We start from the raw sequence: 72,089 nt of genomic DNA, 5'->3' as shown, positions 1-72,089 counted from the left end.
TCGGTAGTGGACAGTACAGACATTTACATCTGTTATTGTTTTTAATAGACATATACTGTATATCGTACAATAAGTTAGATCTGCTTATTCGAGAGAAAACCGAAATCATGACCGCAACATCTAGAAATGGCATTTAGTGATCACGCCCTTAAAATGTTTTTATTTAATACTCATGTTTTCATGATTGTAAGTTATAGTAATTTCACCTTATTAAACAGGATTTCTACCACTAATCATGTATTTGTAATAGGCATTTACCAGCTTGCCATGCTATGTTGTTTATTGGCGACAAAAATTGTGTTTTAAAAAAATGCAATTTACAGTATCTAGAATCTTGTATCGTCATCTTACAGTAATAGAAATTTGGCATAAACAAACCTCATTCTGAACAGTGAGATTTGGAACTTTTGTATATGTCTTGACACTTAGCGGTTTCTCGATTTACAGTGTGAGAATTGTTAAAATCCAGTCATATGCAAATAATTTTAAGTTCTTGATTTTAGCTCATAATCATGAGAAAATGGAAAGCAAGGTTTTCTCAATTAATTAAAAGTTTAAAAAACAAAATTGAGCAACCATGCCCAGTAAACCCATCATGCCCATTCAGATAAACACCACTCTATCTCAATTACTAAACACACACATGGGGGCATATTTATCAAGCTTCATATGGAGCTTGAGGCCCTTTGTTTCCGGCGAGCATTCAGGCTCGCCGTAAACCTAAGTTATGAAGACTTGCTCTGAGGCGACGGACCGAAATCAACCCGATCAAATACGATCAGGTTGATTGACACCCCCTGCTAGCGGCTGATGGGCCGCAAATCTGCAGGGGGCGGCATTGCATCAGCAGTTCACAAGAACTGTTGGTGCAATGATAAATGCCGACAGCGTATGCTGTCGGCATTTATCAATGTGCAGCGATGTGCAGCGGACATGATACGCTACTTTGTATCATGTCCATACAAAAGTTGTACAATATGGGTGAATACTTTTCCTTTAAATTCTGAACCGCAGCCGTCTCACAGTCTCTCCTGAACACTGTGTGGCATATGTATCAAGCTCCGAATGGAGCTTGTTGCACCGTGGTTACAAAGACCGCTGCTCCATAACCTGTCTGTTTGCTCTGAGCAGACGGACAGACATCGCCACAATACAACCCGATCGAGTATGATCGGGTTGATTGACACCCCCCTGCTGGCGGCCTATTTACCCCCCTTGTGAGCTGCTGGTGCAATGCTGAATATGGCGAGCGTATTGCTCGCCGTATTCAGCGAGGTCTGGAGGACCTGATCCGCAGTGTCGGATCAGGTCCGCCAGACCTTGATACATATGCCCCTGTGTGTATAGATTAGGGGCTCTATTTAACAAGCTCTGTATGGTGCTTGATGGCCCCTGTTTCTGGCGAGTCTTCAGATTCGCCAGAAACAGCAGTTATGAAGCAGCGGTCACAAAGACTGCTGCTCCATAACCTGTCCGCCTGCTCTGAGCAGGCGGACACACATCGCCACAATACAATCCGATCGAGTACAATCGGGTTGATTGACACCCCCTGCTGGCGGCCTATTGGCCGCGAGTCTGCAGGGGGCGGCATTGCGCCAGCAGCTCTTGTGAGCTGCTTGGGCAATGCTGAATAAGGCGAATGTATTGCTTGCCGTATTCAGCAAGGTCTGGCAGACCTGATCCGCAGTGTTGAATTAGGTCCGCCAGACCTTGATAAATATGCCCCATGGTGTGCTAGATAGAGGCACTGGTTCTTTGTTGTTCACTATCTGCTCCTTTATCACTCTTTTCTCCTCAGATTTCCTCAGTTTCTAGATACAAGGAACAGTGCTGAGACATCAAACTGAAGCATCTGAAATAAGATGTATATCTACTCACAGTAAATATTCCAAATAGCCGGCTCTCTCCTGTTGCAAAAAAAAATCTGTGGAATTGTTTATTTGCAACAGGAGAGAGCCAGCTATTTGGAATATTTACTGTGAGTAGATATACATCTTATTTCAGATACTTCAGTTTGATGTCTCAGCACTGTTCCTTGTATCTAGAAACTGAGGAAATCTGAGGAGAAAAGAGTGATAAAGGTGCAGACAGCAAACAACAAAGAACCAGAGCCTCTATCTAGCACACCATTTGTATCATGTCCGCTCACACATTGATACATATGCTCCATGGACTCCATCAACCCCATTAACCCATTTTGTATTTTAGTGATTGGCATCCATTATCAGTTGTACGTGGTGGATTGTGGGAAAGTGGATATCAAATCTAATTTCTATTATCCAGCTTGGCTATGTTTGACCAACTAAATTTAAAGAAAATGAAGAAATACTGACGAAATTCACCAGTATTCATTAGTTTTTTTTAAAAATTACATTTAAGAGCCCCACTAATCCCGACACTTCTGCACCTGTAGCAAAGGAACATTTACACTTGTTTAGCAAAAAAACTATGTAAATGTTCCACAAATTTTCAGTATTCATTTTGCTTAAAATTAAATGAATTTCCAATAGTGCAGCAAACTAATTCTCCCGAAAATTCATTCTGAAAGATTCGAACGAACCAAAAGTCTACTAACATGTACTGTATATTACAAAAATGCTCCTGATCAATTAGAAATATGCTGTTGTGCTTTTCTAATAACTCTTTTATGCCCCTTTAATTTGGTAAAACAAACAAATATTTGAATGCTGGAAAGTATTTATTATTTGTAATGTACCCTGTCATTTATATCTGCTTTGATTTAAGACTGATTTAGAAATGTAAGCCACTTGACCTAACCAAATCCACACTGGCTGTGCAAATCCACATAGAGTTTAACAGATGTCAATACAAAGCCTTGTATTGTTACAGTACTTATTTTTTTTGGCATCCCATTTACTTAATGAACAAAGTTACCATGAGAAACAAATTAATAAAGGAAAATATTTGCAAATGTTTACAGATATTTTGTGAACTAGTGTTACTTCTAATATGCTGTAAAAGTCATATACATAATTAGTCAATGGGTGCAGACCACAAACCCATTGACTAATTATGTATATGACTTTTACAGCATATTAGAAGTAACATAAATAAACTCATTCTTAAAGGGATACTAAACCCACATTTTGCATTCATGATTCAGATAGAGCATGCAATTTTAAGCAACTTTCCAATTTACTCCTATTATTAATTTTTCTTTGTTTTGTTGGTATCTCTATTTGAAAAGCAAGAATGTAAGCTTAGCAGCCAGCCAATTTTTGGTTCAGCACCTGGGTACCGCTTGCTGATTGGTGGCTAAATGTAGCCACCTAGCAGCAAGCTCTACCCAAGGTACTGAACAAAAAATGGGCTGACATTTTTGCTTTTTCAATAAAGATACCAATAAAACTAATAAACATTGATAATAGGAGTAAATTAGAAAGTTGCTTAAAATTGCATGCTCTATCTGAATCTGAATCTGTATCTATCTCTATCTGAATCTGAATCTACAAATTTGGGTTTAGTATCCTTATAATTGTGAACCACATTTTATTGTAAGTGAACTGATTGTCTAAAATGTATACATTAATCATAGGTTTCAAGTTCTTTATGTGAGGAATTAGTAACTTCATAGTTTTTCTTACTCTAAATAGTCTATAAAAAGTTTTCATTTTGAAGAATATCTTACTATTGAGGCATATGAAGAAAATTATCAACAATATTATTTTTCTCTTGCAGGATAAGTTGACACCAGAGAGTTTATATATGGCGGAGAAGATAAGGTCTCTATTATAGAACCTGGTCTCTTCCAAAAAAACTCACTCTTGTGTCTTGTGGGGCAAATTATTAATCATTTTACACAGTGATCCCTTACATCCTAATAGAACAAGTTACCCCTGATTTGAAAGAAAGTTTTCTCGTTTAGTTTAAACAAAGAAGTGACAGAGGCTGCCAAAACTCAAATAAATTAAAATGGATGTCTTCTAGAAGGAAATGCTTTTCACTATGGACAAAATATTAGATGTAGAAATCAGGTACAGTCCACACATACTCCTATTTCACAAGCTTCCAAAAATAAAAGAGAAGATGAGAACATTATTTATGTTACTGTTATTAGCAAGCGCAAAAGGCCTAATCCCTAAATACTGGAAAAAACTACTGGCCCCAAAAAATAGAATGGGAAGAACAGGTTGTGACCATTCCACAACTAGATCACTATCATTACATGAGGTTAGGCAAAATAGAAGTACATGAGATGATTCTGCAATCATGGCAGAGAAAAGGTTAGGGGTTTTATGCTCACTCTATAGTTCCCTAGTTACCACCCACTCTCCTGCAATATAAACAAACCCATCACTTATTCACTAGTAAGTATTACTCTGATAAATGTGTGGTGTATATAAGATTATAATTTTTTGTCTCTCCTCCTTCTTCACTGGCTGTGGTATTCCAGTTAAATCATTTATATACATCTGTCTGTTATGGGAGAATACATTTAAGATACTAGGCACTGTATCTTGGATATATGGTTTAAGGTACAATCTCACAATGTTTATTTTTAAACAAACACTTGTAAGTTTAAGTTTAGTGTTTCAAATTATGGAAGAAAATTAAAAAGAAAACAAAAGCTCAGCAAGCTTGTATTAGGGTGGCTAAAGCTGTGGACATGGACACTGCATTTGTAATAGTTGTGACGCATCTTTGCTTTGATGAACTTATAGGAACATTAGGCCTTGATACCCAAAAGATAAACTATATCACTGTCTTATCTGAAACTATATGTCATTTATTTAAATAGTGTATGTTTACTTAACAATAATGCTTGCTGAGTGAAAAAAAAAAATATCCAATGACCCCCTGCCACTCTAGCAGCTCAGCTAACCTCTTAGAAAGGGACACATGACTGTCTCACTCTAAAGATTCCTAAGGTAAGGAAAGTTAGAGGTTAAGATTGTAACCATGAAGGAGAACAATGAAGATGATCCTAAGTAACTATGTGTAAATTACATGTTTGCAGGTTTCAAAACTAGGCACTCTCTGTCTGATACAAGCGATTAAAGTAGAAGATATTTGGCAACATTAAATACTTGATAGCTTGAACAGAATTCTATTAGGACCTTCAATAGGCAGTGAAAATACATTACAACCATTTTTAGAACTAAACATAAAGCACTATAATCACATATAATGTAGGGGTACTCATACTAAACTTGCCAATGAGAGCACAATAAATAAACCCTGCAAACAGCCAGTGCTGCTCTTGTGTAATGTTTTCACATAGCTCACTCCAGCTCTCAGAGGTACTATGGATTTTGGTTCCAAGCAGAGAGGGTCTAAAAGCCAGTGGGATTGATCCCTGGTTCCCATTGATGCCCAAAGAGGAATCCCTCATCCCCTATAGAGTATAGATGGGTAGAGAGTGTTGGGAAATGTAGACAAGCAAACCATTGGGCTCAGGTGAGCATCAACTGCTGGAGTTCTGTCCTGGAGTTGTATCAGATCCATCACTCATGGGGCAGCCAAATGTCTAGGAAGAATCTTTTCCTTTAGTCAAGGTAAAACAGGAAGTTTGCTTGGGATCAAGGGAAATGTTGGTCTGGCTCTTATCTTTTTCTTCTGGACATGGTCCCCTGCTCTTCCCCAAGGCTTTGCTGTGCTATCTGTGTCTGTATGGGTGGTAACAACACAAACATCTACAGGTGCATACAAAGAGAGAAGCTCTCTACCAGGAAAAAACAACAGCCCAGTAGCTTGTTCTATGGTGAGTCACCACCTCGTAGCAGCCTCTTTTAGCCCAGTTGTGCTTATCACAGAGGAAACTTTCCTGTAGTATATCAGTCTGATCCCGCTGAGTAAGGTCAGTTCAGCCCCCAAATACCAAGCAATTCTCCACTTAACAATGAACATGACAACCCCAGACAATCGTTTCAGCCTTCTGTGGGCCTCATCAGTGAGGTGCAGCCATATTCCTCTAAGCACACTGGGCAAGGAGTCCACGTCTGGTTTCCCCCATCACCCTAAGGGAGACCTCCCCAGGGTCATAATACAAATGCATACATAGAGAGAATCGCTCTACTAGGAACGAACAACAGCACAGTAGCTTGTTCTATGGTGTGTTTCCTTACCACCTAGGAGTAGCCTCTTTTAGTCCAATTGTGCGTTTCACAGAGGAAAACGTCCCTGTAGTATATCAGTCTGGACTGCCAAGTAAGGTCAGTCCAGCCCCGTAATATCAGGCAATTCTCCTCTGAACAAGGAACATTATTATTTTATTATTATTCTTTATTTATAAAGCGCCAACAGATTCCGCAGCGCGGCCCATGGGTACAAGGATAACAGTACAATGGAGAAACAATAAGATAAAAGACCAAATTTTACAGACAAATACAAGGGGAATTGAGGGCCCTATTTCCGTGGGAATTTACAATCTAGATGGGTAGGAGGATGCAAAACAGGAGATGGGGACTGCAAATGTGAGAATGATATTAGTGAGGAGATAGAGGGAAACTGTTACTTAAGTGAAGTTAGTTTTTTAATAAGTTGGGTGATACGCTTCCCTGAACAGAAAGATCTTTATGGAACATTTAAAGGAGGAGAGGTTAGGGGCAAGTCTGACAGCTCAAGGAAGTGTGTTCCAGACAACCCCAGACAATCTACAGGTATCACTCTCAGTTCAGTGGCCCCAAGCAGTGGCTCTCACCTGAAATCTCCTATCTTGTGAGATGAAACACCTGGGGGGGCTATCTAGTTAGATGCCACACCGATTGTGGGCCACTCTAGGTTCTAGCACTCCGATAGACATTATAGGTCAGTGCCAGCTCAAAATCTATTTGCTGCTAACATAACAAAGAGACTGTATTCTGTCATTTCAAAGCATGGATGGTTCTCAATACCATTGATAAGCAGTGGATTCATTGCTAGCTTCTGCACAGCCACTAAAACAGCAGCCTGTCATGACTGCCACACGCAAAGTTCCCTGTACTTACTTGACTTTAAATCAAGCCTGTGCGCAAAATGCACTTCAGTGACTCCATATACTCCAAGATCAACAACAGGGAAATTTAATTCCTGAGTAAAAATTTATGCTAATGCAACTTTTAGCGCACTTATATTACAGAGTGCAGTAAAACAGTATTCTCAGGACTGCTCAGCCCAGAACTTTATTATTATTATTTTTTATTTTTTTTTAAATTTTCAAAAAAGCTTTATTGATTTAAAATAAGCATACATTCAGAAATATAAAGTGAGCATTAGTTGTATTCATAAGCATGCCATTTTGCCGGTGTCTGGCTACAGAGTCCGAATAGAGTAGTTCAGTATTCGCAGATGAGGCAGTACTCTGTATGCTTTTCCAATCTTTGAGAACATTGCAAATATAAATAATAAAGATAAACAAGAACAATAAATAATAACAATTTTTACAATACCTATATAAAGGCATAACAAGGTGGGTTTAAACATACTAGCATTTAACAGTACAGTGCAGAGATTTATACTTGGTAGTTAAGTATTTATTTTATTTATTTATTTATAAAATATTTTACCAGGAAGGATACATTGAGATGTCTCTCATTTTCAAGTATGTCCTGGGTGTGTTTTCAAGTATCACTGGTGTGTGAAGAGGGTTTCTAGTGGAAGGATTAGAAGGATTGTTGTTAAGTAGGTACAGTAATTGTGTGGTTTGAGTAATAATCTATTCCTATATGCGTTTCAAAGAATTGAGATATTCTTCCCATATGAGACGAATTGAAAGGAATTCATCCAATTTCTTGTGTCTCAAATAATGATATTGTTCAAGTTCTATGCTCGTAGTGATCCGTTCCCTCATGAATTGTATTGACGGCAAGGTAAGTTTTTTCCAGAAGTAAGGGATGTAACGTTTGGCTGTATTTATCATGATAGTTAGTAATTTAAGTAGCAATATGCATTTCAAGGGGGGGAAATTGTTAAACATGAATATCCATGGATGAAGTGGTATTGAGACATTAATAACTAATTTAATTTTGTTTCTGATAAGTGACCAGTATTGTTGTGTTACGGGACATGTCCACCATATGTGTGTGATGGTGCCTCTATCTGGACAGCCTCTCCAACAGTTAGTTTGATAATTTGGTATTATTTTACCTTGTCTGTCTGGGGTGTAATACCACCTGCTAAGAAGTTTCATGTTCATTTCAGTTATAGATGTTGAAGATGTAGAGGAGCTCATCTGTTTATAGATTTTTTGCCATGTTTTTGGTGGTTGGTGGTCTTCGAGTTCCGCCTCCCATTTCACAACATATAATGGGGGATTGACATGGGACATGAGCAATTTGTAAGGAGAGAATTCTCGAGTGGGGGTGTCAGCCCAGAACTTTATTATAACATTTACGTTGCTTTCAATGTTTAAATTTTGGAAATGGTAGAAACTTTCCTAACTCTGAAAGAGACAGTCCTGCGATAAAGCATATGTACAGGATGTGGTGTCTATGTGTGCTAGAATACTCCCGGTCAATGCTATTACTTTGTAATACAGAGAATTACATGTAGAAATTTCTCAAGGCAGTATAGGGGAGAAAACAGTAAATAAAATATACATTTTAAGTTTAGCTATTAACTTCAATGGACTTCAGGGTCACAGTACTCAAAGCATTAACTTGAAGAAAAGTATTGTTTCCATTTAATTTTTTTCAGCTAGATTACTAGTTTTGTGAAATGAGTGAAAAAGCATCATTATGCTTCATAACGCTGCTTTTTCCCTAACGCCGCTATTACAAGTCTTGCAGGTATAGGTGTACCGCACACCTTTTTGGCCGTAACGCAACGTCAGTACCGCACTTTTAAAAAAGTCCTTTTTCAATGTGACTCCCATAGCCCCGGTATTACGAGTTTGCCTGGGAGGCCAAAAAGTGAGCGGTACACCCTATAACCACAAGATCCATACCACCATCTAAAGTCAGTAGTTATGAGTTTTACGTTACAAAGCTGCACCATAAAACTCATAACTAAAGTTTTAAAAAGTAAACTAACACCCATAAACTACCTATTTACCCCTAAACTGAGGCCCTCACGCATCGCAAACACTATGATACATTTATTAACACCTAATCTGCCGCTCCCAACATCGCCACCACTAAATTTTTTTATAAACCCCTATTCTGCAGCTCCCCAACATTGTTGCCACTATAATAAACCTATTAACCCCTAAACTGCTTGCCCTCCCGCATAGCAAACACTATTTAAAGATTATTATTCTCTAATCTGCCGTCCGCCCACACCGCTGCTATAATAAACCTATTAACCACTAAACTGCAAGCCCCCCACAACAAAATATAATTAAATAAATTATTGACCCCTAAACCTCTGACCTCCCACATCACTAAATCTACATAAATATATTAACCCCTAATCCTAACCCTAACGTAACCCTAACCCTAAGTCTAACCCTAAGCCTAACGTAACCATAACCCTAACACCCCCTAACTTAAATATAATTGAAATAAATCTAAATAAACCTTACAATTATTAACTAAATAAAGTTACCTGTAAAATAAAACCTAACCTGCCTTACACTAAAAACTAACATTACATTAAAATAAAAAAAATTCAATTATTAAAATACAATTTTCTAAATTACAAAAAAAATAAAAACTAAATTACAAAAAATAAAAAACTAAATTATCAAAAATAAAAACAAATTACTCCTAATCTAATAGCCCTATCAAAATAAAAAGCCCCCCCAAAATAAAAAAAACCCTAGCCTACACTAAACTGCCAATGGCCCTTAAAAGGGCTTTTTGTGGGTCATTGCCCCAAAGAAATCAGCTCTTTTACCTGTAAAAAAAAATACAAACGCCCCCCCAACAGTAAACCCCCAACCAACCAACCCCCCAAATAAAAACTTTTTTTATATAAGTTATATAGTAGCTACCTTAAGTTTTATTTTACAGGTAAGTATGTATTTAGTTTTAAATAGGTATTATTTAGGTAATAATTATAAGGTTTATTTAGATTTATTTTAATTATATTTAAGTTAGTGGGTGTTAGGGTTACATTAGGGTTAGGGTTACATAAGGGTTAGGGTTATGCTTAGGGTTAGGTTTAGGGGTTAATATATTTATTTAGTGTGATGTTGGAGTCCAGAAGTTTAGGGGTTAATAACTTCAGTATAGTGGCAGCGACATTGGGGCGGCAGATTAGGGGTTAATAACTGTAATGTAGGTGGTGGCGATATTAGGGGCAGCAGATTAGGGGTTAATAACTGTATTTAGGTGGCGGCAATATCGGGAGCGGCAGATTAAGGGTTAATAGTTTTATTTAGGTGGCGTCAATGTTAAGGGAGGCAGATTAGGGGTTAATAACATTATGTAGGTTTCGGCAATGTTGGGGGCAGCAGATTAGTGGTGTTTAGACATGGTTTTTATGTTAGGGTGTTAGGTTTAAACATAACTTTTTCTTTCCCCATAGACATCAATGGGGCTGCATTACGGAGCTTTGATTTCCGCGATCGCAGGTGTTAGGCTTTTTTTTGCCGGCTCTCCCCATTGATGTCTATGGGGAAATTGTGCACAAGCACGTCAAAGCAGCGCTTGTATTTCAGTGCGGTATGGAGCTCAACGCCCCCATATCGCCCGCACAAGCCTGCTTTTTGTAAACCTGTATTAGCAGCGCTATAGGGAGGTGAAATAACGCCGCTTTTGTGGCTGTCATTAATTTCCCCATAGCGCTGAAAACTCGTAATCTAGCTGTTTATTTGTTCTTGCTTATTATTTTATATATAAAAAAACTTTTTCAGCAACTAAGCATCACTAATCTCAAACAAATAAAATAAAGGGATCATATGAATAACAATCAAAGTCTCATGTAAAATTCCCTTTTTTCTATCAAAGAATATTCTGCTGGATTCACTTTTTGTTACATAGAACCTTCACTTGCTATTTCTGCTGTTTTTAACATATGCTGAACGAGAAATGTATTTAATGAATTTGTTTAATAGTCAGAATCCATTAAAACGGTTGGCATAATGTAACATTTTTTCCCCTAACAGCTTTAGCAAGTATGTGCCACTTTAATTAATAAAAGAACCTTCTACATCTATCTGCACAAAAATGTGGTATTTGAGGAATGTTTATTTCCTGCATTCATTTGTTACCTCTAGTACATTTGCATAGACAGTCTATAAAATAGGATTTGTGATTTATTCCCGTTTCCCACAAACTGACTAGACTTAAACAAAAGCTTTTGTGTTAAGGGAAGAAAAGAAGGTGTAAAATTAATAAATACATTTAGTCATGGGTCATAGCAAAAACCTGATTAAAATATATGGCTAGGAAATGGTTTTCTGCCAGTAGCATGATGGGATTTCTCAGATCAAATAAATATGGTACCTAAATAATTCATGCTAAGTTAAGGCATTTACATACGGTATATTCCAATTTATTTTAGTGCGCCAGCACAAGACACACCTACATTTATTTTAAGAATTTACGTAATTATAGTGATTGTTTCCTTGTTGAAGTTTCTAGTCAAGAGAAAGAAGAAAAGGAAAATGTGCCCATACTTGGTTGTGTATCTGGATACTAAAGGTGGGTAGTTATACATTTTTGTAACTTGGTCATCTTGCAACTTAAAGGGATATGAGTGTTCTTATTGGGAAAAAAAAATCTTATAATGAGTTGTCACTCTTGTAGACAATGTTTGGCAGAGTGTTGAAGTCAAGGGTGGTGGTAGAATGTTAGTATAACTCGTCCCAAAGCAGCATATAGCTTGAGATATGACTTACTAGGTGGGTTTTAGATACATGTTATTGAAGTGATACTGCTGCTACTTAACTACAAGAAAATAGTAGCAGAAGTCAGGCAGTTATCTGGTTATTGCAGCATATGGGGGTCAGTAAGTAAGGGGTCATACAAGCATAGCAGTCCATTTAGACATTATCTGGAATAAAAAAAGCAGAATCAGTTCAAGCTATAGAAACGGTGAGGAAATGCAGATGAAATGAGGAATGAAATCATTACTTGCAATGGAAATAGCAATATCAGTTTGGGATTGTGATCAGTCAAAATCCAAACTGTCAATATCAGATGAACTGCCATTAACATTAGATGAAAATATACAGATTGTAATTGACTCCTTAGTCTTAAAAACCCTTATGCAAAAAGTGCCATATCTTAATATTTTTAAACAGATACAATAAATAGTGTTTTTAGTTATTTAATGATTCCCAAAGTTCTTTTTTTGAAGCCGTCACCTACATATGCATATCCTCATCTTCCATTAACCAGCATAAAAAACATCCACCGTCCCATGGTCTCTTTATTTGTAAAACATGACACTAGCAAAAGGCACTCACCTCTGGTACAATTTTCCCAAAAACACCTTTTTTACAGATTTTTTTGATCATATCCTAAGAAAGATTAATAAATATCTTATTTTTCCAGTTTAGCCATCTGAAGAAAGATGAATAAAGGCCTCACTAAAATTAGCAGAAAGACAGAGCTTTTCTTTCCCCGATCACAGGTGTTAGGCTTTTTTCTGACCCGCTCTCCCCATTGATGTCTATGGGGAAAGCGTGCACGAGCATGTCAAAACAGCGCTTGTGTATTGTGTGCGGTATGGAGCTCAACGCAGCCATATCGCACGCACAAGAAAACTTGTAATGGCTGCGCTATAGAGCGTTAAATAACGCAACTTTTGTTGCGTTCGTTAATTTCCCTATAGCGCGCATAACTCTTAATCTAGGTGTAAGTCATTACCAGACGGTACAAGCACCTTAAGCTTTCTGAGAAAGTGCTGTGTTTAAAATGCTTGTGCACGGTGCATACTTAATTACACTTTTGAAACAGCTAAAGCTTTTATTAGTAGCATTTTCCCTAATACTTGTATATTACAAAAATGCTTCTCTTCAAATTTGAAATGCATCCATGTGGATTCCAATTTTGGCTGGAATGTCCCTTTAAATCATTGTATGCCACTACAATAGCAACTCTTTGTAACTCCGTGTGTGGCCTATTCTCATATATCTTTGTAATTCAGTACCACAGATTTCAGCCAAATGCACTGCTCTCCTTTTAGAAATTTGCTCACAATAAGCTGGAGTTCACATGAAAGAATACCTGAGTTAAAGATCAAAAGCTGTTATGCTTTGCAAAATTTTGTAGAATCTCTGAATTTGTGTCAAATGCCATATTTCTTTTTATTTGTAACAGACATGCACAGTCTTAATTTGTAATTGACAAGTGCACTCAATATAGATAGGTTTATAAAATTGCTATTTAAACAGGCGCTTTATTATAAATTGCTAAAATTGCAGCACTATAAGAGCTCTTATGTAGAATTGTTTTCAAGCAGTGTAAATTGTGCAAATTTAAAGAACATCAAACTGCTAAAGATACTGAAGACAAACATCCTTTTTATGATGTCAGCCTCTTTACAAACTGTTCAAACACTATATCCAGTGTCTATTTTAAGGAAAAAATGAAACTGCACATCTGCATTTAGAGACACAGTAGACGGACATAATACAAAAAAAAAAAATGAAACCCACATACATGAATGTATTTTAGTTTTAAATAAGTTTTTTTTCCCTATTATTATTATTATTATTATTATTATAAGGAAAAAACAGCTTCTAGTGAAAGCTTTTATTGTTGTAGTGACAGTTTTTACATAAGTACTTTGCAGACACTGGGCCTGCTCAAATATCAGAAACCGTATTTGTGTCAAGACCCACTCAGTCAGGTTCAATTTTGTTGTGATTATTATATTCTTTTAAAAATAGTCCCTAACTATACTAACTGTCAGCCAGATTATGAGTTTTGCGTTATGGCTGCTCGCTAATTACTTGTACGTTATTTCCATTGCGTATCTTTTATAACGTCGGTATTACGAGTCTGAAAACAACTTCGTAACGCGTTGCGGTAACACGAGTATCGTGTTTATTTAATAAGTGTAATTACGGGCGCGTTAAAGATTCTCCCATAGAGATCATTGCTAAATGAAATAATCACAGATTTTTCATCTAACACTCGATCTCGCGAGAAATACACACTGCTCTGTCATATTACGTATACAGAATAATGCACAACAAAAACATAAAAAGTAAAAAGATATACAGAGGGCGACTCCTAGTGTGGAATTAGTAAGCAGAGTGTGAACCCACCAGCTTTACCCTTCAGAGATATACTCACAAAGTATAGAGCACACTGTAGTGCTAATGAAGCAAGCTGGGTATATTAAAAGTGGCCCAGCGCACATACCACTCCGGTGCAAGATGGTCCAATATATTAAAAATGTTCAGATAAAAAATCCAGGAGACTCCAGATATATATAAAAAAAACACTTTATATGAAGATATAACAGTGTACAATAAAAATCAGTAGAATTCGCTACGCGTTTCTCAGAGCTACCACTCTGTTTCCTCAGGCAAGTTATGATAACTTGCCTGAGGAAACAGAGTGGTAGCTCTGAGAAACGCGTAGCGAATTCTACTGATTTTTATTGTACACTGTTATATCTTCATATAAAGTGTTTTTTTTATATATATCTGGAGTCTCCTGGATTTTTTATCTGAACATTTTTAATACATTGGACCATCTTGCACCGGAGTGGTATGTGCGCTGGGCCACTTTTAATATACCCAGCTTGCTTCATTAGCACTACAGTGTGCTCTATACTTTGTGAGTATATCTCTGAAGGGTAAAGCTGGTGGGTTCACACTCTGCTTACTAATTCCACACTAGGAGTCGCCCTCTGTATATCTTTTTACTTTTCAGATGATTTTGGAAATCTACTAAGAGGAGCTGCCCTAGCATTCTTATGCACAGTCAACTGGGACACTGATAAGTTTCCAGACTGCTCATCTAGGCATTATCTTTGCCTTCACTACATGTGAGTACAAAATCTATATCTCATTCTATTTATCCTTATATATACTGGCTACACTAGGAGGCGCCCTTTCTTTTTTGTTTCACAACAAAAACATAGCTCAAATGTACAAACAACAATCGCTCACTCAACATAGCACATACCCATTCAACATTCACAATCGTAACCAAAAAATAATGCACAACATTTACACTAAACGAGGAAACGCTAAATACGTTCAGATCTTGCAACACGGAACAAAGCAACATGAAAAAAGAATAGCACACTGATACACAAACAAAACATTTGCATTAAAGATTATGGAACATTTACAGCACTTGACAAATACTAGACCATCACAAATCAGCATTTACATTTACAGATACTACTTTTGGAGAATGTTATGCAAAACAATCACTATGACATCATCACATTATACACATTACACAAATACAAAATCAATATGAGCATGCGCAAATTCAAACAACTAATACACATTGCACACATACTAATTATTAAGAAAGCACACCTGAACCTCCTTTACTTTGAAAACCGGTACATCATTAAACATTTACATAGGGTATATAAGCACGCTCTAAGCATGGCTTCTTTGACTGTATTGCTTTTTCGAGTTAAGTGCAGGTCTAGGCATTGGAGGGTTTGGAGAGATTTGAGAGTAGAGAGATTTGAGAGTAGAGAGAATTGAGAGTAGAGAGATTTAGTGTGAGTTGGTTAGTGTGAGAATTAGTAAGTGTGAGTTAGTGTGAGAGTTAGCTAGTGTGAGTTAGTGTGAGAGTTAGTGTGAGAGTTAGTTAGTGAGAGAGTTAGTTAGTGAGAGAGTGAGTTAGTGTGAGAGTGAGTTAGTGTGAGAGTGTGAGTTAGTGAGCGAGAGTTTGTTTGGGTGAGTGTGCGAGTGTTTTGTTCCTACATTCAATATATAAACACATTTACACGCAAACACATTCAATACATACATACACTTATCACTAACACTACATACACTCCATACCCCATTGCCTCTCATACAACACTCCATACCACATTCCCTTTTACCCCATACCCCATTCCCTTTAAGCCCATACTCCATTCCCTTTCATCCCATAGGTTTTTATTTTCTTAAAAAAACTTATTGTTTACATATCCTCATTTTCGTCTTTTTCCACATATACGTTTGTCTGTTTAATACCCCTTACCCTCTTTTATTTATATCACATTCACACTTTTAGCACTTTTTACATTTTGTTCATTATTTTGACCCCCTTTCATTTGGGCACCTTCATATTTTGTTTTATACATTATTACGTAAACGCATTCACAATTACCCTGCAAAAGTTGCATTTCAAGAAAAGCCATCACATTAGTATCTAGTCTACAGATTAGGTGTGCATTTAAACAGATTTAAGACAAATGCAAAAAGACATTCAGATTGACCATTTAGATATCCAAAAGACGGGTTTACAAATGCTGAAATCGTATTGATTGCTTTTGCTTACAATAGAATTACAAAGGCAGCCTCATTAATACACTTTCAAATAGAACATTTACATCTTTATTTTGAACTGTGCTAATATCTCGATTTCTTTCTTTTTCAAATATACAGAGTCTGAGCCCGGGGAGGAGGAAGCACAGCACCCACAGGTTTCTCCTTCACCCAGGCATATGTGTGGTGCAGATGACTCACCACCTCGGAGAGACCTGGAAGACATCCCTGCACCATCATCCCCTGAAGAAGCCCCCCACTGCAGAAGAGATCCCTGCAGCAGCTCCTCTTGCACCAGCAGCCCGCCGTGCACCAGCAGCCCGCCATGCAGCAGCTCCTCAGGAGAACATACCCCCAGAGATAGCAGAGGTGCAGATATTGAATAATTTCCTCGAGGAGATGCGTGCCTCCCGGAGGGAACAGGTGGAATACAGAGTGTACCTGATGCCAACAACACAGCTTAAAGGTATAGTCATAACATGAATTATTGTTGGTTAAAAAGAAAACACTTTATTACGCATGATCAAGTTTTGAATAACAAGACTGTTATAGAAATACACGTTTTACTTCTGTGATTAACCTTGTATCTATGCCTCTGCAAAATGACCCCTTATTTCTGTTATTTTGACAGACCTGCATTTCAGCCAATCAGTGATCACTCCAGGGTAACTATACTGCATGAGCTCAATGTTTTCTATATGAAACACATTAACTAATGCCCTCTAGTGTTCAAAATGCATTCAGATTAGATGCACTCTTTCAGGTCTAAGAAATGAGCAGATGAACCTCCTAGGTTTAGCTTTCAACTAAGAACACCAAGAGAACAAAGATAAATTGGGGATAAAAGTTTAATAGAAATTTGAAGAAAATTGCATTTTTTCATATTTAAATCATTAATGTTTTGCTTAACTTGACTGTCCCTTTAAACAATAACATATGCTAACATATACTAATCCTTAGGGCTTGTTGGTATATCTACATGTACTTGTTAAAACATGAAAATATTTGAATAGGATACTAAGCCTGTATGCCATATTTCTCTCAACGTGTTAAATAAAGTTTTTTTTTAAAGCTACATTATAGTGCTTGAAATTTTTAAGAAAGGAATTTCATTTAGAAGGTGTATGAAAGCAGGACATTCACGTACATGATTTTTTTTTTTTTAAATATGTTTTTTATTGAGTGACAATTCAACAACAATTACAATCTGATATCAAATAGTTACAATAAACCCTATAAGAAAAGGTATTTAAAGGGCCATAATACCCAAATATTTAAACAATTGAAAGTAATGCAGCATAGCTGTAAAAAGCTGACTAGAAAATATCACCTGAACATCTCTATGTAAAAAAGAAAGATATTTTACCTCAAAAGTTCCTGAGTAGCCACATCCCATTGTAAAGGATTTCTAAGCAGCATATTAGAATGTCTGTCCTGGAACAGCTGAAAGGATGAGCCTCGTGCACTCTCATATTATTTCCCTATTCAGATTAGGGAAGTTTACAATGAAATCTCATGAGAGTTAAGTCAAATCTCATGAGATCACAGTAAAAGAGTTCATGACCTCAGCACTGCTGATGCTGATTGGCTGCTGTTCATTTCTTAATTTTTTTATTTATTTTTTACCTGCAGCTGGGAGCAGGTGAAATATAACTTTTTACACAGAACTTACTCTGCTGAGCTGAGGAGATTGTGAGGTAAAATATCTTCCTTTTTTACATAGAGATGCTCAGGTGATATTTTCCTGTCAGCTTTTTACAGTTATACTGCATCAGTTTCAAGTGATTTAGCATATGAGTATTATGTCCCTTTAAAGATTAAACAGCCTTGTCTCTAATACATAAGGTAATGCAAAAACAAAGATTTATCTCGTGTTGTCAAAATGCCCCTCCCCTTTTTTTATTTTTTTTATTTGACATTAACCATCTCACCATTTTAGCTATCTTCTTCCCCGGAGTTCCCTCCCCCCCCCCCCCAGCCTGAGGCCACTATTCTGCTCAGACCCCCCTTTTTTAACATTCTTTGTCCTCATTGTTTTAGAACTTTTGAACTGTTGATAACTATTACCAGTGGCACAATCTCGAGCTTTGCTCTATAGTTAAATACCTTTAAACTTGGGTGCATAACAGTTGACTCCTCCTTCCCCTGGGACCTGCTTCCTCCTGTTTATAGGTTTTACAGTATTTTCCATTCCCCTCTCAGTTATGCTGTTAGTATGTATTCTGAGTTGTGAAATTGATACATTATTTGTTTTTGGATCTGCTCTGGCTGCTGTAGAATAAGCTTTTCCCATTTTCTCATGAATGCTCTGACCCTCACTTTGGCATCTCCCATAGTGTCAAACTGTTCTATTGTCATCTGCTGTAGCAGCGACTTTTTGAGCTGTCCTAGTGTTGGCGGATCTCTTTTTCTCCATTCTTTGAGAATTAATTTTCTCGCTGTGAGAATTATGTTATATATAAGTAGTTTCTGTGTGCCTAGTTTAACCGGAAAGTCAAGGAGCACTATAGCTCTTCCGTCAAGTTTGACCTTAGTAGAACTTATCTTGTTTATCCATCTTTCAGTCATGGCCAAAAATGTTGTCAGTCGTGGGCAAGTCTCAAGCAGATGTTGTCGGGATTTGGATGTCGACATTTGATGCAAATGTTGTCCGCGTCTTTCACCCACTTACTGTAGACCCTGGGGGTGATGTTTGCCCTATGAATTGTTTTGGTATCCATTTCCCTTATGTCAGCTTCTATGGTGGCTTTTCTGACCCTCTCTACACTCTTCGTGATTTGTTTCTCCGATATCTGTGTCTGCAGGATGTCCGACCATTTGTCACTCAGGCTTGCCCTGTGTTTTTGGTTTGATATGTCAGCATTTTATAAATGGGTGAAACAGAGTGGCTACCTTGTGAAGTTAGGGAGACTAGTCTAGATATCAGGTCAGTGTTCTCTGTAAAGTTTATATGTTTCTGTAATTGTGCCACATAGTGTTTGATTTGCAGATATGCAAAGTGGTGTTGTCTAGGTAGTGAGTATTCTTTCTGCAGGTCTTGAAATGTATGGATTAGTCTGTTAGTTTCCGAAACCAACTGTTTTACTGAGTGTTAACCTTTGTCCTTCCATTGTATGAAGGGTTTAGTCGTTAGTCCTGCAGGGAATTCCGTGTTCCCTCGAATGGGTATGAATTTTGTGTGCGTGTGTGATACCCCCATCCACTTACACATTTTCTTCCAGGCCCTAATTGATTCTGCAAAAAGGGGAGATTCTTTAGTCATTGTATGTATTTTGTGAGTCTCCATGTGCGGCAACATTGCTAACGACCATGGCTTCACCATACTACTCTCTATGTCTGTATGTGTGCAGTAGCTTGTGTTACACAGCCAGTCTAGAATATACTTGCTGGACGTTGCCCAATTATAAAGTTCCAAATTTGGTAATCCAAAGCCCCCCGATTGTACTAAACACATTAGTTTCTCTAAACTAAGCCTATGTTTTTTCCCTGACCATATGAAGTTTGCGAATTGCGTGTTTAAATGTTTCAGATCTTTCTTATGTAGTAGCATAGGAATCATTTGAAAGGTGTACATGATCTTAGGAAACAAAATCATTTTTATCAGGCATATCCTGCCTGACACCGGTAATGTCTTCCAGTTTCTGAGATCCACCACAATTTTGCTAATGATTGGATTATAGTTAAGTGTATACCACCTGGAGGGGTCCTTTGATAGGCTTATCCCCAAGTATTTAATAGTATCGTCTATTATTTTGAATTTGTATCCTAGGGATTCTCTGTGGTCAATTGGGGAGAGCCACAAAATTTCGCTTTTATCTCTATTCATTTGGTACCCCGAGATCTGGCTGAATTCCTCAATAAGAGACATCAACCATGGTATTTCTTTTTCTGGATCTGATATGAATAGCACCATATCGTCCGCATATAACAATAGGTGTAGTGTCGCCTGTCCTACTCGTATTCCTTGAGTTTCATTTCTAATTCTATGAGCCAGTGGCTCCATTGCCAAGTCAAAGAGGAGAGGAGACAGGGGACAGCCCTGTTTCGTGCCCCTCCCCAGTTGAAAGTGTCCCATTAATAATTACCGCTGCCTGTGCTGACGTATAGATGCCGGCGATCGACTCGAAGAAGGTACCCCGAATACCATATCTGGCCAACGTGTGAAATAAGTGGTCCCACAACACCTTATCGAAGGCCTTCTCCGCATCAATCGCCAACATGCACGCTTTTTGTGGTGGTGTGTCTGTTTATTTCCTGCGGCTGTTCCAGTAGTGTTGTAATACTAATTGTACTTTCCTAATGTTGAGAACTGAAGATCTGCCCTTGACAAACCCTGTCTGATCACTATGGATAAGGGATGGTATTATGGTTGCTAGTCTATTAGCCAGTATTTTAGTGAAGATTTTATAGTTACTATTTAATAGTGATATGGGTCTATAAGACTCTCTAGCTGTGGGGTCTCTCCCTGGTTTTGGAAGGATGCAGATGTGTGCCTCTGTAAAGTGTTCACTCAATGTGCCCCCTCCTGTTATTTTGTCAAAAAGTGTATCTAAGGTACTTGACACCTCCTCTGTCATTAATTAGTAAAATTCGTTGGGTGAACCATCCGGCCCTGCCGTCTTGTTTAAAGGGAGGTGTCCAATTGCCCTGTGTATTTCCTGCACTGTGATCGGTGCATTCAAGTGTTGGAGATTCTCTTCTGTGATTGGGGCAGTGTTATCCCCTCCCAGAACTGTTCCCTTTTTCCCCTATCTACTGGTGTGGTGTGTATAATTCTGAGTAGTATTTACAGAATGCCTGCTGCTTTTCAGTTTTCCTTGAATCTTCAAAGACGGTATTACGTTTTCTTACTAGCCTAGTGATGTTTGCTAGGGTGCTACTTATCCTGCTACCGTATCTGTAAAAGCATTTTGAAGAAGGAATGTGTCTCTCTGCAGTTTGACCCTGGTGTATTTATGTCTGTTCTCTGCGTTAGGGGCCCTAAGATACTTATTGTATGCATTTGTGACTTGTCTTAGCAACATGTCCTCTCTTTGTTTGTGCTTCCTGTTAACCCCAGATGCATATGCCATGATTACTCCTCTTAGAACTGCCTTTGCGGTATCCAAGAATAGGGCCGGTGTTGAAGTGTGTTCTTTGTTTGAATCTGCGTAGTGCAGTCATTCCCCCTTAAGGTGGTTTAGGAGATTGAGATCCCTGTATAAGTAATATGGGAATTTCTACCCCTCCCTTTTGGGTCGTCTGGAGCCCTCCGCTATTGACAGTGATATTGGTGTGTGATCCAACAGTGGGACCGTGTCAATGTCAGTGTCTAGTATCTGTTTGCTCATGGTTGTTGATATAAGAAAGAAATCTATCCTTGATAATGTCTGTTTGGATGGTGATATGCATGTAAAGTCTCTGTTATCTGGATGTCTCGCCCTCTAGATGTCTGTCAAGTTTAGGGCCCTTTTAAATTTGTTCAGTATCCTGGTTTCCCTCTTACAGTATGTAACTGGGTGGTGTTTATTCCGAGGAAGGTCTGGATTGGGGAATCTGTCTGCCGGTACCTGTCTCCCACTATGACTAAAGGCCTCTCCATGTGTTGTAGTAATTTCCCCTGTAGTATCTGCCAGAACTCAGCCGTATTGTGTAAAGCACCATATAGTCCACAGAGAGTGAATGCTACGTGTTCAAGTTCTATATTTAGGATGATGTATCTACCCTCTTTATCTATCTTCCTATGTGTTATCTTGTATGGTAACTGCTTCCTGAATAGAATGGCTACTCCCCTGACTCTTTTAGTCTCATATGGTGTGAAAGTAGCCTCTGCGACCCAATTTTGTTGAGGTTTTCTGTGTTCCACTTGGGTTAGATGTGTTTTCTCCATTACTGCAATGTCAGCTCTTTGTTGTTTAAAATATTTAAGAATTGCCTTTCTCTTTATGGGTGTCAGCCTGTGGAAGGTAATCTCACCCCTGTAAAGGAGAGAGGGAATTTTTAGGACCACAACTGCAGGCTTAGGAGTGTTGTGAAAGTATCAGTGATTCTGTGTAGGTGAGGGAAGGCAGCAAGGTTCAGAATCATTAGATACAGTTCACTTTTATTATAAGGATAGGTGTGACAATGGCTGAGACCTCAGAGCGTATAGCCCCACTCAGTATTGACAAACTGGTTCCCACATATAACAAACATGCAATTGCAACGTTAAAGTTTTAGATAGACAATATCTGATCATATTTGGCAGCAGACATAGTTATACGAAATTAAGGCAAAACAGAGCTCATGAGATTTAGGCTGTACTTAGGTATTGAGACTGAACAATTAAGAATATAAGTAGTATTAGAGCTTTTAATTATGAAGGTAACCTAACTAAGATTCTGTGACATGTCAGGAGTAATTACTGAATATTCGTAAGTTACTGCGGTATAGGTATGAAGGAAGCGCTTTTGAAACTTACTAATAGAAGTAATGGGTGAGCGGTGTCCGGACAGAGAGAAGTTCCCCTGCAGAGTTTGGGAAAATTGCAGCGTGTGCGATGGCGTGTGACGTCACCGCTTGCCGGTTCCGGTCTTGTGTTTGGTAGAGAGGTGAGCTGCGTCTGTCTCAAAGGTTGCAAGGAGGTTAGAGGGTGAGAAGCTGGATTCAACAATCAAGCAATTTGGTATGAGTAGGAGGGAAATTTAAACTGCTTGTTTGGGAGGAGTTATGTAAGTGTGAAAAGACACAGCTATACAAAGGATAAGGCAAAGAACTTAGGCAGTTATGACAGGACCCCCCCCCCAATGATCAACTCCGGGGATCGAGTCCAGGACGATCAGGATAACGTTCATGGAACCTGGCCACCAAACGGGGGGCAGAGAGATTGGAAGCCGGTTCCCAGGAGTCCTCCGAATCAGGGTAGCCCTTCCAATGAACCAGATACTGAAGCTGCCCTCGAAAGCGTCGGGAGTCCAAGACATCTTGTACCTCATACTCCAGGGTGGCATCCTGCAGATGAGGAAGTAGAGGAATAGAAGGATCATGGTGACGAAGTTGTCTATAAGGCTTGAGGAGAGACACATGAAAGGTAGGATGGGATTTCAGATTTGCTGGTAATGCGAGGGTAACAGCGTTCATATTCACAATTTTTATGATGGGAAATGGTCCAATGAAGCTGGAAGATAATTTCCTGGAAGGAAGGGGTAAATGTAGATTACGTGTTGATAACCAAACGTAGTCACCTACTCTATATTTAGGCGAGGGAATCCTTTTTTTATCAAAATGAAATTTATATCGATCCTTGGCGATGCGAATATTTTCAGCAGTTAATGAAAAAGATTCACTAATAGTGTTGATGAGGTCATTCACAACAGGACAGGTGTTGCTGTCCATAGAATCCCATTCAAAAGAAGGATGGAAACCATAATTAATGAAGAACGGTGTGAACTTAGTAGAGGAATGGACGGAATTGTTGAAGGCGAATTCTGCGTATGGTAGTAGTTGGGTCCAGTTTTCTTGTTTAGCTGAAATGAAACATCTTAGATATTGTTCAATGCACTGGTTTGTCCTTTCAGTCTGGCCATTAGTTTGGGGATGGAAAGAGGTACTGAGACGTCTAGAAATACCCAGTGAGTGACAAAGTTGTTTCCAGAATTGGCTGGTGAATTGAGTCCCCCTATCAGAGGTGATACTATTCGGAAGTCCGTGATACTTGAATATATGATGGATCATTAAGGAAATGGTTTCAGAAGAAGTTGGCAGCTTATGGTAGGGCACGAAATGTGCCATTTTACTAAATAGGTCTACGACTACTAATATGGTGTTATTCCTTTCAGAAATAGGTAGGTCGACTATGTAGTCGATTGCTATGTCCTTCCAAGGACGGTCAGGAGTCGGTAATGGGATCAATTTTCCGTAAGGGGGAGTCCTCCCTTTTTTTGTAGTTTCGCAGATTAAGCAGGTTTTAACGTAATCCTCAACATCGGAGAGGCAGGTAGGCCACCAAAAGAATCTGGAGACTAATTCTTGAGTTTTCTTTATGCCCATGTGTCCAGCAGATGGAGAATCATGTAAAGTTTTTAAGACTGTTGCTCTGAGACTGTTGGGTACATAGATTTGTTGTTGATAATAATACAACCCATCCGAGTGTAAATCCAAGACCTGTAATGGTTTATTTGAGTCAGCCTGTTGTGCTGATTTGAACTGAATGTTTTGTTCTGTAGTTAAAGCTAAGAATCTGTCAAGAGGAATTAGGGGTGAAAGGTTTGGATGTGACACTTGGTCCACCAAGTGTCTTGAAAGGGCATCAGCCTTCTTGTTCTTGTTTGCAGGACGGTAGGTGATAAGATAATTAAATCTAGCCAAGAATAGGTTCCATCGGACCTGCCGTGCGCTAAGAGTCCTATTAGATTGTAGGTATTCTAGATTTTTGTGATCCGTGTAAATCAAGATTGGAAGAAGGGTCCCTTCTAGAAGGTGTCTCCATTGTTCCAATGAAGTTTTGATTGCTAACAGTTCTTTATCACCAATTGGGTAGTTTATTTCAGCTGAATTAAGAATACGTGAATAGAAGGCAACAGGGTGCAGAGGGTCTTTTGGAGTCTGCCTCTGTGAGAGGATTGCTCCTAAAGCATAATTAGATGCATCCACTTCCAAGATGTACTGCAACTCAGAATTAGGGAATTGGAGGATAGGGGCCGTAGTGAAAGCTTTTTTTAAGAAGTTGAATATTTCTTCTAAATCATCGTTCCATCTGAAGTGTGTGTCAGATTTGGTCAAGTTAGTTAATGGTCTTGTCAAGTCAGCGAAATTTTTAATAAACTTTCTGTAGAAATTGGCGAAACCCATGAACCTTTGTATATCCTTTTTACTTTTTGGGGAAGGCCAATTTTGAATTACCGATATCTTATCATTATCCATCTGGATACCTTGGGGTGATACAATATATTAGAACAAAAAAAAGGAAAAACTGGCACTACACCATAGACTAGGTGAGACTGGAATATAGAATAAATTCCGGTGCTACCCCTTGTAATATAACTATAGGACTAAAAAGAATTAGGCAGCTAAGGGGTTACTATAGCACTCACTCTCACTCATATCGGTCAAAAGAATATACTAAAATACATACTTTATTATTTGTGTTTAAAATCTGGGATAAAAATCCCTAGGAACCTTTAAATTACCCACAACCATGTATTAAACTAAAACTAAAATATGGCCGCCAAACACTCCTCTGTTTCCTGGCCGAGAGCTGGATACATCGGCTTCAGGTGGCTGGAGTGAGTGGTCGACCTATAGTCAAAAGTGCGGAACAAACGCGTTTCGGCTCTAATATCGCCTTTCTCAATGTTACACTTTCTTTAGAAAAATGAGTAAGCAGAGGCTTCGGAGTGCAGGACTTAAATATTCATAGAACAATTTCTCTCTACCAATCCGGTACACTTCCGGGACCTCCACCTCCGCAACAACCAATCGGCTCGTTTTTCGGCACACGCCTATCAAAAGTAGTGATGTGATTGGAGGAATATCGAGTGGTATTGAGCTTATCCATGAAATGCCTGCACTTTGAATTGAATAATATAATGTAAGCTTATTAGAAACCTAAAGGATTCTACACTGATGTGATAACATATATTTATGCTCAAATACTGTAAACGTAGTGAGTACAAGTATCGTATGGAAAATATTCTTAGAAGACTTACACACGCTATAGTAAATATACAATTAGATAATTATGGAGCGCAAAATAACTATAAGATGCCTTTTATGGTACTATAAGGTGCTGGTTTAGTGGTATATAGTTATGTCCTCATTATGTTTGTGTATGTAGTAATGATTCCAAATCCAAACTTGTACATATTTTCAATTTACAGACCAGGACTTTCCACCACTTTTTGCCATTAAATACAACATCAGGGAATAATCATCTACCTTTTTACCTAAGGCAGTGATCAATCTCCCTGATGTCAAATCACGGGTACACGGTGGACTATATATGTTAATTCAGTTCATGGATTATGTTTCAATGCTCACAAATTATTTAGATATACACCCAATAATTGTTAAATTCATTCATACCATTGGGTATAACCGAGTTCAGATTGAAAATCCATTTGGTTTCCATTTTTAACAATCTTTGCTCGGTGTCCCCACCTCTTATCCCAGGTTTAAGTTTTTCAAGCCCCCAACATTTCATTGCATTGGTGTTCCCCTTATGAGACATTAGGAAATGTTTGGCTACACTAGTGATTTGTTTCTTCTTTTCTATATCTTTCTGGGCTGTCCTGATATTGCTAAGATGTTCAGTCATACGTGTGCCCAGGCATCGTGTGGTCATGCCAACGTAGAGTAAATCACAGCTGCAGGATATGCAATAAATCACATTAGTGCTTTGACAATTAATATGTTCTTTTATTGCCCATTTTTTACCAAACCTATCCATTGTATATTCTTTTTTAACCATATGTTGGCACACTTTGCAGTGTCCACATGCGACTGAGCCTTTGTGTATAGGATCCCTTTTAGCATTCCTATCGTAATGACTAGTTACTAATTTGTCATTAAGGTTGCTAGCTCTCCTATAAGTCACCAGTGGTCTATCTGTTAACAATGGTTTCAATAATGTATCCTGGGTCAGAACATGCCAGTGTGTTTTCAGAATGTTGGTGATCTTATCACTCTGGGGTGAGTATGTCGTTATGAACCTGATAGGGTTATTACTTTCTCTTGATCTTGGAGTGAGTAACTTCTTTCTATCTTTCAGCAATGCATTATTGTATGCCTTAGCTAGTATCTTTCTTGAATAGCCTCGTTCTAGTAATCTTTGTCTCAAATCCCTAGCTGATTCTTTATACTTCTCAATAGTGCTGCAGTTTCGTCTTAGGCGAATGTATTCCCCCATTGGTAACCCTTTAATAGTATTGGGGTGGTGGTAACTGCTTGCATGTAGGATATTGTTGGTAGATGTAGGTTTCCTATATGCATTTGTTGCAATGGAGTTATCGACCTTCTCAATATAGAGGTCTAAAAATTCAACCTTAGACTTTTCTACAGTGGATGTGAGATATAATCCAAAGGGATTATTGTTGAGACTGCTGATGAATTCAGACAAAAGGTGTTCAGGTCCATCCCATACAAAGAATATATCATCTATATACCTGGACCAGTGGGATACATGTTGGGTAAGATGTTTAAGATCCTCGTGGAAAACCACAGTTTCCTCCCACCAGCCCAGGTATATATTCGCGTATGTAGGGGCACACGACGTGCCCATGGCCGTACCACATACTTGCAAGAAGAACTTGTCGTCAAAAACAAAAAAGTTATGTGTCAAAACAAATTCCAACAAATTGAGCAGAAACTCTTTCACCTCTTGACTTATATTGGTGTTTTTGGATAAGTAATAAGTAATCGCTCTACACCCCCACTGGGTCTTAATGCTTGTGTAGAGCGATTCTACATCACAAGTAACCAATAACGACGAATTCATATCAAGCTTCAGATCATTCACTTTATTTAATAGGTGCATGGTGTCCCTGGTATAAGATGGAAGAGATTCCACAATATATCTCAGCCTTGCATCTATATATTTACTTGCCTTCTCGGTCAAAGATCCAATCCCAGAGACTATAGGTCTCCCGGGTGGTTTTGACATGTTTTTATGGACCTTAGGCAATAAATAAAGTGTGGCTATTTTGGGTGATTTTACTTCAAGAAAGTTATACTCCTTTTGGTCAATTATGCCATTAGTGAAAGCTGATTTAATTAGTTTGTTGTAACTGTTCAAAAACATATCCATAGGGTTACATAATAGTGGTTTGTAATTTGTTGGATTGTTTAATTGGCGAAATGCCTCTTCACGATACATGTTGTCAGGCCAGATAACTATGTTCCCACCCTTATCACTACATTTAATCTGAATATTCTTCATTTCAGATAATTGTTTCAACGCTACATTCTCTTCCTTACTCAGATTATAGTTAGATGTTCCAATATGACCTTGGATATCGAGGACATCCTGGCACACTAAGTTTAGGAAAGTTAATGCATTGAATGATGTGTTGTTAGGGGGAACAAATTTTGATACAATATAACCTAGAAATTTAATTTCTTTGGAGTGAAATAAGCATTTTTCTAGTTTAACATAAAGAGAGTTCTCTCGTAACCGTGTTAATACTAGGGTGACATGTTTGATGTGTTCAGTAAGTGAGGTAGAGAAAATGAGTATGTCATCCAAATATATTACCATAAATAAATCCAAAAAATCCTTAAAAATATCATTTATGAAGTACTGAAAAGTAGCCGGGGCATTACAGAGGCCAAATGGCATCACAGTATATTCAAAAAGGCCGTAACGTGTACGGAATGCTGTAAGCCATTCATGACCCTCCTTGATACGTACCAAGTTGTAAGCCCCTCTTAGATCCAATTTAGTGTATATAGTAGCATTTTGTAATCTATCAAGGAGTTGAGGAATTAAAGGCAGTGGATAGCGGTTTTTTATTGTACGCTTGTTTAACTCTCTGTAATCAATAATGGGTCTTAGGGATTGATCTTTATTTTTAACAAAAAAGATACCAGCCCCAGCTGGGGAGGTGGAAGGACGTATAAAACCTTTCTTTAAATTATCTGCCAAATAAGTTTTCAGATGTTGTAACTCAGGATCAGAGAGGGGAAATATATGGCCGTAAGGTATATCAACACCTGGCAGGAGATCTATAGGGCAGTCATAAACCCTATGAGGGGGTAGATTCTCTGATTCTTTTTTGTCAAAGACATCAGCGAATGATATGTATTCCTTGGGGATTTGTAAAGGAACATCAAGTAAAATTTGTTCGTGATGGAGACACAAATTTTTACAATAAGGAGAATTAAAGATAACTTGTGAAGTTGACCATTGTATAGTGGGATCGTGTTGTTTAAACCAACTGATACCAAGTATAATGGGATATAGAGGTGAGGGTATAACATCAAAAGTAAGAAACTCTGTGTGTTGGTCATGTGTGGTGAGCCTTAAAGGTATGGTGTGGTATAGGATGGGTCCTGATGTAATTTCATTACCATCAATAAAACGAAGTACACTAGGCACCATTTTCTTAACTAGTGGAATTTTATTTACAGTAGTGAATTGGTGATCTATATAATTGTGGCTGGCACCAGAGTCAAGGATTGCTTGTGAGTTGAGTCTTTGCTGATCCCACTGTAATAAGATAGGAAGGGAGCAATGATTAGATTGTGTTTGTTTAGCAGATAAACATATACTTGTGGTGTTCATCTTGCCCTTCCTACGCTGTAATTGAGAGCAGTCCTTTACAGAGTGATCGATCCCTCCGCAATACATACAGAGATCTAAAGCTTTCCTTCTTAATTTTTCCTGTAGAGTTAATGGACCTCTGATGAAACCGAGTTCCATAGGGATTTCAGAGGCTTTTGTAGTTGTCTTAGGTGGAAGCAGAGTAGTAACTGTATGTTTAGTGGATGTTTCTAAGTGTGACCTTTCTGAGCGTCTCTCTCTGATGCGTCTATCTAATGTGATGCTAGCATCTATTAGGAGTTCTAAAGTCTCTGGGAGGGGTTGTCTGGCTAGCTCATCCTTGAGAGTATCTGAGAGGCCTAGGCGGAATTGATTGCGCAAAGAAAGGTCATTCCACTGTGTATCTGGGGACCATTTCTTAAACTCTGCGATGTAGTCCTCCACAGGCCTTTTATGTTGTCTCAGAGACCTCATTGCTGTCTCAGCAGACAGCTGTTTGTAGGGATCATCATAAAGCTGTCCCATTGCTTTAAAAAACTGATCAAATGAGTACAGCAATGGGTCATTAGTCTCAAAAAACAAATTTGCCCATATACGTGGTTCGCCACGCAGATAGGAGATTGTGGTGAGAACCTTCAAATGATCATTGAAGTATGTTTTAGGTTTTAATTAGAAATATAAGGAACATGAGTTTTTGAATTCCCTAAATTCTGAACGAATACCACTAAATGTTTGTGGAGGATTAGGTTGGGGTTCACTAGAACTAATACGTGTAGTGAGTGTATCAATTTTTTCATTGATGTATTGCTTTAGGGCAGAGTTTTCTAATTGTAGTGTATTTAACCCTGTTGTAAGGTTATCTACAGTTTGAGTTAATTTCTCTACATGAGATAATAAGGCTGCTGGGTCCATAATAGGGCTTGATTGTTATTGTCAGCCTGTGGAAGGTAATCTCACCCCTGTAAAGGAGAGAGGGAATTTTTAGGACCACAACTGCAGGCTTAGGAGTGTTGTGAAAGTATCAGTGATTCTGTGTAGGTGAGGGAAGGCAGCAAGGTTCAGAATCATTAGATACAGTTCACTTTTATTATAAGGATAGGTGTGACAATGGCTGAGACCTCAGAGCGTATAGCCCCACTCAGTATTGACAAACTGGTTCCCACATATAACAAACATGCAATTGCAACGTTAAAGTTTTAGATAGACAATATCTGATCATATTTGGCAGCAGACATAGTTATACGAAATTAAGGCAAAACAGAGCTCATGAGATTTAGGCTGTACTTAGGTATTGAGACTGAACAATTAAGAATATAAGTAGTATTAGAGCTTTTAATTATGAAGGTAACCTAACTAAGATTCTGTGACATGTCAGGAGTAATTACTGAATATTCGTAAGTTACTGCGGTATAGGTATGAAGGAAGCGCTTTTGAAACTTACTAATAGAAGTAATGGGTGAGCGGTGTCCGGACAGAGAGAAGTTCCCCTGCAGAGTTTGGGAAAATTGCAGCGTGTGCGATGGCGTGTGACGTCACCGCTTGCCGGTTCCGGTCTTGTGTTTGGTAGAGAGGTGAGCTGCGTCTGTCTCAAAGGTTGCAAGGAGGTTAGAGGGTGAGAAGCTGGATTCAACAATCAAGCAATTTGGTATGAGTAGGAGGGAAATTTAAACTGCTTGTTTGGGAGGAGTTATGTAAGTGTGAAAAGACACAGCTATACAAAGGATAAGGCAAAGAACTTAGGCAGTTATGACAATGGGTGACGTAATGCCACCCACATTCCATGCTACAATCTTGAGCTGATCTAGTGTCATTGTTCAGTGAACGCTGTCTATCACGTATGTCGTGTTAATTGAAATGTGGTAAGCTCTGGTGAGCACTTACCCGTACTGTGTATAAGATGAATGTTTTATAGTACCTGTAGCCTAATTGGTAACCTTTTCTATATGTTGTGGAGAGGTCCCAGGGGAAGCTTTGAATTGAGTCCAACCTACTTGCAAAAGACAGAAGAAAAACAATTTGATCAATATACTTATTCAATTGCTGTATTTCCCGATCTCAAACTTTCCTGCACCCCTAAGCCTGTACAAAGGCAACAATAACTAGAATAATAACTTTTTTGCAATATGGAGAGAACTCCCTTCTCTTCCTGGTCACTTCTGCCGAATAGTCTTGGAAGATATGCAGTTTCTTACATTCATGCTGAATGGGCCCAACTTGTCTGTATGCTCTCAACAGTTGTACTTTGTCTTTGAAATTTAAATATTTAATCATGACTTGCCGAGGTGGTTTGCCTCTGTTATCTATTTCTCTCGACCTCCCCACTCTGTGGGCCCTCTCCACTGTGCATGGTATATTAGCCTCTGGGAGCTGTAGTATTTGCGGTAATGTAATTTCTGCAAAGCGAATTACATCAGTGCTGGGGACTGTCTCCGGCAACCCTACAATCCGCAAGTTGTTCCTCCTCGACCTGTTTTCCAGGTCATCCAATCTTGCTAGTAGCACAGAATGATCTCCGTGTCTGCAATTCTTTGTTCAACATGAGTCAATCTTGTTGAGAATTGTTTAAATTCTGAAGATAGAGAGTCCATCCCATTTTGGAGTTGTTCAATCTTTGGGAGGAACAACGCTGATAATTGTGTAACTATGGGGTGTGTGTCTTTTAGTTGAGAGTCCTCTATTGTATCCTCTGTGCTGGGTTCAGCATGTATTTCTGTGCTCTGCGTGCGTGTTCTTAGAAGCCATTGTCTCCATTTTTTTCTGGAAGCTGCGATAATATTTGTGCATGCAGCAGACTGGGGGGTTGTTCTTGTTATCAAATCAGGAATCTGTCCAACAGTGTTTTCTCAGGAGTATGTGTGTGCCCCTTTACCCAGCCGCACCACCTGTATGGTTGACAAATTTTGTGGCTTAGTAGGATTGTTAGGTATCCAGGGACTATAATTTTAACCCCCCAGCAAGTTCTTGGTCTTCACCCAGTTTCACTGTGTTATTGTTGTCGCTTCAGCAATCCATTTGTGGGTGTATCGGGGCCATGAGGGGAGTCCGGTCATGGGGCCCTACTCCTCATCTTGTGGTTGCATTTCTGTATGTGAGGTAATTTCCCCTTTCTAATGCCAGCTTAAGGACCCCCCAATCCTCAGATAGTGTTCTTTGCGCTATAGTCCCACTGGTATGAGCAATGAAAACCAGCTTTGAGGAATAGTAACCTTTAGAATAATTTTTCCAACTGTTATGACCCTTTTCTTCCACTTGATGGCAGTCTAAGTGCATATATGGTTATTTGTAAGTTTCCAATACACAGTGTGGCCCCTAGATTTGTGTCTCCTCGAAGTACGTTTATCTTTAATATATGACCACCTTATTAGCCCACTAGCAACAGTCACGTGTGTCTCTTATAGGTGCTGTTTAGCTTGTCAGTACTGTTTATTTGTGTGGTAATATGCAGCTCCTGTCACACTATATCTGGGCCTTAATAAATCTCAACTGCCATGTGGGGCCGTTTCTATGGGATGGGTTGTCACTCCGGTACTCACTGTCCCTTTAGATGCTGAGCGTTCCCCACTACTGATTCCTGTGGCCCCTGCTGCACCTCTCTGCTTGGTGCTGCCTGTGCTTGTACTTTTGTCCTGTGTTCTGCCTCTGTTTTAATGCCTTTTTCCTTTCAGGCAAGATGGCGTCTGCACTTCTGCACCACTTATGTTCCGACTATCTGGGTGCTGGGGCACTGATGAAATCCCCACACGATGCTCAGGCCAACACTGACCGATCCCAGTGTGATAAGGACCTTGGGGTCGTGTAAGACTTGTGTGCTGGAGCAGATTAAGCGGCTTTGTGAAGGCTTTTTGCCACTTCTTTACCGGAGCTCGCAGTCTTTGCTGCCCCTCAGTAGCTCTGCTTCCCGGAAGTCCCGCTTACATGATTTTGAGAGAGTCTAACATTTTAAACAACATTCACACTAACTGACATTCTTTGACTCGTTATATTGTTATCCTTTGCTGAAAGGTTTATCTATGACTGCTCTGCTGATTGGTGGCTGCATATACCTACCGATTGTCATTGACTCACCCATGTGTTTACTTAAAATATAGTAGTGTATTATACCAAGAGACTGAAGCACATTTGAGAATAGAAGATAATTGCACACCGGCTTAAAAATGTATGTGAAATAAAATAATTCTGGTTTCATGTCCTTTTAAGATTTACATTAGAAATATATGCTCACAGGACTATAATTAAAGATCAACACTGTGGAAGCCATACATGATACGATACTGAGCATTTACATTAAGAAAAAATATCAGGACATAACATCTAAAATAAGTAGACATCTCATATATATTTATCATATGATAAATGTCAATGTATATTTATTATTTCATTCAAATACAAAAGCGCATCTTTAGGAATTATATATGTAGAAAATTCAACACAACACATTAATTATTTTGTAAAGTGAAAATATTGTTGACAAACATATTAAACAAGATGGAGTATATTCATTGATTTGCACTTGCCTCCAAATTTATTCTGCATGAAAAACATATTGCCTTCATTAGTTTCTTCAACGAGACAGCCATCAAAGATATTGTTGTGTTCTTTATCAGCTATGGTTCAACAATGTACATGATTGACACAATCCATAATCCAAGAAAGTCATGGTTTTAAACTTGTGTTCTCATTCGCAAATGTCAGTTACGTGGAAAATCAAATATTGCAGGAGAATGTAATCCAATCAGATGGATTTAACACCTTGGCATGTGACGTCTTAAGCAACATGGCGCATCCGACATTGCGTAAAAACGTCATCCAATCAAAGGCACAACTGAGATCGCGTAAAAACGTCATCCAATCAAAGGACGTATTTTACAGCTTTGCATGTGACGTCTTAAGCAACATGGCGCATCCGAAATCGTGTAAAAACGTAATCCATTCAAAGGCGCATTCAAGATCGCATAAAAACGTCATCCAAAGGACGCATTTTACAGCTTTGCATGTCAATAAGAAATGTATTTATATTTTAAAAACTAGTATGTGCTATATTGTTATCTATGAAGCGTGTTTGTTTCATTTAATGCACAGCTTCACATAATGTCACGCTAGATAACGTAATAATGTGATATATGAAATATAATCCATTGTTGATAATAAGTATATATTTCATTAGAATAAGAGGATTCAGAACAATTTAGGAAGCAGCAGGGTTTAAATGGACATTAAACACACATTTTATGTTACACGATTATGTAAGAGATTGCAATTTTAACAACCTTTCAAATTTACTGATATTATTTAAATTTGCTTCTTTCTCTTGTTATCTTTTGATGAAATGTGTTTCGAGGTAATCTCAAGAGCAGCAAACAAGCTATGTTCTAACTGCTTATTGGTGGCTGCATATATATACCGATTGTCATTGGTTCACCTATGTGTTCAGTTAGAAACCAGTAGTGCACTGCTGCTCTTTATAAAAAATTATAACAAGAGACTGAAGCAAATTTGAGAATTGAATTAATTTTTAAATTTGTTTAAAATAGTATGTTATACCTAAATGATAAAATACATTATTGGGTTTCATGTCCCTTTAACTGAGAAAGAATGCTACAAGATACATTATGAAAATGTGGATTGGTTATACATTATATGTTACCTATAGCTCTGGTTACCATCTTTCCACTTTAAAAAGGGACACATGAGAAATACATATGTCAGGGATGTTTTCAGAGCTGTTTAAAGAATGTTTTGGAATAAGAATAATGACATATGTATTTATCATATGTATCACTTATTCAAGCGGAAATATGGTCAGCCTACCTATAGCAATATATTGTTGGATAATTAAAGATAATCAATAATAATAGAAAGATAAGCCTGAGGAAACAGCCCATAGGTGGCTGAGAAACGCGTTGCTTGTTTTAAATAAAGTTTTTTAATATACACTTGCTGCTATCTAGTTTTTGCCATCGTTGGATATTTATATTCTTTCTAGCTTTTTTGGGAATATATATTTGGAACCGGTGCTGCCCTGCCTTTGGGAGTATACAGTCCACTGGGCGGCTGAGAGGTCCCAGTACTGTTGATATTGCACCTGGAGGTGATCTTTTTCTTGTAAGTGCAACTTAACAGTCATTTATCTCCTTGGTCCAAATGTTACTGGGCTATGTCTGTGTGTCCCTCTTGTCCCTCCAGGCATTAACTTACAGGCCCTCTCAAGAATTTTATGGATCTGGAGTTGTGTTGGTGGTGATCAGTGAGCTGGACCACTGCCTAAGTTCCAGTCTGCTTCAATAGCACCATTCGGGTGCGCCTCACTTGTGAGTATATTTCATCTTTTGGTTTTGTATCTACATATCTTGGCGTTACTAGGCCATGTTTGGCGCCTCTGTTCCTTTCCTCCCTTAGACCACGATACATCAGGATGACCGTCCTATGACAGAGAGCTGCCATCTTTGATTTGGACTAACTTCCATGATTGTTTGGATGGACATTTATTTGCATTTGTTTCTATATACAATAATTTGATGAATTTTTGATTTTTTGGCATTATGGTGTTCTAGCTTCCAGGAAGCGCCCCCTATGAGTGTGGTATACGCTTGTGTACACCACACTCTATATTTAATAATAGAAATATATTAATCATGTAACATGTGCATTACACACAGGGAATTCTTTTGTTATACTACTACAATAATATGTAAGTGAAATTGGAATACATGTGCTGTCAACATTCAACTAATAGTCGGTTTTAAATAAATTATATGTGTATGTTGATGTCAAAAGTAAATAAATACATTAGAAATGCATATCCATAAATTAAGAATTGTGGTCAGCATCACTTAAAGGGACATGAAATACAAATAATTAAGTTCAGGATTCACAGAGAGGATACTATTTCCATCAACTTCATAATTTACATCCATTATCTCATTATTTTGATAATCTTGGGATCATTTGTTAAAGGTCCATCAATTCACTAATGGTTTCTAAATGAACACATGGATGAACCAATAACAACCAATATATATATGCAACCAACAGCCATTATCTAGAACCTAGGTTCTCTGCTACTCATGATCTTGCAAAGATAAACCTTTCAGCAAAGTATATCAAGAAAATGAAGCAAATTAAATAATATATGTAAATATGAAATTTAGTTAAAATTGTATTATATATCGGAATCATGAAAGACCATTTTTTTAATAAATAATATGAATAAATAAAGATGAAAAGTAACATATTAATGACTTTCTTTTTATTATGATGAATATGATATAGGAATGTCATAAAACATAAAGAAATAAGATAACTTTTAAAAAAGTCATAATGATAAATCAGCCCCATTGGAGCCATCTGACAAGGTGACATAGAGCATCACAGTCTTTGGAGGGAGTTGACAAGGCAAAACAAAGGCCAACACAGCCCCATTGGAGCCATCTGACAAGGTGACATAGTGCATCACAGTCCTTGGAGGGAGTTGACAAGGCAAAACAAAGGCCAACACAGCTGGATTGGAGCCATTTGACAAGGTGACATAGTGCATCACAGTCCATGGAGAGAGTTGACAAAACAAAACAAAGGCCAACAGAGCCCCATTGGAGCCATCTGACAAGGTGACAAAGTGCATCACAGTCCTTGGAGGGAGTTGACAAGGCAAAACAAAGGCCAACACAGCCCCATTGGAGCATTCTAGAGTCAAGCGATGAAGCCGCAGCTGGATACGCATGGTCTCATGCATCTTTCCCAGCAACTGATTGTTACTCAGCATGGTCTGCTCAATACGTGCTATAGCCTCTAGCGTTAACCATGCTGAGTCACAACCTAAACAAAATAAATAATACAAATTAATAATAATTACAGAACATAATAAAAAGAGAGCAAAGAGACATTGTAATAATTAAAATACAAATCATTATTATAATTAAATATGCTATATAGAAGATTTACCCATTAAATATGTTCTGCAGAGATAAACCATTAAGATATTAAGACAAATCAAAACCCTATCAATCTTTAAAATAAAATTTCTTTGGTTTATGACACACTGTGAAAAGGGCAGTGATACCAAATCCAAAATATTGACATATATACATAATAGATATCCAACATCTAGGCAATATCATTTAGATATTAGAAAATGTGGATGTTGATTTCCAAAACTGAAGATCGGAAACATTTACATTAATCAAATAAAGAAAAGGTTTATCCAAAACATTTTCAAATCAAATTCAATTTATGTATAATTAGATCAGTATAATGTCCCTTTAAGAAAGTATGTTCTAATGTTGATTTGTAATGATACTTACAGCAGTGGCTGGGATCTGACCCCCAGGACAATGAAGGTGGGGATTGGGATTAGGGTAAAGGTGTTGATGGGGAGGGATGGGGCAAGGTGGGGGACTGTGTTGCCGCTCCGGTGGAGCCTGCACAGCTGGGGAGTCAGGGGCCTGGGGAGTTGGTGGCTATGCAGGTGGGGGAGATGTAAGGCGGGCCAAATGGGGAGAGTGGCAAGTTGGGGCAAGGAATCTTTTTTTTGGAGGGACAGGACAGGTTCAGTTTGGGAAAGGCTGGGAGTGGATTCTGGCGGGGGGGTTCTTTAGGGGCTTCTGGCTGGGGGGGTGCGGGAGGGGCTTTTGGCTGGGGGGGGGGGCAGGAGGGGCTTCTGGCGGAGGGGTGGGAGGTTGATGCCCAGAAGTGGAAGGTCCATCTGAAATATATAAAATAATTCTATAAATACATATATGATATGAAAATATCTTATTATCTTGAAAGAAATCAAGATTCAACATTATTTAACATCTAGATTCTTGTTCTCATAAAATATTTAGACAAAGTCACAATAATTAGGAATAAAGATGTATTACCAGCGCTAAACTGTGGATCTAAATACGTAGGTTTATAAATGTGTATTGTGTGGATATATCGTGCTGCGTGATAAAAGATTCAGTGTCACAGAATAAATATGTCTTTGTAATTGCTGGTAAATGGTTGTCTTCTTACCAGAGATTACCCCAATCATATGAGCTAATGTATTCACATGGGAAGGCCAATGCCGGTCTGATCCCTGGTCTGTTGTTCTCCTGCGTTGTATCTTTTAGAGAAGGAGAGTGTAGAAGAAAATCTTCTGAAGCTGTTAATCGGTATGTCTCTGTCGGTTTTTTAGAACCTCTTTTCTGGTAGAAACTTCTGATTCCCCTTGCGATGATATCTTTTGGTGTCTCCCAGGAGTATGTATAATTTGTATATGTAACTTAATCCCCAATTTCTCAGCCAGCAATAGCTGCACAGGAAGTAAATGGGAAGAGAACAAAGAGCCTGTGCAGTGGTTGCTGGCTGAGAAATTACAAATACATATTTATTCTGTGACTCTGTACTATTATCTACTACATATTCTTTTAAGTTATATGAAATTTTAGTATCCATTAGCAGAACCATCCAGTTGTATATTTGTGCCCTGAATTATATTGATTTGTTCTCTTGTTTATTCAAAGTCACAATAATGACTATGTTTTAAGTTATTGATTGATTTGAATCAAATATAATTAATAAGACGATTTAATTGATCCTTTAAACTCTGACTGTTCACTGTTATTTTTCATATAACATTTCATAAATGCATTACAAATCATATTTTTCAAAGTCAACATTATGTGCTAATCTTTATGATTTTATAATATATTTATCTTTTGGATAATATTTTGGTACGCATGTATACATTTGAGATTGAAATGCCATAGAGTTCTTTTAGACACATGCCCATGGATTGTTTTTTAAAATCCAACAATTTAATAATATGGGAGTGTGTAATATGATCAAATCTAAATGGCCACTCCACCAAGCCTTTGAAACCAGGTAATCACTTATTTACATATATATATTGGTGATTGCCTTTGTAATCTTAAATGGACTAATGTGAAGCTTGAAGATTCAATCAATTACTATTCAGAATATATACACAGTAGATACTACCGTTTAGATTAAATATTAAGAATATAATTTTATCTATCTGATATTACATTTTCAGAGTATTTTTTGTGAATCTCTTTTTTACATTAGGATTAAATGTATGTCATCCCAATATTAATAGACACATTCCAAAATGCATGCTTTAGTTTTGATGAATATTAATGTTTGTTTGATTGAAATGGACAGTCTACACATACATCTTTTTAAAATCCATTTACATATCATACATCATGAAATTAAATCAAGGAATTTCAACCCGTTTGTTGCATGTATACTTAGAAGTGATTTAGAAGTTCTAAACAATGATGACATAATGATATGGTCTGCATCTAGGCACTCAGATGAATGTAAATGACTGTTTGTACAATCAGAAGATGATTATTGAGGTTTTGGAATATGCATGTGACATCATGATGTCATTAATGACAAATCATACATAAATTTAATAAAAAATAAAAACATTTGTTCATGCTGCATGATATAAAAAGTGGGGCAGTAGTGTAAAGAATTGAATAATATATTTGAAAGGTAAAAAGCTGAAGACTTAATTTTTCATCAATAGTATGATTTAGAAACAATACACGTTATATTAGGGTGACCATATTCCCGCTTTAAAAATGAACACATATGAAAAATACATAGGTCAGGGTTCTTATACAAAACATTTCTTGAAACAGCCTTGAAAACAGCCCTGACCTATGTATTTTTCATATGTGTCCCTTTTTAAAGTGGCAATATGGTCAACCTACATTATATACATGTTTTAAATATTTGACTTACCATCAGACTCCAAGGGAGCCACTTCCTCCTCCATTGCACGTTATATCAATCTCTGTAAAACATAATATGTTGTGTACACGTTAAAAACAAATTTTTTACTGTGTTACTGGTGCTCAAGGACATACATAAATGTTGCATTAAAGAGATACTGAACCAAAGTTAGGAATTACATCATTTTGATGGAGCATGCAAATGAAATAAGATTTATAATTATCAATGAGTAATAATTAAATTTTAGTGTCTGTATTTTGAAAATATTCACAAAAGCTGAGTACATGGAACATTTAAGAGTTCTCATGTGTGTATCACTTGATGATTGTTGTCTAAATTTATAATAAATATAAACATGTGCTAGCCATGTTCTGAAGCACAAATGTGTAGACTAAGAAGCTTTGAGATCTTAATATTAAACTAATAAACTATATATATCATGATCATAATATTTATGAAAAAGACACCTTCAATGACATATGAATGAGTAAATAGACTTACCCGAAGCCTGCAAAGGCAGGTCACCATCAAACTAGTTCTATTAATGATATTAAAAAATATTAGTGAACACAGTTTGGACATCACAAAATCACATTAGTCTAAAATATTCTAAATAATATACTTATAAATGTGAAGACTAGAGCACTAATATGAACAATAAATTTATGAGTTGCTCAAGGTGATTGTAAAGAAAATGAAGTCTTTCACATATGTTGGATTTCTTACTATATTAGACAGTCAATTCTTATCATATGAATTGATGGCATATCTAAATATAACTATTGTTCCCTGTTTTAAAAATAATACAGACACACACACAACATTTTGAATAACAACTGGTGACAACTAGAACCTAATCGAATCTCTGCATGGTTTGATCCGGGGTCCTCTGGATGTTACACACAGATTTAACATCTTGGGTGATAGACACCCAGAGGGCCCTCCTAATTTTCAGCTCCGACTTCTTCTTACTTCCAAACAGCTGTGGATAAAACTCCTCGACCGCGTTGACCAGTGCAGCACTTTCCGCCCATGTGAACCTGGGAGACGTCATGCCTGCCGAGTTGTATATATCTAATATTATAATCTTTAAATATTAATATACCAGCAGGCATTAGAGAAGTGACAAAAATGGCAACGTGTAATGGACTTTTATATGGTGAAGTAAACATGAGATGCACCATGGGACATGGTATCTGTACATCTGATTGGATAAAATATTGAAATTTTATTATCATGTCTGTGAGGCCATACTGACTCAAGTTATGTTTGTGTGATGAACTCTGATTGGCCATTCCTTAATGTTTTATGGATTCATATCTTTGTAACTTCCATACACATACCTCCTGGGGGTGCTGTTACTACATTTGGCATGTAGACTTATTTGTAATTTATGGGACTGTTATGCGTATATGTGTGACGCAGATTTAATATACATAATCTGTTACATATTAATATATCAAGTTTACATTTGATCTCGATTTGATTTTTACTCAAGATAGTTAATATAATCCAGTCACATTAGTAAATGTTTTACACATTTTGATGTTTAATATTGATCAGGTTATTTAATAAAAATATATTTTATTAAAAAAAGTAAACATTGTATGTATTCATTGTTTATTAAAGAAATATTGTGACTCATTGTGAAGTATTGACATTGCTCTATTAAATGTATTTACAATCCCAACAATGCACATTGTTTGTGTGCTAGTGCGTGAAATTAGAATATAATTTTTAAAGATGCTAATCTCGTGTTGCAAGATATGTTTAACACGCTATATTTCTAAAATGGTGAAATGCGTAATTTATATTTATAATGGACGTAACTTGGATTACAATGTTTTTTAGTTTTAATATCGACATTTGTTCATTATTATTAAATAAAAATCGAGCTTGTATTAGTCTGAACTGCTCACATATATTTTTTTTTGCAACTGCGTCTTTATTTTTAAAGGGACATTACACCCAAATATTTTATTTCAAGATCCAGATAGAGAATACAGTTTTAAACAACATTAAAATGTAACTCTATCTATTTAGCTTATTCTTTAGATATCCTTTACAGAAGAAATAGCAATGCACATGGTTGAGCCAATCACACAAGGCATCTCTGTGAATCCACCAATCTGCAGCTACTGAGCATATCTAGATAAGGTTTTAAAGGAAAGTATATCAAAAGAATGAAGGCAATTAGATAATAGAAGTACATTTGAATGTTTAAAATTATATTTTCTATAGGAATCAGGAAAGAAACTTTTTTGGATTAATGTCTCTTTAATGAGCTGATATGCAATATTTAAATGAATCTAAAGACATCTGTCTAAACATTGTAAATATTCATTGTTGCCCACCCACAAATAAGTAGATATTTCACAGTAATGCTTTGCTGATCATAAGCCTATGCATCTCATTTGTGCTAACTTAGGATAACATGAGAATAAACCATATGTGATTATTAAAGTCCATTTTTATTTTAGATTCAAATCTGCTCTGTCTGAATCATGGAAGACTATATTATTTTGTCATTTCCCTTTCAATAAAAATGAAATAGCCATCACAAGGTCTAAGCTAAAACTAAGTTTATTTTTTAAATATGCAATCATGTGTGAATATGAAAAATATACTTAAATATATGATTTTATATACATATAAAAGGGACAGTAAGCCCAAAAGATATTTACTTTAATACACTACTAATTATTGCATATTCGATCCTGTTATATGAATATACGTTTGACCTGTGTGAGAACCTTCTTTGTAAAATGTCCTCTTATCTCCATCCTTTGATGGAGCTTTTAAATGATTCAGTGCAGACTCTTAAAGGGACAGTATACTATAATATTTTGAGAAATTAATAAATTAATGTGTTTACAATTCCTTATTATTTTATTATCAGCAGAGTATATAATGCATGAAATTAAATGGTTCATGTTGGTCTATGAATTATTATTGTTAATCGAAAACCAAAAATATGTGTATTAGCTTGAATAGATAGTCTGATCTCCTAACTCGATCCCATTTTTAGACATATACATACTTCTTATATCTGCCAAACAATCAACATAAAACATTTGTAATTTGTATTACCTTATGTATTGTATTGAGTGAAATATCTTACAATGGCTGTATTTATACAGCTTTGCCTTAAAGGGACATTAAACCATAATTTTTTCTTTCCTGATTTAGATGTAGAATACAATGTTTAACAACTTTCTAATTTACTTCTATTATCTCATTTGCTTTTATCTCTTGATATTCTTTCCTGAAAAGCATATATAGATAGGCTCAGGTGCTGCTGATTGGTGCGTGCACATAGATGCCTTGTGTAGTTGGCTAACCCATGTGCATTGCTATTTCTTTAACAAAGGATATCTAAAGAATGAAGCAAATTAGATAATTGAAGTAAATTTGAATGTTGTTTAAATTTGTATTCTCTGTCTGAATCATGAAAGGAAATTTTGTGTTTAATATCCCTTTGAGGACAAAACCATAAGGAATAGGTGGAGATAACATTGGAGAAATAAACTAAATTAAAATCAAGGGTAACAGAAATACTTATATATATATATAAATTTGATACACTCCAACAGGTAAAGAGTATAATTGTGAGAAATTATATTTTGATATATCTATAGTTAACTGACCCTTCAAATGACTCCACTAGAGTGAAAAGTCATCAATATGGCATACAATAACTAGCTTGGTATAAATGTGAAATTAACTTACGTTTTCTTTAAAGATAATTTAAACTAGATTACCTTGTAAATAATGAAAGCATAATAAATAACCTATATTTATTTTAAGAATGTTTTTTGTTACCTAAGAAAGATTATAGATATTAGAATGTAAATATAATATTAAACTACACTGTCACTTTAATGTAACAAGTTAAACACTTTCATTTCTTAAAAGTGAAATGAGCAAAGTTGTTATGTATAATTTATACTGCATATACTTATCATAAACATTTTATGAATTTGACATCTCTAAATCACACAACCAAATCATAGATGGCTGTATCTAACTCCACCTTAACTTTTGTAAGATACTTGACTTTAACATTATCTGGTTAAGCTGTGTTGATATGTTTTTTTTTTTTTTTTTTAATTATTTTTTATTGAGGTAATGAACAGCATTCACAAAACAAACAATGTGTCCAGGCACAAATCATAAGTAATACGAATAGTTATACATGTCTCTTATAATAAGGGAATTTGAAGTAGAGCGTTAAAGTCTCTGTGTTACAATGGTTGTCACTGTATTCAAGCAGTAGTATTACTGTACATTTATAGATGAGAATCGTAATCATGTAATAAAACATTTTCAATAGAGATAGAATAACTACCGAAATGAGTTATAGCACTACGTCTGAGACCATGGGCTTAAAGTGTAGATTAGTTTATAGTGAACAAGGGTGACTGAGACACATAACAATGAAACCTAATTTTTTATATAATATAGCAAATGATCCCTACTCTGATATAGGAGGTGCTCTATAAACTTATAACCGTATGATGTAGGGAGTTGGCTTTTGTCTGGCCTCTCTTGGGCCAAAGTGGCTAGAAGGGAAATGCAGCGGGCAAGAGCCGCTCAGTAAAAGGGGGCGGAAAATGAAGGGGGGGGGCGGAGTCTTTTAAGGTAGCTATATAGTATATCTGAGTTTCAAAAAAATTTAGATTAGATGAGGGAGGTAAACATGACTTGGGGGGTCTTCTAATTAGCTTCATGAGTACATATATATACAGAGAATGTTTGCTTGGGGTATGTATCTTTGAAAGTGAGGTGAAATATCTATTTCTTTATATCGTTCATGGGATCACTGTAAAGTAGGCATAATAAATAAGTTAGCCTAAGGGCGTTCAGGAATAGCTATTTAATCTGCAGGTGCATTGGGGGAAAAAGCGTTCCGCATATCTAAGGGCTAATGCTAGAATTATGCTGGGAGCAAGATGATGGTGTTAGGTAAACTAATGGAAAACGCAATGCTAGGCCAAGACACATAAACAAACAGGGAGCTAAAAACATGGTACAGTTTAGGATATCAGGTTCCCAAAGGTAAAATTGAGAAATTTGGGACATAGTATCCTAGCTTACAACCTATGAACCCTGTCAGCATAGCTAAAGAATAAGTGGAGCCTAGTAGCATTAGATGCGATTCCACACATTAGTATGGCATATGGACTCAGGTTAGTACCCACTAAGATAGCTGAATATTTGGTGAGTGAAAGCATGGGAAACATTAGTAATAAAGAGATTATCATGAGACACATCCCATACTTTCACAATTTAGAGAATACAAGAGGTGATAAATATAAAATAAACTAGTGTAGCGTAAAGGCGAATCCTAGGCGTTCCAACTCTCATAACTAATATACTAGAGTGCTCTAAAACTAAACATCTGTTAATTCACTGAATTTTCCAGAACAGGCCTGTAGGCAGTTGTCGCCTAACCTTAAGATAAATAGCATTAGTTAAGGCATGTGATATCTAGTAATGCTCTAGGATAGCTATGAATTAGATATAACCATACTAAATATAAGATATAAGTAAATGTACTTAACAATCCAAACATTAATAATAACCATGCGAGTACAGGGTAAACTATAAGATGGGGAATTATCTAACCCTATATTGTTATACAACAGAGGGGTTTTTTTTGGTTACGCACACCACAAAAGGACTGTTTAAACTTAACACAAATATTGTGGGAGTGCTACCAAAGTGACCAAATAATTACAAAACAACAAAGAGATATTTTGGTGCACATCCAACCACTTAAGTCCACTTCTACATGGCATATTAGTATATGTTTCTGTCTGCCAAATATACTTACTTAGCTTCTAATAAAATTGGGATAAATATCTCACAATAATATGAGCATATATTTGTGCTGCTAAAACAAATATACTGCAAAAAATGTTTTGCTTTAAAATTGCCTTTAAATGAAATGGGATCTTAGTCACACAATATGATCATATTCTGCTAAGCCAGTCTACCACTTACAAGGTGTCCCACATCAGACCAGTCCTATACTAACCAGTATCCACACTGCAGCAAGTCATGTCTACACAGTGTGAAGCTTTCTAGCTTATAAAGTATATTAATCAGGAACACACCTGGGCTGGGTGGCGTGCAGTAACCAAAGGGGAGGGATTTTGGTCAGATCCCTATTAGAAATACAACAGAGGGGTTTTTTTTGGTTACGCACACCACAAAAGGACTGTTTAAACTTAACACAAATATTGTGGGAGTGCTACCAAAGTGACCAAATAATTACAAAACAACAAAGAGATATTTTGGTGCACATCCAACCACTTAAGTCCACTTCTACATGGCATATTAGTATATGTTTCTGTCTGCCAAATATACTTACTTAGCTTCTAACAATAAATATATTGTTATAGCAGACTGAATAACAAAGCCAAGTATGACTCAATAATATATATCTAGAGGGTAGTACTCACTTAAAGGCTTGAATATGTAATGGAGTTTGATATATAAAGACATAGTGTACACGCACAAGGATACCCCTATAACATAGGCATGCTGAACAGAGAATTATACCCAAACAAAATATGGTAGCATGTAAAACTAGACAGGCTTGCTATTTTACATTTTGCTTAGGTAATAACTTCAGTAAATATAATTTTTCGCTATATACATAAAATAATATTATCTCTTTTTTTTTTTTTTTTCCTCCTTTTTTTTTTTTTTTCTCTCCTTACAAACAAGACCATCGTGTGCTGACAGTTAAAAGTTAAGGAATAAGTCAAAACAAGCGCTTAGGTTGGGAGAAGATTATAAGATATGTCACGATAGTATAACTTGCCTAGCAAACATATTAAATATTTTGTACTTATCTTAAAGTAGAAATATATGTAAGGGAGAGATTTGAATGCTCAGGGCTTGTAGTTAATAGTATAGCTTAAACCTTCAGATATGACCTGTTGTGTCTAATTTACATAGAAGGCCACTAGATCTGTGCTAATGGCTGGAAAGGAGGCACAGTTCATGCAACCTGCTGAGAAGCAAAAACAGACTACTGAGGGTTAAACAACTATGAAACTGTTGTGAGGGTTAAACACCTATGAAATTGTTGCACACTCTTATATTAGTTTTGCTACCTTCTCTGGTAATTATAGGGTGTATTAGTGTAACAGGTAGTGTACACATCTGATAATATTATCCCTGACAATAATCATAGGTAACATCCTACATACAGGTACATCACTAGTTACTTAGTCAAAGGACACCACATCTTTATTTGCTCAAAATTGGGAGAAATGAAAACAATATGTTTCCCACTCTTGAGCATGGTACAATATAGTGTGAGCTAAACATCCACAACCTGTTGGCAGCAATCTGTATGAAATGTTGTAAAATAGGTGCAATTTCTTAAAAAAAAAAAACAAACAAACAAAAAAAAAAAAAAAAACCATGTTGCTCCCAAGCTGATAAAGTCAGAGGCTTTACTGGCGCTTTACAGAAAAAGTAAAAAGTTTGCTTTTTATAGCACCCTCCTATTAGGTTAGTTCCTCAAATCAGTCTACCCCACTCCTCTCTTGTGGAACGGGTTCTCATGCTGTTGTGGGGTGTGAAGTAGGGAGAGTGTCTCTGTCCCATGGGTTATCTCACCTGCATGATCACCTATGTTGCAGGATATCCATAAGAATGGGACCGGTGCCTTCATAAACAATGTTGGTCTGGGGACCTTGCCATGGAGTGCTTGGATCATTGCAGAGTTCTCGGTAGAAGCCTTTAGGGGAGGTAGCACAGCAGCTGTATCTGCGCTATGTCCCTGTGTCCTGTTGCCGGTTGTTAATTTATAGCGGTGTCCTCCGATAGGGCTCAGAGGGAAGATGGCTAGTAGTATTTTGGGACATCGTTCCGTACTGTTCCTCAACATAGAGCAAGCTGCGACTGTATTCCCGGCAGCAATGGGTTTAGGCAGCATGGGCAAACACAAGACTTTGCGCTCCGCCCCAGACTCCGCAATGAATGTGGACTTTTCAGACTATATGTCTCTCCTAGAATCTGTGGGGACTTTAGCCTGCAAGTTAGACGGAGCTTCTTCTTCAAGGGCCCATGTATCAGGGAAGCATGGCACAACTAGAGGCTCAGTCTGTGGTTTGGACCTCCGAATAAAGGGTCTGCATACTTCCTTCAGGCTGCCCAATTCCTCCGTTATCACTGCATGCAGCTTTGAAAAGTGGGCCTCCAGTAGCGCCCCAACCTCTTGTAGCAAAAGTTCAGCCTCCGCCATTTTAAGTGAACCGCCTGATCTGCTCTTTTAAGGCTGCGTCATAGGGCTTAAAGCCGGGTTACATTTAACATTTAAGTCACCGACCTTACTTAGCAGCATAGCTTGTGGTGAGATCTTGTGGAAAACGTCCCTGAGGCTTTGAAAGTATAAAGTAAATTATATTTTTATCCCTCATAGCTAGATTAAGAGCCAGAGCTCCTGAATTGTGCGTCTGATCACTCTGCTGGTCGACTCCGCCCCTGTTGATATGTTTTTCATTCTATAAATTAAGCAACATTAGTATATTTGATATCAGGCATGTGCTTGTAAAATAGATACTTTAACAGTCTTGGGATTAATATTTTGTTTACATGTCAGAATATTAGATGGATGTATTTCTTCTTATCTTACTGGGATAGAGATATGTATCAAATAATATGTATTTCAATAAATAAAATATAAAAATATAGTATGTAAATAAATTTATTTAAAAAAAAATGTTTTGGAATTCATCAGAAATGAAAATCTGAAAAAGAAAGAAAATACATATTAAAAATATTAGTCAATTAGGTTATTTAATGAACACATGATTAACAAAATATTTATTACATCTCATAATTGTAAATTCATCTTCTGTCTATGCTCTAACATGTACTGTTTGTCTTGATATTAAAGACAGCTTCAGACTGGAGATCTATGTCTATCCATACTTTGAAATTAATCACATTAAATTGTCTAATCAATAGTTGAATCACACATATTAGCATTTTAAATTAGATAAAATAATGCATAATATCAAATTTTGAAGAAAAAAAAAATATTCTATTGTATGAGGGACATAAATGAATTTAATATTTCATGTTCCTTCAAATAATAATATACCTAAATGTCAACTATTAAATTTATCCCTTTATCTGTCTGATTGCTCAGAATCTTAGTCCTCTCTAGCACAAAGTAGGGGTTATGTATATAAAATAAACATATTCTAAAATAGGACATGTATATATTATGAATTATTTGAACATTATTCCTCCTATGATTCTTAAATAGCATGCATTGTGCAAACTAACCTGGATGTATGGTCTTTGAAAGGCAATTCTATTCAAAATATCAGTTTATCTTCATTATGTGTCCTATTGATCATTTTAAAAATAGAGGATTGTGAAAAACCATCTAAAAATAAAAAATAACATTATAAACCATAAGTGTATCTCATAGGATACATCCTGCATCCCCAGTCTTGTTCCAGATAATTGTGGCCACTTACCATGTGAACGTGTCTTTGTATGTTTTTCAAAGTCAACACAGTTGAAAGACAATGCCACAGACTTGATCACATTGGTATTTTTCACTTTCAGTCTGGGATTCTTCACTTTCAGTCTGTAGATTAAGTCATCTCCCTAATGGAAAATAAAGTGTAAATAAAATCATTAATAAAAATGTGTGACTTGGTTCTGCATCCCCCCCCCCTAACCATTTCCGAAACTATTTAGATCAATAACTTACTAAGCGTATGTAGCATATTTTTTGTTATGTTCTATCAATCAAGTGTGAAGCTGAGTCATATACATTGTGCAGACCTAAACTCTGATGTATGATCAGAGTCCATACATTAAGTATACTTATCATCTGATGTTGTCTTTGAAAATCAGGTGGCAAAGTCATTACAGGAGTCAATGCCAGAATCATCTGATGTATAATTTACCTATGATAAGAAAAATATAAAATTATATTTGTATCTAATCATTTGTTGAACAATCCTAACATGTTTGCACCATTCTCTACTTCTCATTTCCCTAAAATTCACACATATTTGCAATGCTCCTATATAACTTCTAGTATTTACCGTCTGAAGTTGCGGTTGATGATGTTGTCTCTGACATTGAGCCCCTCATCCCGGAATGGCCCCTCTAGAACTGGGTTGTCCTCCTCATCTTGGAGGAGGTCTCAGGGCACCTGGAAAGCCTGCAGCATACCAGCTTGCTGAGCTATGTTATGCAGGACGCTGCAGGCTATAATGATCTTGGCCCCCTTCCTAGGGCTGTATTGGAGGGCTCCTCCAGGCTTGTCCAGGCATCTTAAGCGCATTTTGAGGAGCCCAAACATCCTCTCCACTACAGCCGTAGTCTGCTTGTGCACCCGATTGTAGCGCTCCTGGGCGTCGTCTGCAGGGTTACGCAACAGTGTAATGAGCCAAGGCTGGCTCATGTAACCCGAATCACCTATAAATAATGAACATAACTAAATGTCAAATATTACAAATATCTTAAAAATTATTATATTAAAATACATTTCAATAAGATACAATGCATTTGAGTACACGAAAATCGCATAAACTAGACATTTGCTGAAAGAGAAAGAAATGGTTAAATCCCATCCTATAGCTGCACATTTAAGCTAGGACATGCTACATATCTGTTTGGAGCTAAAACTAGACATTTGCAGAAAGACAAATAAATGGTTAAATCGCATCCTATAGCTGCACATTTAAGCTAGGACATGCTACATATGTGTTTTTCGCATAAACTAGACATTTGCTGAAAGAGAAAGAAATGGTTAAAGCGTATCCTATAGCTGCACATTTAAGCTAGGACATGCTACATATCTGTTGGGAGCTAAAACTAGACATTTGCTGAAAGAGACAATTAAATGGTTAAAGCGCATCCTATATCTGCACATTTTGCACATTACACAAACACAACTGTTTTTGAACATTACAGTGGCAATTGTCTAAATTCTGAACCGTGCTGGGCACAAGTACTCACCAATGAGCCACCCATCGGGAAACTGTCTGCCCTCAAACTGCCGCCACAGTGACGACTGCCTGAGGATATGGGTATCATGACAAGCCCCGCCGAAATTTGCGCACACATTCAGAATCCACATCCGTGCATCACAGACAAACTGTACTTGGAGACTATGAAAGTGTTTGCAATTACGGAAGGGCTGGTCATTTGCTGGAGCATGCAGCGCAATGTGGGTGCAATCTATTGCTCCCAACAAATTGGGCATTCAAGCTATTGCATAGAATTCCCTCTTCAGGCTCCTCCAATCACCATCATTTTGAGGGAATCCTATGTAAAGCTTACAAACTTGTACCATGGCATCCAGAAAATTGTCAAAAACCACAGAGAAGGTACCCTGAGACAGCCCATGCATGTACCCCTCTCCGGATTGAAAACTTCCGGAGGCCAGGACGTGTATGCAACTTAGCATCTTGGTCATGCCAGGGATCGCAGTCCGCATACGTTTACGTGGCTCCAGATGAGGTTTAAGTACTTGGTAAAGGCCCATGAGTTGCTCTCGATTGAGCCTATACTTGTCATAAACCTTGAAGTCGCTCATGTTATCCAAGGTGGGCCTCACACTGTGTAACAATCAACTCCCTTGTAATTGTAATTACCAAGATATGATGTAAAATTGAGGATGTGTTACAAGAGTTGAGGATGACAGTACACTATATGCTTTTAGTGAACTGTATAACACTTGTTGTTAATCTTGCCGGACAGCTAGCTCCCAGTAACTGGAGTGTCTATTAGTGGGAGTTGACTTTGGCAGGTATTCGTAGCAATGGATATACCTAGATAAACAGTAGTGCAGAGGTTAATTATACATCAGGATGCAGTTAGTAGAGAGAGATCAGGGTTAAATGCAAGCAGCTTCAGTCTACAAACAGTAGTGCAGAGGTTAATTGTACTTCAGGATGCAGTTAGTAGAGAGAGTTCACGGTTAAATGCAAGCAGCTTCACTATACAAATCTTACACTTGTAGTATGTTTAAGTGTACTTCAGAAGAGAGTTGCACAGTGTGTTTATGAAAGTTTATACAGCACCTGTCCTGAAGTCGCTGAATGAGATTTCCCCTTTAAGCAAACAGCAGCTGCTGTGAGTGCGATGTGTGCAGCACAGAGATCTGGTCCCAATGGGCTTGGTGAGCAGTGTGAACGCTGTGGTCCCTGCGTTTCCTGTTTGCTGAGTGGCGTGTCACGCCAGGTTGTTAGGAATACTCACAAGCAGACCCTGGATGGGGGAGGTGTGGAGTGAAGTCCAGCTGCAGATATGTAATGTCAGCTCCGGCTGAAGTAGAGGTATGCTGATGGAAAAGGAAATAAATACACAGTTTAAATCCTGTTATGCTGTAGAAAAGGTAAGGACTGGAACTGTAGCTATTACACTTCAATAAACCAGCAAAGGACCATGGGAGGAAGCAGGTTTATATTGGGTTCAGGTAGGAAGTTAACAAGATGTAAAGGTGGTATATAGTATTTGCTTGACACATTTAAGGTGGAATAGGAGGATCATGACACACTGTGAACAGGAGGACCTCTGATCAGACGAGCCCTACACCCCTCTTGGAGACGCCGAGCATGCCTGATTCTGTTGTACACAATTCATGCAACAGCACCAGCACCAACTAACTGGGGATCATCCATATTTGCCTAAAAAAATTAAGAAATCTCTCAAAAAATCTTCTAAAAAAGAGAATAATATTTTTTTGACTGCCTTGGTAATCCCAGATTTTGTGCAGATGATTTACACCACCCCAGATCTTCTGAGTGGTGTCCTTCTTTAGATGTGGCCACTTTAATTGATTTCCAACTAAAATTTCCTCTCAAAAAAGATGCTCGTAATAAAATGAGAGCAGAATGTCCTCGTCCCCTCCTCCCCAACAATGCCTGTATAACTCCCAAAATTGAACCCAAAATTATTAAATTTATAGGGTCTCCTGGTTATAAAGTTAAGAAGGGCATGGATCGGGCATGGAAAACATGTGAAGACAAACTGTTAGATTCCGTTGGTCCTATTGCAAAACTTTTTGAAATTTCTGAACAGGCAGGCTGTGATGGATAATTCCCCTTTAGACCCCTTTTTGGTTAGAGAATGGGTTCAAAGAATCCTCTCCTTCATAGTAAATGCTAACACGGCTATGATCATTGAGCGTAGAAAAAATATTCTACGTAAAATTGATCCCAAAATTTGTGACAATGCTGTTAATGAATTGGATTCTGACTCTAATGGTCTTCTTTTTGGTGACATTTTTCTTAAAGACCTTAATAATTATATTAATGCTTTTTCAAATTTAAATAAGGTAAGAACTTCAGTTCGTAAATTTTTTAATCCAAACAGTTTTTCTGACAGGGCCGGGAAAGGCAGAGGTCGCTTTCTTGGCCGCACAAACTATCAATCAAGACCTCAATTCCAATATCAGCAACAATTTCAACAACATTTCCAATGATCTTTCCAAGATCCCTCTACTTCACAGTTCTTCCCGTCTCGTTCCAGACCATGGTTTCAAAGGGGTCAACGATCCAGAGCAAGATCTCGCCCCCCTGCAAGTAAGTTTTCCCTTTTCTTCTTCCCTTCCTTCTTTCCCAGAAAATATTGGTGACAGACTCACTCTTTTTGTTCAAAATTGGAGTCTAGTAACCTCAGAACCTTGGATTATTCAAACAGTTCAAGGTGTTTTGATAGAATTTTCTTCCCCTCCCGTCCAAATATTAAGACCTCGTCCCATTCAATTTTCAAAAGTGGATCAAATTCTGGTTCAATCAGAAATTTCAACTCTTTTTCAAAAACAAGCCATCCAAAACACCAATTTTTCTAAGGATCTACTTTTCAGCAATCTTTTTCTGGTAAAAAAGAAAAACTGTCAATTCCACCCTGTTATAAATTTAAGAGAGCTAAACGCTTTTGTTTCCTATCATCATTTCAAGATGGAGGGAATTCATCTGTTAAGAGATTGTCTCAGAGAAAACGATTGGTTCATTCTTTTAGACTGTTCCTATTGCTCCAGAACATCGGAAATTTCTGACTTTTCTTTGGAAAGACCAATTGTGGAGTTTTACTTGTCTTCCTTTTGGCCTTTCTTCAGCTCCTTGGATTTTTACAAAATTATTAAAACCAGTTATGGCCTGGTTAAGACTCAGAGGAGTCCATATAATTATTTACTTGGACGATATTCTGATTATGAACCAGAGTTTCATTTCTCTTCAAAATCAATTATCCCTTACCATTCATCTTCTGGAGAATCTAGTTTTTATAATAAACAAACAAAAATCTGTCCTGATTCCTACTCAGTCCCTGATATTTCTGGGTTTTAACATAGATACTTCCAAAGCCATTCTCAGTTTACCTCCAGACAAAATAAAAAACATCAAGAAAGAAATATCTTGTACTCTCTCAGCTCAATTCACTCCTATCAGGAATATAGCAAGAATAGTGGGGTTACTTTCATCCTCTATTCAGGCTATATTCCCTGCTCCCCTTCACTATCGGGAATTACAACGTCTAAAAATCTGTCATTTACAGAAAGGGTTTTCTTACTCTCATTTAATTCAACTTTCTCCAGAAGCCAAGGAGGAACTCTCCTGGTGGCTTTCTCATATGGAGGCATGGAACGGGAGAGCTATTTTTGGCAATTCTCCAGATCTTATAATCGAGTCCGACGCCAGCAGGTCCGGCTGGGGTGCTCTTTGTGGCCCTTCCATCACAGGAGGGAAATGGTCTCTGAAAGAGAAACGATTCCATATAAATTGTTTAGAACTGTTAGCGGGTTCTTTCGCTGTCAAGAGTTTTGTGAAGAACTCTTCTCCAGTTTCCATTTTGCTTTGCATGGACAATATCTCTGCAGTTCGTTATCTGAACCGCTTGGGGGGTACGAAGTCCAGAGATCTTTCCAATATTACCAAAGAATTCATTCATCTGTGTTTAGACAGGAATATTTCTGTGAAAGCAGAATACATTCCAGGTCTTTCAAACACAGCTGCGGATTGGGGTTCCCATTTTTTGGTGGATTACAGCAATTGGAGACTCGACAGAGATGTTTTTCTTTCTCTCACCTCAGAGGTCCCTTCATTCTCGACCTTTTCGCGTCTCATCTAAATTTCCAAATTCTCCCCTACTACCAGTTGGAGATCGGATCCAGAAGCAGCGGCAATCAATGCTTTTCTCCAACTCTGGCCTCCTCAAGGAGCCTATGCCTTCCCTACATTCTCGATGATTTTGAGAACAATTGCTGTGGTTCACAGAGACAAAATTTCTCTTCTTCTGATAACCCCCATTTGGCTGACTCAACCTTGGTACTCTGCTCTTCTGGAAATGTCATTCAAACTTCCTATTCTTCTCCCTCATCTTCCACACTTGTTATCCAACCAGAAGGAGATTTTCACAATCTCATTCTTCAAGACTCCCTCCGTCTCATCACTTTGTCAATTTCAGGGATTCCTCTCCTCTCAAAGGACTTTCTGAAGGAGCTAAGTCTCTCATTCGAGAATCTTGGGCCCCAGGCACCCGAAAATCCTATTTTTATGCATGGACAAAGTGGTCTAGCTGGTGCATGGCTAAGAACTTGGATCCTCTTTCAGCTGATATAAGCCAGATATTATTAATTACTTAACGTCTCTTTTTGAATCAGGTTTGGCTTACAGATCTATCAATTTGTATCGGTCTGCTATTTCAGCTAAACATGTTTTATTAAACAATTTTCCTATTGGTCAACATTCCCTTATTTGTAGACTTTTAAAAGCCATTAGACTGAAACACCCTCCTACTCCTAAATATAATTTTTTCTGGGACGTAGATAAGATTTTTTCCCTTTTTAAATCATGGCCTTCTAATAACTTACTTTCTCTAAAACAACTTTTTGCCAAACTAGCTACTTTATTATGTCTTATTTCTTTTTGAAGAGTTTCGGACGTTGGTGCTTTAGATTTTAATTCTAAGATTTTCTCTCCCGAAGGTGTCACCTTTTTCTTATCTCGTAGAACTAAAACTTTTTCTTCTTCTATTTTCTACCCCTACTTACCTTCTGAACCTTCCCTTTGTGTGGTTAAATGTCTTAAAGAGTATGAATCTCAAACCTCTCTTTTCAGATCGTCATCTTCTAATCAACTCTTTATCTCTTTTATTCCTCCTCATTCTCCTGTCACTAATACTTCTATTTCTCGCTGGGTGAAATGGGTTATGAAAGAAGCTGGCATTGATATATCAATTTTTTCTGTCCATTCTGTTAGAGGTTCTGCTGCTTCCAAAGCTTTTCTTAAAGCAGCCCCTTTACAACAAATTTTAATTTCTGCAGATTGGTCTTAAGATTCCATTTTCAAACAGTTTTATTTCAAGCCCATTCATCATCCAGCTAATAATTTATTTTGTTAAAATTGCTTTAAACTAGCAAAATAGGAGTCTCTGGTCTTGTTATAAACTTGTGAAGAAATAATCTAGATTTTATTAAAGACACAGAGACGAGTATTTTCCCACCCTTTGTATTTGTACCCTCCCTTATTTTTCTTATTATTAACATTTTGTTTGGTTTCAGTTGCCAACTAATTATGAAGACCTACTTAAAGGTGGTTTCATTCCTCTTCATACTTCACTACAATCAAGCCATTTCAGTCTCCTGGTTCAGAAAATCCTGTTTGCCTTGTTCATCTCTGCGACATGGAATTAAAAGAAGTTTTTTCATTTTCGGCTGGATGTTGATGCTTCTGTTGGTTTTGTTCTAACGTTGGAACTTTCTTCTGTTATTATTAATTTCTGTTTTTTCAGCATCAGACAAGAAAGAGGTAGTTGGGGAACGTATTGGACAGTTTATGGAAGCTATGACTCATCCTATTGGTCCATTTTTTCTGTGTTCTCAAAAGTACCCATTTCATTGGTTACTTGTGTTTACTCTGTTTTATCTTTATTGTTTTAATGTTGGATTCATTTACTTCTTTATCATTACTTTAAAATGCTGCATTGAGTAGTATAAAGAAAGATATGCAAAATACTCGTCTCTGTGTCTTTAATAAAATCTAGATTATACCTTCACAAGTTCGGATAATCGGAATTATTTCTTACAAACCTTGAAAATCCTTTCTGACCTTTATTGATTAGACAATATTGATCCTTTGCACATATTGTTTTTTAAAATGATAAAACTTGTAATAATTCTCTGAAGACAACATAAAATAGGTAACAGTTATAATATGAAATTATGGGTTAAGGGACAAAACCTCTATTCAAATATTTTAAGCAGTCAACCTTAGAACTGAATCCCTTAACTGCCTTAGTTTACTTTTGTATAAACTGTAAGGGCTAGATTACAAATGGTGTGCAAATATCGCTTTCATGAGACCAATATTTTCACTCCACTTAGTAATACCTACACACAAATGTGTGCTGGTTTAACAAGTGAGAGCACCCTTCCATTGGCTCCAATGGGAGCTTAGTTCTCATGCCATCAGACACGGCATGAGAACCTAGCGCTGCGAAGGAGGTAAGTCACGCAGCGATGGGCAGCAGATCTTTAATATATATATATATGTATATGAATATATACATACGTGTATATTTATGTGTTTATATGTGTATATGTGTTGTTCTGAAGAAGGAGCATTTTGGCTCAGAAACGTCACAGCAATAAATCACACGATTGATACAAGTCCAGTGAGTGCGGATCTTACGTCTATTGAAAACAATTCATTTTTCCTGTCACCCGGCAGTTGCTTTAATTTCAGATGTGAGTACAAATCCACACTGGCTTTCTTATAAGCATATACATATAGATATTCACAGGGAACACACAGTTCCCCCTAGACCGCAATGTAAAGGCACTTTTCAGTGCTAATTTTTTTCTGACACCCCCCGTCCGCCAACTTTAACCCCTAAAAACTACTTCATGCAGTTATATTTTAAAAAATAAAGATGCTCATTTTTTTTTATTTTAAAAACAAACATAAAACTGTATTTTGGGGGCAGAGATCTGATCTCTGGTTAATTTTCGGAGCTCTATTTGCTACTGTGAGCTTGCGCTAGCAATAACCAGCCACTTGTAATGGCTGGTTATTTATTGCACAAACGTAAACAGGTCATTTTGCCCATTTACAGGCAAATTTACCCATTTATGGGCGTGTGATAAATTAGCGCTCCACTTGTAATCTAGCACTGAATATTTTGCTTTCCTGTGTGCAGAAACCCTTTAAAAGTTTAAGAAACTCGGGTTATAAAAAGCAATTTACACTCTAAGGGGCCGGTTTATCAAAGTCTGGCGGACATAATACGCTATAGCGAATCATGTCTACCAGACATCGCTGAATGCCGTCAGCAGTTCTAGTGAACTGCTTGTGCAATGCTGCCCCTTGCAGATTTGCAACCAATTGTCCGCTAGAAGGGGGTGTCAATCAACCTGATCGGGTGGATTGATGTCCGCAGCCTCTTAAGACCGCTGCTTCATAACTGATGTTTCCAGCGAGCCTGAAGGCTCGCGCGGAATCAGGGGCCATTCGGGCCCTTGATAAATGGGCCCCTAAGTGTAAAAAAAAATTAAGATTTTCCTGTTATATTGTATTTATAATTTGTGCAGTTTAAAGGGATAGAAAGGTAAAAAATAAAATGCAACATACTTTCATCAGCAAAATGCTTCTAGTAAAAGTAATTTGCTTTTCTGTGGAATACACACATATGCTGTGAGGGCCCCTGCACCAGTATTCTAACACCTTACCTGCGTAGAGAGCTGAAGGTGGTGTGTATTGCTTCTGAAGACATCATTTGTGTTATACAGGTGGATCACTGATTGCTCTAAGCAGATGTGTTGTTTGAATACTGGTGCACATGCCCTCACAGGATATGTGCATATGCTGCAGAAAACAGTAATAACTTTTTTAGAAGCATTTTTGCTAAATGCTGCTATTTTAAATTGAAATGCACCTATGCACATTTCATTTTTGCCCTTTCTTTCCTTTTAACTAAATTAAACGACAGCAGATCTAATGAGTTGTATTGCCATTGAAAAGGCAACTAAAGCCACTCTAGTGTTTCTTCATGGAAAACTCTATGATAATGTATTGGGGTCAATCTTAGAAAAAGTGATTGACCATGAGGCAGAACATATTCCAGTTTAAAAGTGTATCAGTATTTCTCCTAGGAAGTTTCCATATACAATGACTTTTTATAGATGCAGTCATTGGGGCATATTTATCAAGCTCTGAATGTAGCTTGATGCCCGTGTTTCTGGCGAGCCTGCAGGCTCGCCAGAAACAGCAGTTATGAAGCAGCGGTCACAAAGACCACTGCTCCATAACCTGTCCGCCTGCTCTGAGCAGGCGGACAGACATCGCCAGAAATCAACCCAATCGAGTATGATCGGGTTGATTGACACCTCCCTGCCAGCGGCCTATTGGCCGCAAGTCAGCAGGGGGCGGCGTTGCACCAGCAGCTCTTGTGAGCTGCTGGTGCAATGCTGAATACGGCGAGCGTATTGCTCGCCGTATTCAGCGAGGTCTGTTGGACCTGATCCGCACTGTCAGATCAGGTCCGACAGACCTTGATAAATAGAGGCCATAATCTTTACAATTTATGTTAGATATATGTTAATTAACTAAATATTCTTTAAAGGGTCATTGTACCACAGTAAAACGTCTGTCAGAAAAGGAAAGAACCACAATTAACCGTGTTAAATTATTAAAATGAAAACATGAACATAAAAGCTATTTTAATCTAACATTAAAGCGTTTTGCTGTAACCTTAGATGGTTGTTCTCTGGCTTTTGCGGGCAATCCCACAACTGTACTGGAGTGGATGGGGAAAGCCCCAGAAAGTCTTTCAAGAAAAGGTCTAAACATGCATTCAAAAACATGAAAATACTTTTTTTCAAATATTTTATTTAAAACGTTGCTAAATATTAAAGGAACATGCACCTCACGTATATCTGTTGTCATTGTCAGGACAGATGTGTTCAGCTAGACTCCAATAGTGCATTGCTCTAGATAATATGCAAGTAATCGTGTAATATTAAAATGCTCTTACATATTAGGGGATTTACTTTTTGCTCTTTTATGTCCCTTTAAAGGGATACTAAACTCAATTTTTTTCTTTCATGATTCAGATAGAGCATGCAATTTTAAGCTTTCTAATTTACTTGTTTTATACATTTTTCTTCGTTCTCTTGCTATCTTTATTTGAAAAAGAAGGCATCCAAGCTAAAGAGCCAGACAATTTTTGGTCCAGTACCCTGGACATCATTTAGCCACCAATCAGCAAGCACAACCCAGGTTGTGAACCAAAAATGGGACGGCTTTTAAACTTACATACTTGCTTTTCAAATAAAGATAGCAAGAGAATGAAGAAAATGTGATAATAGGCGTAAATTAGAAAGTTGCTTAAAATTGCATGCTCTATCTGAATCATGAAAGATACAATTTGTGCTATGTGTCCCTTTAAGAGCAATGTGTTTTTACATAAAATTGTTAATTGTATCTATGTAATTAGGTGCTACCGACTTCGTTGGAGCTATATAAATAAAGTATAATAATAATAATAATAAGTATAATAAAATATATTAGCTTCTTAAACCAAACATACATTTTTACACTAAGCACCTATGACCTAAATACAGCCCTTAAAGGGATAGTAAATTCCAAATTAAACTTTCATGATTCAGATAGGGCATGTAATTTTAAACAGCCTTCTAATTTACTCTATCTTCACATTTGCTTTGTTCTCTTGTTATCTTTAGTTGAATGCTAAACCTAGGTTGGCTCATATGCTAATTTCTACGGCCTTGAAGGCCACCTCTTATCTAAATGCATTTGACAGTTTTTCACAGCTAGAGGGCATTAGTTCATGTATTTCATATAGATAACATTGTGCCCATGCACGTGAAGTTATTTAAGAGTCAACACTAATTGCCTGAATTGCAAGTCTGTAAAAAGATCTGAGATAAGGGGGCAGTCAGCAGAAGCTTATATACAAGGTAATTTCAGAGGTAAAAAGTATATTTCTATAACAGTGTTGGAGAACTGGGGAACGGTAATTAAATGTTTTATCTATCTTTTTAAAAAATAACATTTTTGGTGTTTACTATCCATTTAATGTGTCTATGAATTATTGTATGTTATAAAGGTTTAAAATGTGGTTAGTTGAAGTATTTAAAACACTTTTTGAGTTATTTATTGGTTACATGAATGATAGTATTTGCTGTGAAGAATGTTCAGAATGGTGAATCACAAAAAAGAGTAAAACAGTTCTGCATGTATTGTATTACAGGTGCATTCAGATGTTTATCAGTTTAGATCTTTTGAAAAGGTAAAATTGTGTAGATAGCGCATACCTCTCAGCATCATTGTGCAGTGGCGGCTTTCAGTTACATACAAAATAAATTTGTGTAATCTCATTTGTAATGTGTCCGTTCACCATACACTACAAAGTTAAGACAGAAGGTGTTTTGTGCAGAGTAAAATAATCTTCTCTCTGCTTTGGGAACTCTTGCACACAGAGCTCGGCTGACTTAGCAAACGGTGGGAATTGGCTTTCATTCAGATTCTATCTGTCCTTTTCAAGGGTCTTTCTTAAAAAAGGACTTAAAGTATAAAAGTTCCTTTTAGTCTCTAACTGAAAGATAATCTCATCTGAGTTTGGTTGTAATGCAAATAGAATTCATGGAATTGGATAGCAGAACAACAAAATGATGCACTTCAGTGGTCCTTCAGTGTTCAATGTTAAAAACATAACTTTTAGGGTGAATGCATGCTGAGAAATAATGTAGTTATATTTATTGTTTAGCAAATATTTTCTTGTTTATAATTTTCTTGCTTGATCATAATATTTACAAAAATCATTTAAACCATAAAAATCTCATATTATAGGCATATTTACATTCATTTTATTGCACTCTCAACTGTATATTTCCTTCCCTCTTATTTCTCACTAATCAAATTCTTAAGAGATAGATACTGTATTTGTATCCAATAAGAGACTTACCCCTAAATGATCTCAAATACAATATACACAAATACCAACAAACACAGGGGCGCACAATTTAAAAGTCAATAGATATAGAAAATCCATTACATTTTAAAGATGTTATGCACATAGTCACTGTTCTAAGCCCTACCACTACACAATTAATATGGTTATATAAAACATCTATTCATGTTAGTCGTTTTTTGGACAAAGTTCATGAGTATATTCAACCTCATTTATTTCTGATGACCTTGATGTGCAATTCAAGATAAGAGTCATCCTAAAGAGACTGAGAGTAAAGCAGACACATACATATGATATATCTCATCCTGTCAAGACAATGAGGGTGACTTTGATTATCAATTGCTCTCAGACATTGACCTTGTCAACACATACTTAAAACTCCTCTTGCCTGAACTGACATGCTATATTCCCACTTTCAATGATGGAAAATATTAAATATTATCACAATACCTAGAAAATACTTATAGTCATCTTCCCCCCCCCCCCCAAATATCCTTTATTCTATGCCAAATCAGATTATAGACTAAAGATAAACATATTTTAATTATAAAATATTTATTTTTTCAATTATGTCTATCATAACTCTAGATATCCCCAGTATATGTGTAAGATTAAGTTTACATTATAAGCATTTAAGCAAACTTTCCCGTAGTTTTCATATCATTCACAAAGTATGTAATATAAATCAATATCTATGTTATTGGTAAACTCATATTATAGTAAAATGAAATAAAACCACGTTATCCAATGTATACATGAATATAAACTATCAAGATAGCATGTAAATCTACATGATCTGGGAATGTCATTTAGTTAACATATGCAATTGCAGAACTATATCGAAATATATTGTGCCATAGTATTGTTAATATAATTGTTACCATACTTATTTGGTATTTGTATAAAGTAAAAAAAAAAGAGGTAGAGACCTATTACAACACCTCAGCTTCTTAAGTGATATAAAATTGGGACAGAGGAATCAGAAAAATAAGTGTATGACTGTTAGCAGGGAAGCAAAACTATCAATACATAAATTTACATAGGGTAGGCATATATAAATCTATGGACCATGGCCCAATATACATTTCTCAAGATCTGGTTCCGCCAAGGGTTCTTGGGCTGATGCCAGGTCCCAGCAAAGGCAAAGAGGGTAATTAAAAGGCTCACGTTTTCAAGTACCTAAAACCCTCTGCTAGAGTTGCATTATAGCTGGCTATTATAGTCCATGCTCACAAATTGTCTTTCCCATTTTACTGAAATAGTAACATAACCTCTATCAGTATTGCAACAGGTTGTAAAATAAAATAAAAGTGTATTAAGAGCGGTATTTTTCGAGGGAAACCGCAAATTTAGCCTCTGGGTGTGAAGTGCGTACCCAGAGTACTTTAGAGAAGTGGGGGGTGGAAATTGTGAAGCCAGCCGGGCCAAAATTTGAAAGCCATGGTATAAGCATACAAGGAGTTCAGCAATAACTCAAATATCATCTATATAAATGTGACATAACAGCTACAGACTCAGCCTAAAGTATGATTTATGAGGGTCTATATCTGTATATTAAACATATTTTGAATGGGTAGCTATATCTCTCAGCTCAAACTATAGCATTTATAATATATAAGAAAGTAGAAAGCGTAGTGTCTCATCTTTCCAACGAAATATTGGTATATTTGTGTGTTAGAATATACATATATACACAAGATAAGAATAAGAGAGTTATCGTACTTTAATAAGGGAGAGACCGAAAATAACAGACATCTATTGTATATGTAGACTGTAGAGTGATTAGAACTAAAATAGAGTGATGAGCTTATGGGAATGTCAACTTAAAATATTTCACAAAACAGTATTGCATATAAGTTAGTGGTAAAAGAGTATGTAGTATATATGACCCTCATCGATATCTACCAAGTTGGAAACTTTACTTGAAAAATTATGTTATACCATGGCAAATAAAAATAACAAATGTCATCTTGTCAAATCATCTCTGTGTTATTGAACTATAAACTATCTTTAAAAGAGGCTACGCTGAAACGGTATATAACAATAACTAAATTATTAGAGTAGTCGAACCTATAGGGAGTATTTAGAATAATAGGTCTCACAGCCCGAGCCTGTAAATAGAACTCGATAAAGATAAATCAAAATCAAGAAACAACTATTCAAATATTAGATTGTCTAGCATATATAGGGATCCTCAAATTACTAAGTGAAAAGATATGTAGGTATAACATGGTAAACTCAGGCATGACCACGTGCCCTTGTAAAACATGGATGTATGTAATTATGGTATCCAAGCAATATAGTTAACTTTCACATCAATATCTAGGATAGTTCTCTATTATGTCACCTATTCGTATACACCATCAATGCTTTTAATGTAACAATAACAATGGAGAAAAGTCACAATAAGGGCATATGATTATGAATGCTTAAATAAGGGAGTGTATAAACATGTCAACTATTTAATGTTGCAGTCCCTTAAATATGTTAATAAATAGAAACAACAAAAATAATCATAACACAAGTCCTAGATTAGTCAGTCCTCCATTATTCAAACCTTAAGGTTATCATGTTGAGACAAAGCAAACGTCTTATGTGAGAAGCAGGAGAGCATTTTATCAACCCACACCAAATCTTGGAGACACCACACCAGAAGCCACCAACGAAATGAAACATACATTTGCAATAATGCAGTTATGACAACTTCTATAAACTAGCTCATAATACACTCATAGAGAAACCATAGCATATTTCAAAAATGTTTTAATTAAAGCATGATAACAAGCTACTACCAAAAGAAAATACTTATTACCTTTCACTTACAGAAAATCCCATTGCCTTTACTTTTTTTGAGGAGCAACAAGTCTGTACACCTGTAGGCTGGTTTTGATTTATGGTGCCAAGCTGAAGGTAGCCATATACTTAATGCTGTGGCTAAATTTAAATGTTGGGGTCTTTTTCCCAATTATACAATTACCAGTTTTCCCCAGGATATCTGTAGGATATTATCCACAGACTGTAATAGAAATGCCTGGAATTTGCAACAACATGTTTGTAACCAGCAGAAGAAAAGGCATGGGAACACTCAATTCTTAGTTTCACAGCTGGGGGATGGAATGTGGTGGACCCATTATGACTTAAAGCAATTCACAAACTTGAGGTGACCAAATGAAGCAGGCCCTTGTTTAAGCATAATAAAAAAATTATGAAATGGGGCTCATGTCCCTATGACATTATGAACTAAACTACGCCTATGAGGAGCCTGTCATGCACAACAGAGAGAATGGATGGTTTGAAGAGAAATTTGTACTCATATATATATATTTTATAATAGTTTATCAGCTGCAAAATTTTAAATAATACCCTAGATACAGGATAACTGACTAGTACTTGAAGGACCATCTGAGGAGAGGTGAGAGAGTCAGGGCTCCGCGGGCTTAAGCTGAAAGCTTATTTGGAGAAGAAACAAGCCATTTTCTAACAATGATTATCAAAAGAAGAAAATCAAGAGTTTAAACAAATATACAATTGAGCTTAGGGGCATTGTCAACTGACCAGGTATGTGTTCATAGTTAAAACAACTTAAAGGGACACAAAAGTACAAATTAAACTTTCATGGTTCATAAAGAGCATGCAGTTTTTAAAGCTGTCCAATCTACTTCCATTATCACTTTGTGGTCAATGCTTATATATGTACACTTTCTGAGCCACCAGCTGCTATTGAGCATGTGCAAGTGTCTATGTACATGAGTCTGTAAGTGGCTGATGGCTGTCACATGCTACACAGGGCAGGGAAATTTTAGCAATTTTTGAAATTTCTGAGAAAAATAATCTACTGATAATTTAAAATTCAAAGTGCTATCTTATTGCCTTTTTGTTGTGCATTTGTATTTTATACAATTCTACTGTATTTAATGGTCCTTTAATTGTAAATACTGATGCTCTAGTTGATAAGATTAACGTCTCAACTAAATCATCACTGAAAAAAAGATAGGTTGATTGGATAAGAGCAAGAAATAAATACTACTGCTGTAATAATCCCAGATTAATTCTAGGTAGATATTTTTGGCTATAGATGTAGACAGAAGGCAGAGCTAACAACTTCAACATTTTTGCCTAAGAATGATTCATAATTTACAGGCAATTTAAATGCTTGAGGTTGTGTTGCTGCTTGTTCCAAACGAAGACCTCTGCATCCACTACAGTTGTTTGCAACGGCTAAACAATACATTTTGAGATGTGGTATAGAAAGGAAAAACATTTCCTCACTTTTGCACATCCTTGTTTAATGATATCCAAGATACCTTCATAGTATTTGCCTGATATGACTTCCTCACATTACTCGGATTACAGGTGGGCTGCCACAAGTCAACAATGCACTTGTAAATTCTTGGTATTAGATGCCCTTGGTAAAGTAGTGAAACAGGTTGGACCAAATAAATGAATACCTGTTGCAGTACATGCAGCAAGCAAACAAATACACATCAGTTGTAGACCTGATACTAACAGACCTAACTGAATGATGTAGGTGAAACAGAAGTACAGCCCATACAATGGGATCAGGCAATAAAAGGTAGTACAAATGAATGCGTTAGGACACAATCTAATATTTAAGCTGGGTAATTTACTTATAATCAGGAAGAACCTGTTGCAGTTTTCCAAGTGCTTAGTCCATTAAGCAGACAGGGTAATGCATAGGTATTCAGACAATAAGAGGTTATACTGTAGAGAGTTCTAATACACAAAATCCAGTAGTCAGTCATAAAAAAGTATATAGGCAGATTTTTTTTTTTTTTTTAATTATAGCAATTTTCTTAAGCACAATCCAATAAGTAGGTAGGGTCATACACAGGTGTTCAGACAGCAAGAGGTTAAACTTGTAAACAGTAAGCCCAAATCAGTAATCAAAGAGTGTCACATACAAGTATTCTGGCAGCAAGCAACAGTAAAACAGTTGCCAGAAGTCAGACCTAAGTAAGCAGAAACCAGAACGGATTTGTTCCAAAGACAGGTCCAAAGGCAGCAAGTTTTCATACACAGAAAACAGCAAACATGTATTTCTTTCATACAGGTGGTGAAAGTCTATGATCCATTACTCCTGGGAATTACTCGTCCCTACCACTAGGAGGAGGCAAACATTCCCAAACCCCAAGAACTCTATAAAACCTCTCCCACCTCACCAGTACCTCAGTCTTGTCTTTGCCTCCACAGGAGGTGGGTGAAGAATTAAGATGTGCATTTGATTCTTCAGAGAGAGGGGTTCTCAGATCGAATTGAGGCCTGTTTCCCCTCAGAGTACAAGTTTCTTCTTGGAGAGACGTACTTGTATTGGATGTGACATATATTTCACCAGTGGGGATTTAGTCACAAGCCTTGCTATGGGGGTCACAGGGACTTGTCTTTTGTCGCTGCCAGTTTGTTCATCAATATACTCCTTTTTCAGTTCCTCTGCTGTTATGTTTCATCACTGGTCTTGGCTTCCTACTGTTTTCCTCCAGTAGTAGAGTGCCTATGGGTAAGTACTATATTTTTATTTACTTGGCAGTCTGTAAGCTGTTTAGGTTATCACTATATATATACTGTTTTATATGTACATAGCATTGGAACAGTTATATATATGTTGGTATTTGCTATTTTACCTTTTATTTTTTTTTACACGCGCATACATTTTTTGATGCACGCCGGCCTTTGGGTCTTCATGTGTTGGCATGTTTGTGTGCTTACTTTTTGCCGTCCTTTTCTATTATATATGATGTAAGTTTGGCCTCCCTTTACAAGTATGTTGTCTGGATGAACTTGTCTTGTCTTGTCTTGTATTAGTGATTTTTTAAATTGTAAGTTTTTAAGATTCTTTTGAAGCTGGGTCATTTGAACATTTTACTACTAGTATTAAATGTTTATATTGTTATATGCTAAGTTATTTTCTTCTGCAATAATGTTTTAATGCATTCTGACCATTACTTCTACTGCTCTTGCTTCAATGGGTATCATTGCTGCTTCTGATTGCTCTTTACACTGTATTGGATAAAGAGGGGCCAGAGGGGCCCTTGGGAGCTAAGAGGTACCCATCCAGAGTAACGTAAGGAAAAGAAGCAGAGCTGGAAGAAATTAATACTAAATGACTGATTGAAGAGGAAAGGCCAGTAGGAAGAGGGACTCCATGCTGAATAGTTTTGAGTTTTTCCCTGTCTTTAAGTACTGCTTATTCATGTGCTTTTTGTAATGAATGTGAGAGAAATTACAATTAGTTAGCTCTCTGGCCCCTTGATTAGCAGTTATAATGGGGGGTACTACATTCATTGGTTTTATTTAACTATACAGCTAGGATGTTGTATTTTATGTATTTGATTCATCCCCTCACCTGAAAAGTTCCTGAGGATGTCTTATTCTTCTGACCCTCATAACACCAATATGTAACTAATGTGAGCTATGTAACAAAAAGAGCAAGCCAAAATATATATATGTGTGTGTGTGTGCACCTATGTATTTATGTATTTACATGTGTTTATTTGTATTTACAGATATAAATACACATATAAACACACACACATATATATACACATATATATATATATCCTATATAATAAAAGGCCAAGTGTATTTGCCCGAAGCTGTCATGCGCAGTAGAGACAGCACAAGGACAAACACACCTGGCCTTTGAGTCCCTAGCAGAGCTGCGGCAGAAGTGGGCCTGACCGGGCGTGAGTGGGGGGCATGGTTGGCGTGAAGGGGGCATGGTCGAGCGTGAATGTCCGTGAAGGGGCTTGGCCGGGTGTGAAGGGGGCGTGGCCGGGCGCGGTCGCGTGATAGAAGGGAGAGAGATAGAGAGGGGGGAGAGATAGAGAGGGGAGAGAGATAGAGAGGGGGGAGAGAGATAGAGAGGGGGGAGAGAGAGCAGGGGAGAGAGAGAGCTCAAAAGAGAGGGGGGAGAGAGAATAGAAGAGGGTGAATAGAGAGAGCAGAAGAGGGGGAGAGAGAGAGGGGGAGAGAGACAGCAAAAGAGAGAGGGGGAGAGAGACAGCAAAAGAGAGGGGGGAGAGAGACAGCAAAAGTGAGGGGGGAGAGAGACAGCAAAAGAGAGAGGGGGAGAGAAACAGCAAAAGAGAGGGGGGAGAGAAACAGCAAAAGAGAGGGGGAGAGAGACAGCAAAAGAGAGAGGGGGAGAGAGACAGCAAAAGAGAGAGGGGGGGAGAGACAGCAAAAGAGAGGGGGGCAAGAGACAGCAAAAGAGAGAGGGGGAGAGAGACAGCAAAAGAGGGGGGAGAGAGATCACAAAAGAGAGGGGGGAAGAGAGAGTGCAAAAGAGGGGGGAGAGAGAGCGCAAAAGAGTGGGGGGAAGAGCGCTAAAGAGGGGGGAGAGAGAGAGAGCACAAAAGAGAGGGGGTAAGAGCGCAAAGGAGAGGGGGAGAGAAAGCGCAAAAGAGATGGGGGAGAGAGAGAGCGAAAAAGAGATGGGGGAGAGAGAGAGTGCAAAAGAGAGGGGGAAGAGCACAAAGGAGAGGGGGAGAGAAAGCGCAAAAGAGATGGGGGAGAGAGAGAGCGCAAAAGAGATGGGGGCAGAGAGAGAGTGCAAAACAGAGGGGGAGAGAGAGAGCGCAAAAGAGAGGGGGAGAGAGCCCAAAGAGAGGGGGAGAGAGAGAGTGCAAAAGAGAGGGGGAGAGAGCGCAAAAGAGAGGGGGGAGAGAGAGAGCTCAAAAGAGAGGGGGGAGAGAGAGAGCAAAAGAGAGGGGGGGAGAGAGCGCAAAAGAGAGGGGGAGAGAGCGCAAAAGAGAGGGGGGAGGGAGAGAGCTCAAAAGAGAGGGGGGAGAGAGAAAGCTCAAAAGAGATGGGGAGAGAGAGAGCAAAAGAGAGGGGGGAGAGAGAGAGAGCAAAACAGAGGGGGAGAGAGAGAGCGCAAAAGAGAGGGGGAGAGAGCCCAAAGAGAGGGGGAGAGAGAGAGTGCAAAAGAGAGGGGGAGAGAGCGCAAAAGAGAGGGGGGAGGGAGAGAGCTCAAAAGAGAGGGGGGAGAGAGAAAGCTCAAAAGAGATGGGGAGAGAGAGAGCAAAAGAGAGGGGGGAGAGAGAGAGAGCAAAAGAGAGGGGGAGGGAGAGAGCGCAAGGGGTGGGACCGCTGTACTGCAAAAAATAGCCCGTGTGAACGGGCTTTAGGACTAGTATATATATATATATATATATATATATATAGACATATATATAAGTGCATTAGAGCCCTTTGCAGTCAAGTAGCAGAAAACATGAAAATCACATTTATGCACTATTCATTTTCAATTAAGTGTTTAACTGTGTATGTCTTGTGAGTATTTCACATTCTAATGTTCTTCACATTCTAATGTTCTTCACATTCTTTGTTTTTTAAAATAGTTATTCCTATATATATATAAAGTCCATCCAACAGTACAGGCACTCAGTGGTCTTTTAAATAAAAAAATTATTTATTCAATCATTGCTGCACCTTTTTCAAATGTCAAAAAGTTACATACAACAAATAACCTAAAACTAGTTTTATGTATTTTCCCCCCTTTTAGGTTCTTTTAGTATTGGATCTTTTTATGAATTAGGGAACTTTATTTTCTTTCCTTACAAAATGACCCTCTAAGGGCAGTCTTTTTTTAGAAAAGGTTTTTTTAGCTTAGGATTTTTGTAGGACAGTTTGTTTTGTTTTTTTAGAAAAGGTTTTCTTTATTAACCCTTTAAGGACACAGCTTTTAGTTTGCTCAATTGTTTTATGACGGAAAAATTCCGTCATATGTCCTTAAGAGGTTAAAAACAAAACAGATGAAAACTTTAGGGCAATGCCCTACAACATGCTATCAGGGCAACTATATATGTTTTTGTTTGGGATTTTTTTAGGGTAGGTTTTTTAAGACATTTTTTTTTTAGGTAAAAGAGCTATGATCGCTTTAGGGAAATGCGCTACCAAATGCGCTTATTGTAAAATGGGGTTGTATTTTTTTGAGCAAATGCCCTACAAAAATCCCTTCTAAGGGCTGTTCCTATAACAACTTTTAGTGTTAGTATAGGTTTTTTTTACTTTTACTTTTACCTTTTTTGAAAGGGGACTTTATTTTGGTTTAGTTTAGTTTATTTGTTGATGTTATTTTTTATCTTCTTTAACTCAGGGGTGTTGGGTTAGAGGTGGTTCGGTTAGGTAGTTAAGTAGTGTAGGGGTAGTTTGCATTGGGTGGTTGTGACGGTCTAGGGGGTTAATAGGTTAGGGGGTTTATTGCGTTGGGGGGTTGTGGTGATGTAGGGGTTAAGTAGAGTAGGGGGATAGAGTAGATGGTTTATTGTGGTAGGTAACTGATGGTTTAGTCGTTTTAGTTTGCGGTGGTGAGTTCTGTCGGTTTAGGGGTACATAGGTATAGTTGTTAGGCTTGGTGTAATATATTTCAAAGGGATCCTTTACTATACTCGGGGTAATATATTTCAAAGGGATCCTTTACTATACTCAATGTAATATATTTTAAAGGAATCCTTTACTTTACATCACCAATATTGTCAGTGATGCTGGCTGGAATCTATCACCAGCATCGCCGCCACTGTTCCCATTTGGATGTATAGTAACACGCCCTGTCATCACCACCTCCCACCTTCAGAACTGGTGCTGCACATGTACTGTGGCACTGTATTCCTCAGTCTTACAGACTCTTCCTCAGTTTTCAAAGCTTTAAAGGGATAGTAAATTCAAAATTAAACTGACATTATTTTAGTAGATCAAATGCCAAAAGTTCACACACCCTGCAGATAGTGTAACAAGTTAGCCCAAGTCCATATATACATATACTATGATTAGGGACCTATATCAGAGCAAATTGGAAGTGTGCAAATGTCTCTTTAAACAAAGTACATTTATATAGATAAGTGGTACTCGCTG

The sequence above is a fragment of the Bombina bombina genome, chromosome 2 (genome assembly GCF_027579735.1).
Source record: "Bombina bombina isolate aBomBom1 chromosome 2, aBomBom1.pri, whole genome shotgun sequence".
NCBI lineage: Eukaryota > Metazoa > Chordata > Amphibia > Anura > Bombinatoridae > Bombina > Bombina bombina.
The sequence above is the reverse complement of the archived record's forward strand: the minus strand, read 5'-3'. Positions refer to the sequence as shown.